The sequence below is a fragment of the Rhopalosiphum padi genome, chromosome 3, assembly GCF_020882245.1.
Source record: "Rhopalosiphum padi isolate XX-2018 chromosome 3, ASM2088224v1, whole genome shotgun sequence".
Classification (NCBI taxonomy): domain Eukaryota; kingdom Metazoa; phylum Arthropoda; class Insecta; order Hemiptera; family Aphididae; genus Rhopalosiphum; species Rhopalosiphum padi.
The window spans coordinates 74,265,910-74,327,352 of record NC_083599.1 but is presented as its reverse complement, the minus strand read 5'-3'; the positions used below and the strand labels follow the sequence as shown (position 1 = coordinate 74,327,352).

The following is a 61,443-nucleotide window of genomic DNA, read 5'->3' as shown; positions in this document are numbered from 1 at the left end:
AAAATAAATAGGAAGGGAATGCCCAAGCTGTATCAGAAATTAAAGCCGGGAGAATGTGTATATGGCATTTCAAAAAAGTCTAAGCTTTTAGCTCTAAAATGGAAAGACAAGAGGGATGTGTTTATGTTGTCAAGCATACACAAGCACAAAATGAAAATAATTAACACTCCACGAAAAACTACATCAAAACCTAACGGCATACTAGATTATAATAATAATATGGGTTTGGTAGATAAGAGTGATATGATGATGAGCTTTAATGGAACTGTAAGGAAATCGGTTAAATGGTATAAAAAGTTTTTTTTCCATTTATTAGATATGACTGTTTTAAACTCCGGAATAATATTTAGCGGTTTAAAAAAAGAAAAATTAAAATTGCCAGATTTTCGAATGAAACTAATTCAACAAATCCTCGAAAATCATGGTACACCGAAAACAGCTAGAGCACAAAATGTATCGTTAAATAATCCACTAAGATTATCTGCTCGCCATTTCCCCACACTTATTGAATCAGCAGGTAATAAAAAACCAAGTCAGAAAAAATGTCATGTTCATAGTAATACCATGTTAGGCACAAGAAGTCGGAAAGATACCAGATATGAGTGTAAGGATTGTGGTAAAGCTCTGTGTCTCGATCCATGTTTCAAAGACTACCACTGTAAAAAAAAGTATTAATGTTTATATTATTTTTTTTTTTTTATTACGTTTTTATTATAATGTCATAATTATATTATGTCAAAATCGTTATTTATTTTAATTTAAAGTATATTTAATATGTTTTTAAAATTAACAAGGTAAGGTACCTCTTTTTACAATATTTTGTTTTATTTTATTTTAAAGAAATTTTGTTGTGATATTACACTAATAAAAATATTTTATAATCTAATATTGTTATGATTTGAAGCTATATATTATATATATTATATATATATATTTAAATTTTGTTAGTTTTATTTAAATAAAATTAACATATTTATTATTAAAGATCATCATTTATTTTAATTTGAGCTATATTTTGTAAAAACAATTAAAAACTATAAAGGATTGAAATTAAAAAAGACGTATTTATACGTCTTTGCTAAAACTCGCGAGTGAAAAATAGGACGTACATATACGTCTTCGCTCATAATTTTTTTTCCTAATTTCTCATTCCTAAGCTGCTCCCTGGATTGCATTTACGTATACCAAGGCTGCTCCTCAAAGGGTTTTAAATAATAAGATAAGTATGTTTAGTGTACTACTCTATTTTTATAATAATATTACTATGACAATTCAGATTTAAAGGGCAACAATAAATCATTAATGTATCTTATGATATACTAATAAATAGTACCTATTATATTTCATGTTTGGTATATGTTTCATACTGTGTTCAAGGTTTTCTAAATATGACTAAAGATAAAATTTAATTTAATTTAATCATAAATATTATTACAAAACAGTTTTGATACCTATATTGTGTTAATTGATATTTAATGTTTTAGAACTGACTACTTCTAAATTCAATCTTACTTCCTCTAATAATAGACTCCTACCTAATGCTGGAAGAATGAAGATGAAGACAAATATAAAAGACGATATTTTTAAACTTCCATTTGAGCATGGTAAGTAAATTAATTATTAATTAGATTTAAGTAGATTATCTGTGATAAATATTTTTCAGGATGGAAACTTTGCACTATTTTGAAAACTGAAATAATAATTATTATAATTAATAACAGGTAATGATTATGATGGAAAGGTAATATTTCACTATATTGACATATATTACATAAATATATATATATATATGTAGGTATAATGGTATGAAACACCATTACAGTGTTTGTATTTTATTATTATAATATGTATATATATATCTATGCCCTATGGTAGACGCATTCATCTTCTTACACAGGTATTTTAGTCTCTATTATCACTAGATAATTTTGCACACAACAAGCTATATAATTTGATTTAATTAATAAAATCGAAAATAATAAGTAGTTATGTTCTTCATAGGTATCATAATATAATATTTTATAATACATATACCTTCTTACTGTTAAATTTATAAAAAATAAAATTAAGAAATGCATAATCCATAAGTGAATTTTGAATTCACAATGATATATCGAAAAGATCTGATTCTAGTATCAGGGTCTATGGCAGTCAATGAAGAAAAGTATATTCCGATAAAATTAGCAGGGACACCACTAGTTTCAACAACTAAGAATAAAATTGAAATTTTGAAAAATCATGAAGTTGCTCCACTAATAAAACAACATTAATAGGTTCAAGATATAAGTAGATTATATCTTTAAAAAAATGCACATTCTTTTATAATAAATTTCATTGGTAAAGTAAAATCTATAATATAGGTACATAAAAATTTTAAGTCACCACGATAAATGATAATGAAAGATAATAAAATAATTAACAGGGTTAAAATATATAATTTTGAATATACTTAATATACTTACATAATGTTATTTAATGTTAAAGTCTTCAATAGATTCATTTTAGTAAATTAACTTCATTGTTTTTAAAATTGAATTTGTTTTTACTTTTAGAAAGAATAAATATTATCTGGCAATGTGGATATTACTATTATTTCACCAAAATCTTACATGTGACTACAGTGATAGTTTGAAAGAAGACTATCAGAGAATTTAATCTTGTGGTGTGTTAACAATATTCATTTATTATGTTTAATTTCTGTGTCAATGTATATTGTACTTCAAAGATGATTACCAATGTTTTTACATGGTACATAAGGTAATATTATTATATTATTCAGTTTTTATTAAATGTCATTTAAATTCTTATACTTGGTTTCAGGCACATTACAAACATTAGTTTTCTGATACTCAACGAGCCTAAAATGTGAAATACAAGATAAAACATATTTTTTGGACAAAATTATTTATCAAATTTGCACATAAGTTGTAAGTAAAATATTTTTTTATGCTTATTTTTCAATTTGTATCAAACATAATTTTAGCTCATATATTTGATTTCAGAAAAAATTATTACCTAGTTCTTATTTATATTTTGATGCTCATAATTAAATGCCCAATTGTGATCAACGTGTATATTTAAAAACTAGAAAAAAGTTTTATGACTTTTTAGTATTTTATTAAGTAGGCATCGTGATTGCAACATGATATTAAAGTGTAAGTACCTAATCTTATAAAAAATACATTAGCTTAAAGTCTTCAATTGATACATTTTAGTAAATTAACTTCATTGTTTTTAAAATTGAATTTGTTTTTACTTTTAGAAAGAATAAATATTATCTGGCAATATTACTATTATTTCACCAAAATCTTACATGTGACTACAGTGATAGTTTGAAAGAAGACTATCTGAGAATTTAATCTTGTGTGGTGTTAATAATATTCATTTATTATGTTTAATCTCTATATCAATGTTTGTACTTCAAAAATGATTACCAATGGGCAATGTTTCTGTGTATAATACATAAGGTAATATATTCTGTAGTTTTATTAAATTAAATTAAAATTTTTATATTTGGTTTCAGGAACATGACAAATTGAAGTATTGTACATAAAATAATTTTCAGATATTATTTGCTCATAGTTGTAAGTAACATATTCAAATAAGTGTCAAGTAAAACTATTTAATCCACTATTGTACATATGTATATGTGTTTTAATTTAAAGAAAATAATTTTGGCATTTACAAGTATATTTTCATTTTCAACTAATTCTAGATTTCATTTGAAGTTGTAAATCTTTTTGTAAAAGCAGTTATCATATTTTAAGCTGTGCATTAATTTAAGAATCAACATTAGCAGGATTTTGTGATTTTTTTGGATTTAAATTGTTTAGTTGATTCATTAAAACATTTTGTTATATTATCAATTATTAACAGATCACAAACAACTTTATCTATAATTATTGAAATTGAAATAGTGTGTCACATTAAATTGTAATTAAACTGCACCGTAAGCAATAAGGTTTATATTATAGTATTAATGTGGTCACTTTTTGATGTTTAGTAGTTATAGATTAGGTTAGTGACATTAAAGACAAGAGTTACATATACATTTCCACTAAATAAAAGATAATAACATTTAGAATTATAATTATCCATTTACTTATATTTTATTAAGTGTTCAAAATTTTGACCATTTACTTTTAAACACATTTCCATTCGTTTCAACACTTCGTGGTGGGTTACTTTAAGTAACATATTCTTGGGAATTGATTCACAGGCATGTACTATTCTATTTTTAAGTTCTTCAACAGTTACTGGTGGGGTTATATAAACAACTTGTTTTAAGAAACCCCAAAGAAAAAAATCTAGGGGAGTCAAATCTGGACTACGAGCTGGCCATCTAATTTCTGGACTATACGTGCCTATTCATCAAAAAAAAATTAATTAATTTCTGAAATAGTTAATTTATCCACGAAAACATGATTACCGATCCAGTTGACTCCAAATATTTCTGTTAAAGATTCTCGAACTATATTACTATTATGTGCTGGTGCTCCATCTTGATGATAGTATATTCTTAAACGTTGTTCTAATGATACATTTTCCAAGAATTTTGGAATTTCATTGTTTAAAAAGTCTCTATACTTATTTCCAGTTAGTGTACCATCAAAAAAGTATGGACCTATTAAAGTGTCTCCCAAAATTCCGCACCAAACATTAACTCCCCACTTAACTTGAAAGTTTACATCTTTAGTCCAATGAGGGTTCGAATCGGACCAATAATGACTATTATGTCTATTGATCACTCCATCATTTGTAAACCGTGATTCATCTGACCATAAAATATTTGTTAAGAAATTAGGTTCTTCGTCAATTTTTGTCAAGAATTGAGCTACCATGTATATTCTTCTTTCATAATCAGTTGGACGTAAATTATGAATTAATTGAATTTTGTAATTGTGAAATTTGTTTAATTTTGCTATTTTTTGACAAGAGCTGTATGTTATTCCAATTTCGGCTTACAACAAATAAATACACTGTCAGTTTAATTTAAGTTATTTAAATTTCAAAGTATATGTAAACAATTTTTATTGATTGCTATGAATAACTAATGGCCTTAGCCATGTAATTATCATTAATAGGGCTCGGAAGTTGATGACCTTAAAAACATTAAAAAATGATCTAAAAAAATTCAAAAATGACAAAAAATGACCTAAAAAATTTACAAATATTTGTTATAAATTAATAAAAATAAATTTTTTTAAAAATTGTACTGTAATTTGTAAAAATTAGTTGATCAGATTCACATGCTAATGAAACACATTTGTGGTCAGGAGAGCATCGTCTAAAAAGTTACAAAAAAAAATGCAAAATGCATCAACTTCCGAGCCCTAATCATTAATAATAATCATAAAAAAAAATAATTTAAAAAGTGTTAACAAATGTTTTAATGTTTTGAAAATTTGATTACCAACCTGATATGATACGTAATGATGTATGTGGATTCTTATATAAATGTGCAAGAACCAAAATAGTATTATCCTCATTGATTACTCGCTTACATATTATACTTTTTATGTTTTTTTTACTGAAAGAACCATGTAAAAGTAAATGTTTTTGTATCCTAGCAAAAGTAAAACGGCTTGGTATTGTACGGTCACTATAAAGTTCAGTATATAACCTGACTGCTGCTGTGGCATTATTATTACACAGTGTGTAACATTTAAGCATATCCATTTTTTCGACATTAGAATATGACATGATTAAAATTATAATAATGAAAATAAAAATACTTATAATATGCTTGTGATATTACTAATATTAGTACTTGTAGGAAAGAGTATCACATCATACAATTGCTAGGTTGCAATATAGTGTAATCAAAGTATATAATATTATTGGTAATTGATATTTCCCCTAAAATTCTTAAAATAAAATGAAAATATATTTGTGTTTTGTTTAGCATGTTTTTTATTGTGTATTATAGATAAACTCAATTGATTAAACTCGTTATATTTTATTTGAGATTTTTCATACTTAATGTAAACAATCTGTATTGTGTATTATAGATAAACTCAATTGATTAAACTCGTTATTTTTTATTTGAAATTTTTCTTACTTTATATAAACAGGCTGTATTGTGTATTATAAATAAACTCAATTTATTAAACTCATTATTGTTATTTATTCATGCAATAAAGATAGAGAATATAAAAACAGAGTACAGACACAAAGATTTCCTTTTGAATTCTACTGTTAATTATAAGGGTGTATTTTGGTGGTATGTGAAACCGGTTTAGTAGTTAATAAAGATAAGTGAAATACTAGATTAATCAGACTCTAAAACAGAGACAAGGATTTCAGTTTAAATTGAACGGTACACAAGTTTTGTTTAAATTTTCATCATGTCAGTGACGTCAAATGAAAGTAGCAAATTATTGGACAATAACTACCTGTTAAAAAGATATGCATATTACAAATCTTCCTGTAAAGAACTAATGAAACAAATTGAAGAATTAAATCAAGTAATTATTTTATTAAAAATAAATGTAAAATTAAAAATAAATATTAAATAGCACAAAATATAATTTTTTAGGAACTTTACATAACAAAAAATAAGTTAGAATTAAAAACATTAGAACTACATGATGCCACGGCTACTATCGACGAAAAAAATAAAGATTTGAACAATGCGGCAATTGAAATGGTAGTAAATATGATTACAAATTTGAATCACTATAACCAATGCTAATAAAATTAACTTCATCTAGGACCATTTAAAAAAGGATCTTGATGAAAACAAAAAAATAAACACTAAAATGAACGACGAGAAAGTTATTTTCACCGATGAAATCATTAAGTTAAAAACACAATTGGTAAGTAGTAAGTAATAACCAGGGCTAGGATTTATATGCAACAGCATGTTTTTCATGTTTTTTTTTGTGACTTCTGATCCTCATGATGAGATAAACGGTGGTGTTTTTATTTTGCATGTTTTTGTATATTTTGGATAAAATGTATATTATTGCATATATTGAATAAAATTAATATTATTGCATATTTCAATTATAAGAATACAAAAAATGCACGTGATTTATATTTTTCAAACATAAAATTCAAAGTATTTCCTCTATTAAATGTCAATTATACATTTTATTTTATTTTGCTATCTTTTAATTTTTTATTGCATACAAGTCCTAGCCTTGGTAATAACAAAATAAAAAATCTTATAATATGTAAATGTATAATTTACATGAAATACTAATTAAAAATATTTATTCAAAAGAATGATCTAACATTGCAAAATGACGCCAAATTGTTGGCATTAGCAAACATTAAGGACATTAAGAAAGAAGATAAAAAGCCTGGTATCCAAATTGAGATTGAAAAAAAAGTATGTTCAAATTTTATTTAAATTTAGAAATTGAAATAATTTTAAAAATTAATATATGTATTTACTTGTATAAACTCAAAATAATAAAATTACAAGGCTGGGCATTAACGAGTTAATAAGTTAAAAGTTAAGTTAATTTTAACTTATTAACTTAACTAGTTACATTGAAAATTTAAAATAAATTATAATTTTTTTAATCTAGTGTGATTCTTGGTGGTGTCCAAAACATTCAAATCTTGCTTTAATTTATAAAAAGTTTAAGATCTTAACTTTGGACGATAAACTTGAAATCGACCTGGCCTTGAAACGGCAAAGATATTGGAGTCGCCAAGGAGGGAAAAATGTGTTGGTATTACAACATGGCACCCAGAACCACAATATTTTAGTGCATAATTATCAATCAATGTAAGCAACATTAAATAATAAGATAAGTATGTTTAGTGTACTACTCTATTTTTATAATAATATTACTATGACAATTCAGATTTAAAGGGCAACAATAAATCATTAATGTATCTTATGATATACTAATAAATAGTACCTATTATATTTCATGTTTGGTATATGTTTCATACTGTGTTCAAGGTTTTCTAAATATGACTAAAGATAAAATTTAATTTAATTTAATCATAAATATTATTACAAAACAGTTTTGATACCTATATTGTGTTAATTGATATTTAATGTTTTAGAACTGACTACTTCTAAATTCAATCTTACTTCCTCTAATAATAGACTCCTACCTAATGCTGGAAGAATGAAGATGAAGACAAATATAAAAGACGATATTTTTAAACTTCCATTTGAGCATGGTAAGTAAATTAATTATTAATTAGATTTAAGTAGATTATCTGTGATAAATATTTTTCAGGATGGAAACTTTGCACTATTTTGAAAACTGAAATAATAATTATTATAATTAATAACAGGTAATGATTATGATGGAAAGGTAATATTTCACTATATTGACATATATTACATAAATATATATATATATATGTAGGTATAATGGTATGAAACACCATTACAGTGTTTGTATTTTATTATTATAATATGTATATATATATCTATGCCCTATGGTAGACGCATTCATCTTCTTACACAGGTATTTTAGTCTCTATTATCACTAGATAATTTTGCACACAACAAGCTATATAATTTGATTTAATTAATAAAATCGAAAATAATAAGTAGTTATGTTCTTCATAGGTATCATAATATAATATTTTATAATACATATACCTTCTTACTGTTAAATTTATAAAAAATAAAATTAAGAAATGCATAATCCATAAGTGAATTTTGAATTCACAATGATATATCGAAAAGATCTGATTCTAGTATCAGGGTCTATGGCAGTCAATGAAGAAAAGTATATTCCGATAAAATTAGCAGGGACACCACTAGTTTCAACAACTAAGAATAAAATTGAAATTTTGAAAAGTCATGAAGTTGCTCCACTAATAAAACAACTAAAAAAAATTTTTTAAAATAAAACAAACATTTTAAATCCAATATTGGAGCAAGTTCAATCAAGTTTAGCAATTAAAGAGGGGTCTAACTTAACTTATCACTCACATTTATTAATAATTTTAATTATAAATATTATTTTTTAGGTTTTAAATTTGTTTGAAATTCGAGGCGATGAAACTTCCTTAAATCTATTATATTATGGAATATAATGGAATCAAGTTTTTCATATTTGATGACAAATTTTAAAATGTCCAGCTCTGTAGTTAAAATTCCGCTACCAATAAAATATAAAAATGTTAATTCTTACATGTATATTTAAATATATTCTAATGTTTTACATTTTCAGTTACTTAAAAAGTACTTAAACTAAAGTATTGTTAATTTATTATTATTTTTGAACATATCATATATTACTTTGTATACATATTATTTTAAATAATTTTTACTTATTGTATATTATACATTTATTTTTACATAATAGTTTATATTTATCCAAATTAATTAGTTAAATCACTGGCTTCTGTTGTTATAAATTTATCTTATAATTTTAATATTGATAGGAAGGTATACTTTTATAGATGTAATATGTATATATAATATTTTATACAATATATATTTATATATATATTTAACATGATATAATAACATGAAGTTGTTAGTCAAAATATGGCCAATTCATAGATATTACCTATTGATAATACAAAAATAATTAAATCACATATTTGATGTACATATAGATTAATTCCATTAGACTTATATCAGAATCTATACAATGTATATGTATATAAAGAATAATATGTGATTTATGTTTTGCACTAATATCATATTATGCAATATATGTATAGTATATTTAATATACTATACATATATTGCATAATATACTAATACTAAAATACTAATATACTATATTATGTAAAAAAATAAATATTATAATTCGGTTTTATATTCAAATTAATAATATATTATTTATACTTATGACCTATCACATAAAACAATTAAGTGTAGGTAGGTATAGTATACCAAGATTATGTCATATAAATGTTATAAATCATAAGGATTGTCTCAACATTTTTAAGTAGGCCTATGGTTGTTACATATTTTTATGTTAGGAGGAATTCATATTTTGTTCAAACAAATTTATGAAGAATTGATAGCTAATCGTATGATGAACGAGAGACTTTGTAATAAGATTGATAGTTTAAAAGATGATGTTAAAATGTTTATCAGTCAAATGGTACCAATATTAGGTTTTTCAAATGATACTGAAGATGTGTCATTTATATCACAGTTTCCATTGTTATCTAAAGAAAGTATTATTGAATGTGAAAAAGTGTTACAGATAGGTTGTAATATTAAAGAGAAATTGGTACATTAATGAAATAATCTATTTATATAATTTATTCTTAAAATTGTAATTTATTGAGATAGTTCTGAACAAATTATGTTGACAGAAAAATATGTTTTGTTCAATTGGCGGTAATGATGGTAAGACACATCTTCAACGTATTTTATCCAAAATATTTAGTAACAAATTTTCTATCGACTGTTCTTGGACTGGAAGGGCTTTTGAAAAAGATATCACAAAACTCAAAATTAAAGATTTACAGATAATTAATTTAATGAAGGGTATATTATATAATAATAAATTTTATGCGTCAAGCGATTCTTATAAAAGTAATTTTAAAACTATTTTTCTTTGGTATAATTAAAAATTAATATCAATATTCTGATTCTATATTTGAAATAGAAGTACAAAGTTGGTTTAGAACTGCCAAAACTCGATATGACAGAATAATTTTAAAAATTAGTTTAATACATTTAGTGAATACATACCAAATACCTATAATATGATAAATGTGTATATATATAATAATTAAGTAACAAATATTATGAGTAACCTTTTAAATTAGGTGTTTAAAAAAAAAATGTATACTGATTTTAGCGTTGTTAACAGTTCACAAAGGCATTAAAGATATCAGAACTATAATGTACAGACTAATCAAAATCGAAGTTTCACTGTAAGAATTAGATATATTTAAATCTATTTTTACCTAATAATTTTTTAAATTTATAAAGTATATTAACTTTAATTTTTTAGAATTTTTTTGAAGATGTACAGCCCATGCAGTTCAATGTGACAACGTATCTCATGCGTGTGCTAATGAAATGCTGAAAATTGTATATCTAAATATATTTTAATGTTTTACATTTTAAGTTACTTAAAAAGTACATAGAACTAAAGTATTGTTGATTTATTATTATTTTTAAACATATCATACATTACGTTGTATATATATTATTTTATATATTGTTTATTACTTATTTGTCACCTTTAGTAATTTCTTACACAGTAGTATTATTAAATTTATTTTTATAATTTGTGCGCTGTAATTTGTGAGATTTGTATTGAAACTTTTTCAAATTCACAATCACAAAATATTATAAAACAATGACATTACAATAAACATAAAGGTACTAGCTATTTTATAATAAACAAATACATTAAAGGTATAGTATGGTTATACTAACTGACCTAAATTATTAAAACCTTAATATTTATTTTTATTTTGAATATGGATTTATGCAAAGACCATTAGTTTTTAACTATTACATATTCATAATAGGTATATAAGATCAAACAATATATTGTGATTGTTTATCTTGTTGATGAAAATAAAAGAATAAAAAGGTAAAAATGTATATAATTTAATGTATAAATCTGCAAGTAAATTTTGTAGTATACGGTATATCTATTTAACCTAAGGACGTCAGAATAAGTATAATAACATATTTATTCTATGTACCTATAGTTATTAATTACTAATCAATTCCAAAACAAAATAAAATGATTTTAATAGAATAAAATATAATAACAAAGAAAACCAAAAGTTAATTATGCAAACATTATAAATGATTTTTTGGACTCAACTAGTCATAGAGTAATACTGATTAGGTAGATAAATTTAACACTGTCTATTGCTTAAACCACCTAATTTACTATTCAAACTGTTTTTACATTGTAACTTATTGTATATTTTACATTTATTTTTACATAATAGTTTATATTTATCCAAATTAATTAGTAAAATCATTGACTTCGTGATGAAAACTCTCAGATCTAAAATTTCATTTAGTGCATGGTACTGATACTTATATTTAAAATATTTTCTTTATATCACATAAAAAAAATTAATGTTTTGCAGGTATTATAGAGATAATAGTCAACATATCAGTTATATGTTACGCACCACTGTTCATAGTAGAACAAATGAAATCATAGGTTTATGTAATAATGTCAATACTGGTCTACAAAAGGAATTTGGATGGAATAAAATTTGTATAATAACACCTAAACTAATATTTTAAAAGATTCTAACAAAACTATCATTAAATATTAATTTTTAGGTTTCAAATTCGTTTGAAACTCAAGGCGATGAAACTTCCTTAATTCTACACCATTCCATAATGGACTCAAGGTTTTCATAATCGATGACAAATTTTAAAATGTCCTGCTCCGTAGTTAAAATTTTGCTACCAATAAAATATAAAAATGTTAATTCTTACATGTATATTTAAATATATTCTAATGTTTTACATTTTAAGTTACTTAAAAAGTAGATAGAACTAAAGTATTGTTGATTTATTATTATTTTTAAATATATCATACATTGCATTGTATACATATTATTTTAAATAATTGTAACTTATTGTATATTATACATTTATTTTTACATAATAGTTTATATATGTCCAAATAAATTAGTAAAATCATGGACTTCTGTTGTTATAAATTTATCTATACAATATATATGTATATATAAAGAATATGTGATTTATGTTTTGCACTAATATCATATTATAACGTTTGAACGTGCAATATATGTATAGTATGTTAAATAAAAAAATAAATATTACAAAACGGTATTATATTTAAATTAATAATATATTATTTATACTTATGAGTTATGAGTTATGACCTATCACATAAAACAATGAAATGTAGTTATGTATAGTATACCAAGATTATGTCATATCAATTTTATAAATCATAAGGATTGTCTCAACATTTATAAGTAGGCCTATGGTTGTGCTTTGTCAATGATTTGAATTATGCATGTACAAGTATATGACCGTTTTAGTTTGTTTTACTATTTCATACTGTTTAGTGCTACAAGAATAATATTTTATATTACAGAAGAATTGATTTTATTTATAAATAAAAAAAATGTGAAGGTAACTTATTTTGACAAGTCAATTTAAATTGCAATAAATAAAACATAATTTAATAATAAATTGAAAGTAAAACTATATTTAAAATTTTATATTTCTTAATATTTAATCTTGAGATAAATGTGTAATACTATAATACATTATGATAAAATAATGTGCATTATATCCATACTTCAAATTTACTTCTTTGCTTTCTTCATATCTAAGTTTATTAAGAACGTGATTACTTTAACTTTTTTATTTCAAAAATATTTGTTCACTTTTTCTTTGTGGCTTTACTTAACTAAATAATGATCATTATTGTGGTGAAGTAAATTTGTATTATGCCAAATCAAATTCAGATACCATAAAGATTATAATATAACTATATAAGCATAAGCTGAATCACTTTTCTTTAAACATTTTTTTTCATATTTATAACAAAAAAAAAAAAAAATAATAATAATTACTAGGTATTATTTTTTCATTATTTTAATTTAATAAACCCAAGGTCGGACATGATTGTTAAATGTAAAAATAATTTATTCATCCAACTATATTGTAGTGCTTGTTAATATGTTCAACAACTGATTGAACCAATGAACAGAATAATAGAATATAAATAAGTTTGTAGTACATTAAAATATTTGAAGTGTAGATCAATATAATTTTACTCATTTAACTGAATTTGTTAATCATTGTGTTCAATTTTTTTATATACTAGTACCTACCTATAATTACCGATTCTAAGCATCGATCAATAACTGATTATGTAGTATTGTTACATCTCTTCTATCTTAAATTTTTTTTCTGTTTCTTTTGCTGAATATTTTTGGCCTCTTCGTACATACTCAATGTATTGTTTATAACATCTATAATCTGCGTTACTTATTTGTGTAGAACAGATTGTAAACATAAGTATGAAGTCTAGGTTAAGACGAGCTAGGTTTGTAAAAAGTGTAACTAACAAGTAACAAGAAAAGATTTTTATATAAAATTATGACATTTTACTATATTACTTTATGTCTTATGATAAAAATATTCACTAATAAAATATACAAAATCAAATATAATACAAAGAATTTGAGCAGAACGTCCGAACGCGTCTGTAGTCGACCGAGCAACTAAACTAACATAGATAGTAACGTTTACCCCGCGCGTCATTGTCTCGGATACGCGTATGGCAATCTATCAATAGGACATACAACGGAATTACCACAGGTATTATTTAATAATAAAATAAAAGTTCTTATTCTTAAACTCATAATAACAAAATGAATATTCAAGTTTCTAACGTAGGTACTATATTTTATGTTTGCTATACCTCAGTGCCTCAATACGAGGGACCTTAGAATCAAAATAATATGTAATATATACCTACTGGTTACTGCAGTAAATGTTGTTATAATAAACCTAAAAATTAATATTTATAATGTTGAGGTGTAAGGTGTATAATGCTGGTTTGAAAAAATATACGATTTAAACGTATTATGTTGAGTTTCAAAAAATTATTGAAATACTATAATTTACACCATTTTGTCCATATTATAATAGAATATTATCATATAATATGGGTAACTTAAAATAGATAAAGCCGCTTTTACGCAATATTTTTTAAAAACTATTATCTGCATACTAGAAGTTTAAAGCAATCATTTTTAATTTGCATATTTTGCATCTTCAGATCTTTTTTTCTTATAAGTGTATGTTTTTTTGTTGTGAAAAACATTAAATCGGTCGATAAGAAATACGACGAATACGATTATAGTAAGTACCATAATATAGAATACCGCTGGGTGCTGGTATAGATGTCAATATTCGTCTATTCGTATCATACCTTCAACCTTGTTTTTGTCTTGCGTTAATTAATACAATTAATATAAATAGAACAATATTCTAGACTAGGTACAGTTTTTTTTTGTAAAAATTAAGTATAAAATGCCTAAAGAAAAATTCCTTATTTAAAAAATAAATAAATTTGTAATTTTTGATTTTTAATGTAAAAGTAAAAAATGGTTATACAGGGATGATTTTAATCTACCTTTTAATAAAATTGGACCAGTATATAACAAAAAAGTACGGTATTCAGTTGCCTTCCAAAATTCTAGTTCATCTAATGATCTGGGCAATCTACTGAACTCAGATGGAAAATGTGGTTGAAAATTTAATTGTTCAGTTGAAATTTGATGTTCAAAATCAGTATTCAAAAATCGTACAGGTTTTTGGCCACTTTTCCAAAAATATAATAATCTTTTCATTACTAATTGGCAAACATTATGCATATAATCTAACACAAAAACTGCAGTCATATCGATAGGAAATACTTCAAATAGACAAGAACCTTTGTGATAAGAATCATCACTTTTTGAGCGAAAAGATTCATTAGTTCTTAATTGAGAGTCAATATCCAAAAAAGACATTCTTCTGTTAATAAATTCTCCCTCTTCTAGGCACGAGTTGCAACTATGATATGCGTTAAAATATTTTACATTTAAAACAAAAGCTTTAGCTGGTGCGTCACATACAATTTGAGAAATGGAAAAGTGAAAAAGTTTTTGATTTATTTCAATTCCATTTTCAAAAATTGATTTTATCTCAGTAATAAATTTTTATTTTTTATTTTTATTTGAAATCAAAAAGATTACTGGGCCTCACTGAGAAAACTCGTGTGGAGGCCCAGGGTTATCAATTTACAATATTCTAAATTAAATATTATACATCTAAAATATAACATGAGAGATATAAGACAGAATGAAATACAAATATAATAATATTACCTATATGATATTAAATTATAAAATAGAAATTGAATGGTTATAATATTTTAAATTTTACTCGCATTATATTCATATTAGAGCCAATGGGAAATGTGTTTTTTAAAAGCAGGTAAAGGCATATTAGCTATATGGATAGGCATTGAATTATATATTTGAGTTCCCAAGAAATGGTATACTTTACGGCATCCGGTTTTTTTTGGCCAATCTAAAGAAAAGTTATTAGCTGCGTGTCTAGTATTAACTTCATGACTAATAGGAGATAATTGGTTATGCTTTTTTAAATATATAGTAATAATTTTGATGTATAAATTGTTTATATTAAGAACGTTAAAATCTTCATACAGTTTTTTTGTTGGATATCTCCAATCTTTTTTAGTCGCAACTTTAATAATTGAGTTTTGGCATTTTTGAAGCTGCATTAGAACATTATTATATGCCCCTCCCCATCCTATTATACCGTATGTGATTATAGATTCAAATAGTGTTAAATATATATTTCTAATTTCCTTCGATGGTAATATCTCACGTAGTTGTTTAATTATGTATATCATTTTTCTTAATTTGTTAGACATATCATTGATTTGTTTTTTCCATTTCATGTCGGAACACATTTCTATACCTAAATATTTATAGTTTTTAACTACAGTAACTGATTTACAGGAACATGAGTCTGTTATTGTACAATTATTTTCATGGATTTTTATATCTTTTATTGGTGGTAAAGTGTGCTTAATTAAAGAGTGTAGTATGATAGCTGATGGATCAAAAAAAGAATGTACTGAACCAGGTTTTTTACTTCTTCCGTGGAAAATTCCCACAGGTATTACAATTTTATTAATTTCAAGAACATTTATAAAAGAAACTAAAATGGGCCAAAAACTAGATTTTGAGCTATCAGAAATAGATAATCCATCAACATGAATACTCAATTGAATTAAGTTTAAATCTTTTATATTTTTAAAATATGTGTACAAAATGGGTTTAATCATTCGTTCAACACCAATATGAATATACGAGCCATTATCCATTTGAATGATATTATGTGATTTAGATTTAGGAGTTTTCAATAATGATCGTACATCTTTAGGTAAATCCAACCCTTCTGATCGTAAGATAACAAGTAATTCATTTACACAGTTATGTGAAATATGATATTTTGCAATCAGTTGTGATAATTAATCTTGTAAAGAAGAATTATTTTGACCAACATTTTCATTCAATTGAAAACTTTTATATTGATATAAATTATTGACATTATTACTACAAGTATTATTATCATTAGTAAAAATGTCCAACTTTCCTGCTTGAGGATCTAAATTAAAATTATTAATATATAACGTTTCATTTGATGATGCCATTTCTTTAGTACATGCTAATTTCACTGATTCTGCCGTATTAGGAGTTGAAATTGACTGTTGCAAATTAATAGAGGAATCTTCCTTTTTATTTATACTTGAAACCGTTCTTTTAAAATGTCTCCTCGACATTAAATGTAGTGGCTTCAGTTTTTTCCAAGACAATAAATCTCTGTTCAGTATATTAAGCCATCGACTTCTTTTTTCTGCACATTTTGGAACACTTATAACAAAGAATAAAAGTATTGATATAGTACTAAATAAGTGTACCTTAACTTGGCAAAAAATTGTACTTACGAATGGTATGATAAACTGGGGTTTCGTTTAGCAATCGTTTTGCATATCACACACGTCAAAACCATAATGATTGGTAACGAATACAATTTACAAATTAATACTTTAAAGTAAAGTGTCCTTCTAATACTTAAGTCACAGATTCACAAACAATAATGAAAAATTATAAAACTGTAATGACTAACGGGCAACGGCAGTCGGAAAATGGATAATGTAAATAATTGATAACATAAATATTGATAATTCGCCTCTATTGGCCGCCATTCCGGGAACATCGCCTCACGTGAGATTAGTATGGGCATGTCCTATCCATTCATTAATTATCTATGGTTATGTCAGCAATCAAATGATACGCATCGTGCTACGTCATCCGCCAAGGATTTGTTATCAGTATTCAGTATATTCCACACTCCCGGAATCCCACCGAAAATAAAATCCTTGGCGGCTGACATCACATTCTATTAGAATATTCTGGCTGCGCGTATTAATACTAGAATCGGTAAAGTTTCTGACATACCTAGTTAGTTAATCATGGTCACAACCATATACTTCTCACTGACGACGGTTTTCTCTTCAATGCTTCATATTTCAACTATATCCGAAGTCTAGTTCAAGGCACCGTCTGTTTGTATTGGCCCAATCAAGCCATACGGCTCAACCAACCTTATTGACATGTCAAATAATGATGTCTCTGGTCGACCGAAAAGGCATTACAGTTCGATGCCCGATATAACGTTTATGGCATCTGAATCCCCTATATCAAGACACCGTACTGTTCAATGGAGGATCAAACCGGGTCAAAATGCCTGCCCGTATTGTACGTGACAAACTATGGTCCGCTAAATAGATGTTATACAGTCCGATGCCTAATATGCTTTATAATATGTCGTCTGACGTCTATATCCTGCAGGTTGCCGGATATTGATCCATAGATTCATTGTAAATAAATAATATTTTATAATATATGCATGCATTGTAGGTAGGTATACATATTCTGACCATACATACTTAAACGGCAGTATTCATTTTGAATAGTTTCATCAACTCCGTGTAGTCTTTATTTTGGGTCGTCAAGTCAACAACGAGTAAAACAGTGAGTGGGTTGCCAAGACGTAAATTTTAATTATTTATAACAAACACAATTTATAGTTAATTACAAAATTTTATTTCAACAAAATTTAGTAACGCGAATTGAGGTCGCAGAACTCAACAAAATTTCATTACATACCGACTGTCACCGTTAATAAGCTACAGCAGCCGACCACAACATGCCGGTTACCGAAAATAGTATATTTATGTTGGAGCTGATCGTGTACCGCGTGACGTTGACGGACCAAATCCAGATGCACAATACGTGTCCGGTGTGCGTGTGTTTCCGGTTCCCAGGGCTGGTTGAATTGGTGGTATGCGAGGGTGGCTTTTGCGCTGATGGTAAGGTTGGCGGTGGCGAGATATTGATGACCAGCGGCAAGTCATGCTTGTTTGCGATCAACAACGCGGACCTTTGCCGGGCGGCTCGTGACTTTTGCGCGAAAATCAGCGTGAATAGGCGTGTAGACGGCGAACAACAAATGCGATACGTCGCACAGACGCATCTCGAGTTTGACCGGACGTTTACTGATGTTATACTGAACCCCAATCAGGTTGAGAGGTTACGGAAACTGAAACGGGTAACATAAAAAATACATTTCTCAAAACTAGTGAAATGATCCTATTATACATGTTTTTATACTTGTGTTATTATTGTACATAAATGAAAAACGTGGTGTGTTGTGCCTTGTGCGACCAGGTCTTGCCGTTGTACGAAAAGGGTCGTCCGAATCCTGTGGGCAGCATAGAACTCTTCGTCCGGTTGACTTCGCAAGGGGATTTAGTGGTGACTCATTTCAATCGTGCTCCGAACAGCAACAATTATCAGTACAAAGCTGTTCCCATACAACTATCGACGGTAAATTGTTCCGAAAGAAAACCGTTGCCCCCGAAAAAAATATGCAAACACAAGACTTCGTGTAGAAAGAATCGATCAAAGTCTAAGGAAGGTAATCAAATAATGATGGGTCATTTATATATAAGTTAAAAACGAATACTTTTATTTTCAAAATATTTTATCATATGAGATGTGTTATTATTATTAATTTTTTTTTTATTTGAATGTATTCATTACCTACAAGTTATTGAGACGTAATACCCTCTAAATATTCTCCAGCTTGATTAGTACACTTTTTCCAATTGAATAACACTGAGTACGGCCTAACCACTAATCAGTAATCACTATAAGCAATTCACATCATTTGATGAGTTCCAGTAAAAAATTTACTCTAGATATTCTTATGACCGAAAAAATATATAATTTTAATAGCATAACAATAATATAATTAGAGAGAGAAAAATAAAAAAAATATGCCAACGACGTGCGAAGTCGTCGGTGTAGATACAACAAAGTGACGCTTTTTTTGAGGATGTGAAAACAAACAATATAATCTGTACAACACGTATACGATTATCACTTGTCGTATTGACATTTTTTCAAAACAATTATTTATACGCTTACGTTCATAAGTCATAACTGTCATTAAGTTACATTTTTATCGTCGGGTTAATGAAATTAACAGTCATTAACGCTGTGCTTGAAATGTACTATTATTTTAATTTTTTAACTTATATTTTATTAGGTAGGTATATCTTGTTTTTTTATTCTGAAACGATTTGAAGATCTCAATACATACTGACTAATAGAAATAGTTACTCTAGCTAGGTAAAAAATATTTAAATCATTTCATTATTTAACATACATTATTTTATCTATAGATATATAATCAAATTTAATTTAAATTTAACTATTAAGCCCATACTTACATTTTGTTTTAAATATTTTTCATTGAACTTAAAATTGATAACATAAAATTCTATTTTAATATGCCGCCACTTATTCGTCATTCTTCAAATGCGTATGGTAGGGGGCTCTACGCCGCGCGAATCGTAGGTAACTGTTTTTTTTTTTTTTTAAAAAACAATCAAAACTGTTACTAAAATGTTGTACTTGCGGACAAATCACTGTCACCGTCCCCCTCCTTGTATATCAACTACTGTATCTAAATAGATAATATATTACATTTTCGTATGTAGATCTGCAATGCGCCAAAGAAATGAGACAGGCTAACTGCGTTTTGACGATGATGGAAAAGCTAAAAGATTTGTACAAAGAGATGGAGAAAACCAAGTCGTTGCGCAACGATCAGTTGGGATCAAAAAATACTAATCGCGGAAAACCGTGCATGTTCGACCTGAATTGTCCAGTCGCTCGTTGTCCGTTTAGAAAAAGCGAACCGGAAAACGCATTCGTCGACCACCTGATCAAGGGCACCCGTCCTGGGGACGAGCATCTTCGGAAAAAATTGTCGGAAGACCGTGGACTTGTAGACGACGCGGATTTGTTCGTCATAAACGTGGGTCGAGTGGATCCGTGTCGGGTGATAGCACCAACAAAGTACAAGGACGGCTATTCGCAGTATTGCGAAACGGACTTTTCGAGAAGATAAATGTACCTAAATGTACAATATTGTAATAGTACAATAAATTGATTTAAGTAATTTTTAACACCTGAATGCTAAATAAACATGTTTACAGTTATATTTTATATTTTTAATTTTTATATTAATACTCATACTATATTTTATTAGAGATCCATTCTATAGGTACTACTGTACTAGTGTACTACTTAAAAATTAATATTTGAGTTACTAAAATTGTATAAATATTAAATGGCATTAAGCCAATAAGTTGATTGCAGTATACAGGTATACTTATTACTTCATTATTTGCATATCAAAATGAATATACCTACTTAATTAATTAAATTAACTCTTTAACACTCCATAATATGAACATTGGTCAACATTTAATAAATAAACAAACAAATTAGATAGTTACTATATTATATTAGTTGCTAATAATGGTAAATTATTTAATTATATCGATACTGTCACTGCAATACCACGTAAATAACATTTTTTTTGAAAATGACATATTGGTATCACTGTATAGATTATAATTTTCTCTATCACTTTTATTATGTACCACGAGTCCATTATATTGTTTTTTCCCGCTCAAATTAAAGGTTTTGTGATACCACGTATTACATTTTGATTTTGATAACACGTATCTACCATAATGAACAATATTATAATATTATTCAACATAAACGCTGGTGGAGCTAGACTGCTAGTCTAAGACGGTTCAGACCTTATAATATTGAACGTCTTACTATACAGGTAATTATAAATATTAAGTTATAGTTAATTTATTTCAATAAAACATTGTATGAAAGTAGTTAGTTTCAATTATATTATTATCTACTCAAATAAAATTACAGTTTTATGATGATAGTTATAATAATTAGGTACACTGTATGATTATTATTATTTATGTTTTTTTAGCATTATACATCATGTCATCAAAAAGAAGAATTAAACACCTATTGGATCTTGCTAATGAAGCTAATAATAAAGATGACGCTATGAACAACATTACATATTATAAAAAAAAAAGTAAGACAAATATTACCAATTTCTCTAATAGGAAACCAAAATATGAAACTAATTTAATAGCCAATTCATCTATTTCAAAAACAAAATATTATGAAGTTTTAACAAAAGATTCCTTAAAGGATATTGAATTCATTTATGAGAATGTTGTAACTTCTATAAATGAACCAGATAATATTTATAATGAAAATAATTTAAATGTTCCTAATAATACTTCACCAACCACTGAAAATCAAGTTGATGACAGTATTTATGACAAGACTGACTGTATAACTAATTTTGAAACTGATAATGATGAATTTAATAATTATGAAGATTGCTTAAAGGATAATATTGAATTAACTTATGAGGATATAAAAGTTGTAACTTCCATTGATGTACCAGGTAATATTTCTAATGAAAATAATTTAAATGTTCCTAATAATACTTCACCAACCATTGAAAATCAAGTTGATGACAGTATTTATGACAAGACTGACTGTATAACTAATTTTGAAACTGATAATGATGAATTTATTAATTATGATCATGACTATTCAAAAGAAATTGAAATTGAAACTTCAGATTCAATCACTGACAAAAGAGTGCGTAAAAGAGGTATAATATCACAAAAAAAAAATTGGAATAGGGAAGTTATGCAACAAAATAGATTGCTAGGAAAGGCATACATAGGGTTTCAGAGGCAAGGCAAGAAAGTATCTCAAGATGTAAATAAGGATGAAAGGAAAATGAAACCAACATGTGCTTCAACATTTTGCAATAAATCAAAAAACAGATACTGCGACAATTTTTCTAAATCTGAGAGGAGTGAGCTGTTTAACCATTTTTGGAATAATTGTACATCCTGGGCAGAAAAGAAAACTTTTTGTGTAAATATGATTACCAAGACAGAAACAAAACGTATAATGACCGAAAATGAAAAAAGTCGAAGAGATTATTCCTACACTTATCACTTAAAAAAAGAAGACATATCATTACCAGTCTGTAAAAAAATGTTTTTGAATACGCTCTGTTTGAATGAATGGATGGTGAGGAATTGGATAAACTCTTCAATTAATGGATTACCTCAATCAACAAAGAATATAAAGAAAAATAATTTACAAAACAATCTAAATTTGGAATTTGATAATGAAGAGGAAATTGAAGAACCTATACCACGAGTATCAGTGTCTGTACGACATAATCATCTCATATCTTGGTTTGGGTCTTTACCGAAAATGCCCAGTCATTATTGTCGAAAGAGGTCTGAAAGACTATACCTTGAGGGTCCGTTTAATAGCAAACAAGAAGTTTATGATGTATATTTATTGAAATGTAAAGAAGAGAATATGAAACCATTAAGTAGAAGTTTTTTCTCCAGATTTATGACACAAAAAAAATTTTCCATATACCAACCTAGAAAAGATTTATGCGATACCTGCTCAAGTTATAAAGTCAAACAAGTAAATGAAGAAAACTATGAGCTACATATTGCTCAAAAAAATCAAGCCCGAGAAGAGCTTAAAGTTGATACGCTTGATGCAGTTGCTTTCAAAAAAATAGTATTGACAATGGATTTACAAGCTGTGAAACTATGCCCTGCACTGAATGCTAGTGCATTGTATTACAGCATGAAACTTAAAGTACACAATTTTACAGTTTATAATTTAGAACCTAACCACCCTTGTTCTAATTATTGGTGGGATGAAAGTCAAGGGGAACTCGAAGCATCGGTATTTACATCAATTATATTGAATCATATTAAACAACAATGCATAGATGAGACTCAAAATAAAAAAAAAGACATTATTATATACTCGGACGGTTGTGGGTATCAAAACCGCAACACGGTATTGTCCAATGCGTTACTTAAATTTTCTATAGAAAATAATGTTATTATAGAACAAAAGTTCCTTGTCAAAGGACATACACAAATGCCATGCGACAGTGTACATAGTTCAATCGAACGTACAATAAAAAACAAAGAAATCTATTTGCCATCTGACTACATGAAACTAACAAAACTAGCAAGGAAAAATCCATCACCTTATGAATCCCACTCTGTTAACTATTCAGATTTCTATGACTACAAAAAATTGAATTATTATAAGTCTATCCGACCTGGGCGATCAAAGGGTGACCCTGAAGTTCGAAATATAAGAGCTCTTAAATATGATCCCACAACCAAAAAAATATATTACAAAATAAATTTTGAACATGAATATACAGAATTACCCCAGTACCATCGAACAAAAAAAACTATAGATCTGTCCATCAACACACCTTGTTTGTATAATAGCAGAATTCCTATTACTCTGTCCAAGTGGATTGATCTCCAAAAATTAAAAACTGTTCTACCAACTGATGTCCATGATTATTATGACAATATACCTCACTTAAAGACTTATAAAGAAAGAAAATGTGATAAAATTTAGTTATTATGTTTTTTTTTTTGTTATAATTATTATTATTATGTTTTAACAAGATTTTTTATTATTTTATTTTAGTGAATTGTTATATTTTGTATATTATTATTTATACTATAATGCAGTTTTATTGGTGTTCAGTATTAATTAAGATAATATTAAATAAGGAATTATAACAATTTATAATGTGGTAAAAATCAGATATTATGTTTTTTTTTTTTATAATTATTATGTTTTAACAAGATATTTTTATTTTAGTTAACTGTTGTATATTTTATATTATTATTATTTATACTACACACCTAGTTCAAGTTTTTGATTTTAATTAATATATTTTATTGTTTATGTTTTTTATTGATTTTTAAAATAAAACAGGTTCATTTATTTCAAAATTTAAAATGTATTTATAGCTGGTTATTATTTGATACTATAATACAAGCCGGTATCCAGGGGGATTTTAGGGGTTCACCCCCCTTCCAAAAAAAAAATTGATCCTGAGTACGTGCTTGCTTTAATACAGTTTTGATATATTTTAAAGACGTATTAATTAATATTATAATAATATTATTAAATAAGGTATTATATAAAATTAAATAAATATAAATTACACGTATCTACAACATTTGTATTTAAACAACACGTATCTAAATCCTTCAATACCTCGTATCTTCATTATATTGCTGAAAAACCACGTAAGTACTATTAATTAAATTAAATGATATTACAAAATATAATTTTCATTGTTTTTAAACTATACTAAGCTCCTAATATCAATATAAGAAAAAAAAAATTGTAAAATTATTTCTTGCACACAAATTAATTAGTTTTATGTCTCTCCTGAACAATTTGTGAAATGTTATTTACGTGGTATTGCAGTGACAGTAGCGATATGAATTGACTGCGTTAAATAGTTCATCTGTCTCATTGTCTGAAGGATACACAATACTATCATCTTCTTCTTCTTCTACTGCATCAGGGAAGTCATAAGAGTCCTCACCGGTAGTATTTAATAAGTCTATTTTATTTTTATTTTGTTTGAAACCTTGTTCTATTTTCAAGTTGTGCTTAATGTATACAAGTTTAGACGCTCGGTCATTGGTTAATCTATTTCTTCTAGCAGTATGAACAATACCATATGTCGAGAAACTACATTCTGTTGATGCTGATGTCGGTGAACATTCTAGTATAGCTACTGCAATAGAAGAAATTTTAGCTGAAGTACATATTCCTTTCCACCATGTTACAGGATGAAGTCTGGTCTCATCACTGTGTGCTTTTAAACTGTCCCAAACAAAGGTTTTTGACCATAATCCACTATTAGTACGATATTCTGCTAGCTCAGACATGATATCTGGAATACTAATTTGTAAATGCTCCGCCAAATTACTTATAAACTCTATAGCATCAATACTTTCATTGTTTTTCAGAAATTTTCCTTTATATATTGAGTCTAGAAGATGACCTGCTAAGTGAATTTTTCTCAACGCCATATGCTTCCTGTTATTTAGTTTTTGTAATAAAGAATATTCCTCTTTTTTTAAAAGTGTTGAAGATTGAATTTGTTTTGCAAAAACTTCCTGAATTTCATTAAACGCTACAACAACTGTAGATATATTACATGTTTCAGATTCTAAGATAGATATCCAATTTGCTACTGGTTTTAAAAGATTGTACATAGTTTCAACTTGAACCCAAAATGTTGTGTTATCTAATATACTTGTTACTGATTCTTTACTTAATAAATTTATTGATTTATTTGAAATTGCTACTTGCTTTAAATATTGTTTATTAATTATTAAGCTCTTTAAGCTTGCAGCTTCAGATCCTCAACGTGTAACTACTGGTAGTTTCAATGTTATATTATGACTATTTTGAACAACTTCAGTACTAATACCGGCAGATTGAATTTCTTTAAGCAACCCATTAAGTATATGAGAGTACTTGAACTGTTTAATAATACTTTTAGTTGAATTTTGAATTTCTCTAAATGTAGGCAGATTTACAATATCTTTACAAAGTAAATTTAAAACATGACCAGCACATCCAAAAAAATATATCCTAATATCACAAGATATTTGTGATGATGGATTATTTTTTATAAATATATCCCAAGCTTTTACCATATTTTTAGCGTTATCAGAAACAACTGAAATTACTTTTTTTGGTCCAATTTCACAAACAATTCTTTCTATAATTGATGCCATATAAGCACCTGAATGCCTATTAGTTCCAGTTTCAATTATTTCATACACAACTGGCTCAGGTGTAGTTAATACAATATTTACAATAGGTTCAGATCTGAAATGATACAAAAGATGCTTAAATTAATATATTATTGTTAATACAATAATACATAATATTATTAGAGTTGCAAATGTAAAATATTCAAAGTACCTATTGGTGATTTAAAATTTAAACACATAAATATTTGTAGAATTTGACAGTGTGGCAATAAAATTTATTTCTAGTCAAATTGATAAGCCAAAAACAAAAATTGATTTTCTTGTAAAAAATACTAATTTAAAGAAAATGCATTAGACAACCAGAATTCTAATAGTAGCTTAAAGCACCATTTTTAAAAAAAAAACTTAGCTTAACTTCAATTAATAATTTAAAACCTTCTGATTGAGCATATTCAGTATAAACATGTAAATAATTGATAAATGAAAACTTAATGAGAACTAAATCAATTAATAAAATATGTTTTAATTTTTTTATTATCATTTATCAAGTTTTAAAGAGTTGTAAGATTTATTTCAATTAGACTAGATAAATATTCATATAAAAAGATAGTTTGTTGATCTTAGCTTTTGGTCTGATAATATATATAATTTTTCAAAAAACACTTATGTTGGTACCTTAATAGGTACTTAATTTAATTTTAAACTAGGGCAATGATAAAAATATTGACAAAGTAAACCAAACATATTTTATACAATTACTTTTTATTTTATTTAAAGTAAAAACTGTTTTTTAAGCTTGTTTTTTATTTTGATATCTATTCTCAAGTTTTCTATGTATTTAATATTTTATACTATGAAGGTACCTATTGGTAATATATCATATTCAAAAAAATAGAAATCATAATAATAAAATCAATCAAAACTAGATAGTGTAAATGTACTTACCTTATGTTAGTCCATCCATCTAACTGCACAGATATATAATTGGAAGAATTTATTTTTTCTTTGACAACGTTTTCAATTCTTTTGTATTCAGCATTTAATAAATTGTTAGTTAATTGATACCGCGATGGTAATCGCAGACATGGTCTAATTTTTTTGAATGCCCTTTGAAAATATATATTTTCGGTAAAACTAAGAGGAGTTCCTGTTGCATAGCAAGCTTTTGCCAAAAGTTCCCAAATTTCTGTCTAATTAACATAAATACATTAATCAAAATTACATATAGTACCTATAATATAGGTTGTTACTTAAACCTTACCTCTTCTTTCTGATTTATAAACCTGTCAACAAAGTTTTCAATTTTAGTGTTTTTCAATACATTTTCAGATTTTAAACTGATACATGAACTAGTTTCAGATGTTGGTACTGAACATGTTGAAGTCTGAGAACAGGATGGAATATCCTGAATATCCATCTAAAAAAAATGTATTAAAATGTATTTATTAAATTAATGTCAGATAACAAAATGTAGATATTAAACTTACTTCTTGGTGATTAGTTTTTTCGTTACTTAGTCCATCATTGTCAGTATAATATTCATCATAAATAATTGTATTGTCATTTGATGTTGCTCCTTTATGATTGTTGAATAATTTTTGTATAATAGGCATATCAGTTGTTTTGAATTCAATCGAAGTTTTTGTGCATGTAAGTAAATGCTTTGCCATTCGCCAAGAGTTATATGCAAAGGTTTGACAACAATAAATACATTCATGGCAATCTAATTTGCCTTTTTTATGTAAATGCTTTTTAAAATATTTATCTACAACTTGTTTTTGTTTCGATGGCCTACCCATTTTTAAGCTTAAATCTTCAGAACAAACTATCAAAACAAGAACTTAGGTAATTACTAATTAGTAATTAGCAACCGCAAGAGCCAAGGTCATTAATGAATGAATGATGATTATTATTTAATATTTTTTAATCTAGAATAAAATTATAATAATGTGATTAATATAATAATATCAGAATATCTGAATATACAATAACGTCAATAACAATATACAGTTTAATAAAGTCGATAAGGATAAAATTACGCAGCTATGGATATTTTTAGAATTAGTACGCGACGGCCAACGGGTAAACATGTAAATGATAATAATAATAGCAATAATAAATGATAATAGTGTTTATCTTTAATCGTGGTAATAACTAAAAATAACACATTATTATTTTTTTCATACCGTCTATATAAAATTATTTTATACCATGTGTATAATACCTCGTATAATACAGTATTATACAAACTCACATCTCTATGTACCAGTCAAATGGTACTTACATTAGGTTGTTTAGTTGATACTGAAAATGTATCATAGTTTAACCCAAACAATTCTAGGTTTTTTTTATAATCATAAAAAGTATTTTTCCATCGTACTTATGGCAGTGGTAGATGCAAATTTAAATTTCATTTTTATCGATGTCGGAGCGCACGGGCGAGAAGCTGATTCCAACGTTTTTCGACAAAGTGTATTTGGGAAAAAGTTGTATACAAACCAACTACAAATTCCTGATGCGGTATCGTTGCCTTTGACGGAAAATAATTCACAACCATTTGTATTTGTTGCCGATAAGGCATTTGGTCTACATACCAACTTATTACGACCATATCCAGGACGTGGGCTGAATAATACTCGTAGAATATTTAATTATAGGCTATCGAGAGCAAGACTCACTGTCGAGTGTGCTTTTGGTATATTAGCTAATAAGTGGAATGTATTACATACAACTATTCTAGTTGAACCCGATTTTTGTGATCACATCATAAAAGCATATTGTGTTTTGCATAACTTTGTTAGAAAGAGAGACGGGTGTAACTATTACGAAAATATTGCAGATACGGCTTATATAAATTACCTAGAAGATTTTCAAGGACATGGTAGACGTCATATAAATCAAAATGGAATGGAAATTAGAGATAATTTTGCAAATTATTTTATTAATCAAGGGGCTGTTTCATTTCTATATAGAACAACACTTTAGTTACCAATATGGCAATATATATAACATTATGTTGAAATTAAAATGTTAATCTTATTATTATTCTAGATTCAAAAATTTTTGAAATAAAATCGCTTTTTTCGTATATTTATTGTATATATTATTATTATATTATTATCATAATTTTTAGTATAAATACATTATAACCATGAAGTATATTACCAAGTAAAATTCTTTTCTAAATATTCTATTTTAAATTAGCTATATTGTATCGTTATAAATATGTAGGTAATCGAGATATTATTATTATTATTATATGATAAAATAATTGTGACAAAGTGTAAAATTTACGAAAACTAAGATAAGATAAGATAAGAATTTATTGGCCATAGAAAAGTTATTCAAAACATTTTATCAAACAAAAAAAATATAAAAATGGCTCAATTCACCACTGAGGTAGGACCTCGTCTTGGTGAAATTGGAGTTTCTAATCATCTATACATACCAGGTTTAAACATTTACATAAGTACATTAATCATTACAAAAACAAAAAACAAAACAAAAACAGATATATATATATATATATATACGTACAAATATTATTTACTAAATATAATATGAATTAGGTAGTGTTGTATATGATAATACGAGTATAGTGAAATAAAATGATGAAAAGGAAGTTATCAGTTTTCGTAAATTTGATTATTTATCCAAATTTTAATTAGTTGTTTATACTTGCTATATGTATTGCAATTTAATATGGTTTGTGGAATATTATTGAGTAGTTCAAGTCCTACTTTAACAAAGTGTCTACTTGATTTCAGAGTTTTAAATGTATGAATAGCAATTCTATTAGTCTTACGTATATTGTAAATTTGTGGTTTAATTTCTATTAATTTGAGTTTAAAAACATAGTATAGTGCATTTCGATGAAATAATTGTTGAACATTATTAACTCTAAATTCTTTGTAAAGGTTCTCAGATGGGTATCTTCTTGGTTTGTTTAGGATTATTTTAATTATACTCTTTTGTGCTATTAAAAGTTTATTATTTGCAACTGTACCTAAGCCACCCCAAGCTGTAATACCATATTGTAATAGGGATTGGGTCATAGCAAAATATACTATACGTAATGTTTCTTTATCGAGTATTTTTCTGACGTTGATATAGAAATAGTTAAGTTTTCGCATTTTGATAATTAAATTATTTACATGAATGTCCCATTTTAAGTGCTGGTCAATAATGATACCAAGATATTTGATACTTTCTGTTTTATCGATCATTTCATACACTTCGTTATTTGTACTATAGTTTGTTTTATGTATTTTTAACTTACTTATTTTAGGTTGCGTTCTTTTGTCTTGGGAAAATGCTATGTATTTGGTTTTATTAAAATTTAACCTTAGGTTGTGTTTTAAAAACCACTCATTTATTATACACATATCTCTCATATCTCACATATACTCTCTGTATTAAGGACTGCTATTTCCCAGTTATTTTCAGATATTATTAAGGCTGTATCATCCGCATAGGAAAATAATTTGCCGTTTAGTTTTAACTTTCCTAACGCAGCTACATAAATAATATATAAAATAGGGGATATTACTGTGCCTTGAGGAACACCATTTTTTATTTCAAGTTCATTACTGAGTGTATTATTTATTCTAACTTGTTGTTTTCTGTTAAACAAATAAGATTCCAAGAGGTTAAAGGGCTTATGTACTATGCCGATTGATTTGAGAATATTTAATAACTGGTTATGGGATATACATTCAAAAGCCTTACTAAGATCCATAAAGACACCGAGAGTTTGTTTTTTTATATTAATATTTGTGTATATATCCTTAGATAGGTGTGCTAATGCATCCTCGGTCCCGATATTTTCTCTGAAACCATATTGTGATGGCGGTAGAATTGAGTTTTCTTCGAGGTATCTTAAAAGACGATTTTTTATAGCCCTTTCAAATATTTTTGGGAAAATATTTAGTAGTGAAATTGGTCTAAAATTATTAATGTCCGATTTAATTCCTCCTTTGTGTATAGGATTTATTATAGCTATTTTGAAGGAATCTGGTATGATGCTATTATCAAGAATATTATTGAAAATATGAGCTAGTATGTCTGCAATTGATTCTTTGATTTTTTTAATTATATTTATTGATATTCCGTCTTTTCCTGGAGCCGAATCGCCTCTCATGTCGGAAATAATACTTATAATTTCTAATTTAGTTATTTTCCTGAAGTATAGTGATTGTTTATTATGACTAGGATAAGGTGTAGTTGTAGTAAAACTAGATGTTTGATTTGTGTTTGTGGAGCTATTAATTCCCATGTTAATGAAATAAGTGTTAAATGTATTTGCTATGAGAGAGGGGTTGGTACTTGAATCGTGAAGTGTGTTATTTATGTTGATGTTATAGTTATGTGTATGTTGTGATTGAGTTGTTATTTCTTTGATAGTAGACCATAGTTTTTTAGGATTTCTACTGTTTTTTTTTACAATTTCACTATAGAAGTCTATTTTTTGTTTTTTAATTATTTCTGATAATTTATTTCTGTATTGTTTATATTTATTGATTAGAGTTGTGTTAAATGGTTGAAGTCGGGTTATTTTATGTAGTTTGTCTCTTTTTTTAATCGAAACAATTAAACCTGGTGTAATCCATTGTTTTTGGTGATTATAGTTATTGTATCTTATGGTTGTACAATTTTTTATGTTATTTTGTATTATACTTGTAAGAAATGTTATTTTGTCTTCCGAAGATTTCAGTATTTTTATTTTATTCCAATCTATTTTATTAAATGACAATGATAATTTATTATAGTCGACATATTTATAAGAACTGTTATTTTTGTTTTGCTGTTTAGTAGGATTATTCAGTTGTAGGAAAAGAGGATAATGATCTGTAATTAAAGAATCTATAACTGCAGCGTGTGGAACAAGTTGATTATTGTAGTCTTTAACAAAAATATGGTCAATACATATATTTGATTGTGGTCGGGTGGGTCGGTTTATAAGTTGAATAAAGTTATGTGAATTTAGTAAATCTAGGTAGAGAGCCGTCGAGTTTGTCGTATCCAATATATTAATATTTAAATCACCAATTAAGATAAATGGGATATTTTTATGTAAATTTATTATGTTTGTGATTATTTTTTCTAAATCTTCAATAAATTTTATTATATTGCCGTTTGGGGATCTGTAAATGGATAAAATTCCGAAATTCAAATTAGTAATCTTTATTATAGTTAATATACAGTTTGCATCTAGAATATTATATTCTGTACTTATTTGGTCAATGTTATTTTTAATAAAAACTAATATGCCATCGCTTTTACGAACATTATTATCTGTGTTTAGTGTTTGATAACCTTTGAATGGTAGATAATTGACAATATTAATGTTGTGGCCTAACCATGATTCTGATGTGATTATTACGTGATTATTGTTATCCAGTGCATTATTAAGGCATTCAAGTTCAGGTAGGTGATGTGCAATGCTTCTAATATTTAGGTGTAAGATATTTAAGGCTAGTTGATTATTTCGTACTGTAGAGTTTATTTCTGCAATTGTTTTAAGGGGCGTAATTTCACTATCGGTTATTTCATTCATTGTTGTTATTATACTCATTTTAGATTTTAGTATGTATATATGGTGATATAATTATTGGTTATTTGTAAAACGAGTTAAATTAAAACAATATTAGAACAATTTTTTTTTTTTTTTTTTTTTTTTAAACAATTAAAATGGAATTAGTTTTTCTAAGTCGTTGATTGATCTTATGCGTGAGATTCTTGAATTTTCGTCTTTCCTTATTAAGATGTCGGCGTTATTTATCCATACAAATTTGAAATTCTTTTCTCTGGCAACTTGTCTTGATTTAGCAAATAGAATCCGTCTTTCCTTCGTGAGGTGTTCATTAATATAAATTTTATTTTCAACTGACCAGTTCTTCACTAACATGTTTGAGTTCAGTCTATTTAGTTTTGAATTTCGGATTAATTGACTTCTATTTTCTTTAGACTCAAGTTTCGCAATAATTATACTAGTTTTAGATTTTTCCATTGTTATTCTTTTGGCTTCAGTGACGTTTACATTAGTTTTGATTATTTCTCCAATTTTCTTTACTATATCTAAACAGTTTTCGTTTTCTGTTTTGGGTATTCCGGTAATTTCTATACTTACACCTAAGTTCTGTTGTTCTATCTGTTCGATTTTGTGTTTAAGTTCATTCATATCTTTGGTAAGTCTAGCATTTTCTATTTTGATTTGTTCATTATCGTTTTTGATTGATTTAATTTCTTTAAATATATTTTCTAATTTGGTTTCAAAAGTATCAAATTTTTGGCTCATAAAACTCACCGATTTTATAAGATCTTCGATTTTGTCTTCTAGTTTGGTTGTTGGTTCGATAGTGGGTTTGCTATTTGGCTTGGTTGTGCAAGTGGTACACGTAATACGCGCTTTCGTATTTTTGGACATTTTTCTAAAGTTTATTTCAGAAATTCCATTACAGAAGTAATGAATTTGGTTATTGCAAATACTGCATTGAAATATGTCCTCTAAATGAGTTAAATGTTCGTGACATTTAAAGCATTTTGTGTTTGTAGACATAGTGTATTAAAATATATCAAGGAAAAACGGCATGAGAAAAACAAACGTATCAAATCGGTATAACGCACAATTTATTTTAATATAATAAGTTTAGGTATAGAGCGATAACATACGACCGCTCAGTATGGTTAACTGATTAGAACTAGGTACGTATTTATTTTAATTATAATATATTTTATATAGTTATAAAAAATATATTACCTACATACCTTATGGCTATATTATAATTTTGTAGGTATAATTTACATAATTACATAGGCCTTATTTTTTTCTCTTTTTTCTGTTGATGAAAAATTATTCCAATTTGTAGAATAAACTACTTCAACTACCTTCATCCAACATGATTTTTTTAAGCCCTTATCACTATATTATTTAGAACTCATGTCCCATAAACAAGGATAGTTCTGGACTTCCGAAATTAATTTTTCCGTTGAATACATTGTTGAATATAATGCACACATAAATCAGTAGTTTTGCGATATTGTATTAGATCATTTTATAGTAAAACAACGCATATCCTAACGATTTTTATATTTCTATTTGGGCACCGGTAGGTTTCTGCCATGCCCGGGGGGCGGGGGGATGGCGGTCTCTCTCTCCAGACACCGTGACTTGCCCCGAGAGAGGTGCACCCCGCCCGTGACCGAGGTTCGAACTGGCGACGGTGCTCATTGCAACCGACGCCTTAGAACGTCCAGCCACTTCGTCCCCCATCCTAACGATAACATATAATCTTTTTTATTCAAAGTGAATATTCCTTTCTTTTTTCAGAATGTGACTTGTGCAAGCAAAAAGGCCACAAGGTCCTCGAATGCCCTAAATTTCGTAAGTTCCAAACTTTGTTCAACACTGCAACAATACATATAAATTAATAATTTTTTATATGAAATGTACAAATTAATTTATGTTATAATATTCTAGTATCAATAATGGCCAGGGCGGACGAGTTAGGCGGAGGCAATACCAACGTGAAAACCACCACGCCTGCCCCTACACCTCCCACAGCCCCCAGCACTACTTCAAGTTCAAATACCTCATTAATAATTATGGACAACAATGACACAGAGTCTGAATAGTCTGATTAAAATTATCATAAGTAACAATTAACCATTTTGTATTGTTTTTATTTATTTAAGAACATTTTTGTTCTTCTAAATGATGTTTTAAATAATCATCACTTTCACTCCGATAGTTAAGTATAGCTCAAAAATTACCTAGATTGGTTGATTGGTTGTTGCTGCCTATTTAAAAATTGAATAGATGTATTTTAATATTTATTAAAAATATATATATACAATTTTATAAACATCATAAAATACTAACTTCCAGAATCCCTGTGGTCTCGCAAAGGTATTTCTTGACGACCACACAAGATCACACAATTAATAATTGGGATAAGCTTTTTTCTATTTGATTTGATTTGTTCAACTCTAATTAAAATTATATAAAATAAAGTAATATTGCATAGAAGGTACATAATTATTAACTACTTAGTAGTGGTATTAGGTACATGTGTGATATACTGTACAAAAAAAAACATGCTTAGTAAATCAGTACCAACCTTTCTAAATCTAACTGATTAATGATTGATAATTTTTGTTTAGAATAAACACTAAGAAAATGGCTAGAGTCCACGACACAATATCCATGTTATAGCTTTTTAGAATGTTCACGAAAAATTTAAAATACAGTCATAGCAATTTAATAAGATATACTGTAAATATTAAAAAAGTACTATATTATAAAAACCTGCTTAGCATTTTTCCATTCATCTAAGGCCCTAACAGCAAGTTGACCTAACGGCTGATTATTTACACCACCAGACTTTGAAAAAACAGTAAAAAATTTACAAAAAGCACCCATTTTCAACTTAGAATATGTTAGCCATTCAAATTCAGTCAGCCATTTATATTGAAATCTTAGACCACGGGTTTTGTTTTTATCAGTTATCGGAAAACTTTGGCGGTGGTACTCGTACATTTATAAGAACCTGTGAAATATGAATAAATAAAAAAATATCTTCAACAGTAAAATTTTTAAATTATCTAAGTATTATGAAAAATTTAAATTAATGTATAGTAGGTATCATAGTATAGGTTACTTACAAGATATTTATCTTCATCAGCCAAATCAATGTGCATTGCTACTTAAGCATTGAATCTTAAAATGTAAGAAGAATAAAGCATGTGTTTTAGTATATTAAGCTATAATATGATATTATGTAGCATATTTCAAGCATATCATAATATGTGCTGATAAATAGCATATTATTGCATATTTGCATACAACTAAATAACCAAATAGAAGCAATGTCCAAATCAAAATATACAAATAAACTTAAGAATTAAAAATGTTAATTTTTAATCATTAACTTTTCCTAACTTTCTACTTACAGGTTGTTCCACAGAAATCATTGATGAATACTCGCCGCGGAATAAGAACGTACCCGGGCGGCGGACCAAAACAGGTTCGTCGTGCGCAGGTCGTCGCTAATTGGCTAACAAGAACGAAATGAAATTGATATACAGCGTTGTGTCAAATATGCACCTTGTACACCGTGTTGTAGTGTTTCGTTCGTTTGTCCGTACATACGTGTTCACTGTTCACTGCTGTAAATTTTTTTATTTGCTTTAAACATTTTTGTGACTTAATTTTGCAATATTTTAATAAATATGAATACTTCACATAAAGAATCTCCACAGATTGTCACACCAAAGAAAAAGAATCCCAAGGGGAAAGTAAGTGAAAATTGTTTTTTTAAATTTATTTAGTTTAGTTTTTATGATTGTAGGAAAAAAAGTCCCCGGAATAAAAGTCTCCAAAATTAATAATTGATTTAAATTATGTCTTTTATCAAATAGGTATTTATAATTTATATAGATAGGTTCATTGCCCATAGGTTACTTACATGTTACATATTTTGTTGAAGATAATTAACAAACAACTAAATTAAATATGTACAAAATAATATAATAATTTAATATCTTAAACATCTATAATAATATTAATTAAAAAATATAAAAATGCTTTTATTCAGATATATGCCTCTCATAAAATAATAAAAAATCTAATAAAATTATCTTTTTCTTATATTTTGACCGATTTACTTTAAAAAATTAAGAATATCTTCAGATTTGTCCTCGTCAAAACGCTGACATAAAATATTCAATCGTACTTCAATTTTTTTACCAGCTTTTGTTTTTCTCTGGTTAATTTCTCCTATTTCAGCCTACGCCAAATATCGCTTTATTTATACTGCAACGGGAGACTTTTTTTCCGTGGGACTTTTTCACCGAGGACTTTTTTTTTCGTTTACCAATTTTTATTATAGAATTATAATTCTGAAAAACAATAGTTAAATAATGGTAATTATTTTTTAGCCTGTTAGCAGTGGCCAAAAATTAATGATTATCAACCACTATAAATCGATCTTAGAAAATGGCAGTGGGATGAAGTTCCGTGAGATGATCACAAATATTTCTAAGACTACTGGAATTGGCTACCACACAGTGCGTAAAACTATAGCAGAGTACAAAACTATGAAATGTGTGAAATCGCCGAAGCGAAAAAGGCAAAGCTGGTGTGGTTGATAAAATAGACGAGTTTGACAAAAATGCAATTCGAAGAAAGGTGCATTCATTTTGGTTGAACAGAGAAATTCCAACACTGCAAAAGATTTTAATTGCAATAAATGAAGACGAAACCATGCCAAACCTTAAAGAGACTTCTTTAAGAATCATACTTAAGAGTTTAAAATTTAAGTTTACAAAACGCAAGAGAAACAGTATACTAACAGAAAGACGTGACCTTGTTAATTGGCGCAGAAATTATTTATCATCAATTCGTCGGTTTCGGGAAGAAGGAAGACCCATCTATTATTTAGACGAAACATGGATAAATACAGGGGATTGCGCTAACAAAGTATGGGTCGACCAGACAGTCACCTCCCATAGAATGGCATTCCTGGAGGGTTTATCTACGGGAGCACCAAATCCTACCGGCAAAGGTAAACGTCTAATTGTACTTCACATTGGGTCTGTTGATGGTTTCGTACGTGGTGGACTATTATGTTTCGAGTCAAAGAAAAATACATCCGATTACCATGATGAAATGAATGGGCAGACGTTTAAAGAATGGTTCAAAGAAATATTGCCATTGCTCAAGGATAATGCGGTTGTCGTGATGGATAATGCACCGTATCATTCGGTAAAATCGGAAAGAGTTCCAACAATGAGTTGGAAAAAGGCAGATATTGTCAATGGTTACATTCTAAAGGTGAAGAAGCCGATTCATCAATGTTATTAAAAGTGATCTAATGAATATCGTGAATCGTATTAAAACCAAGTAATTATGAAACAAATAAAGTATTCTATATAACCAAATAAATTACCTATATTTTTTATATTTTTTTTAGATACAACAGCTTTGTAATAGATGATATTGCAAAAGAGGCCGGGAAAACGATTTTGAGACTGCCGCCCTATCACTGTGAACTTAATCCTATAGAACTGGTCTGGTCAAAGGTAAAGCATCATGTAAAATCAAATAACACTACGTTCAAAACAGTCGATGTACAGCATTTGCTTCATCAAGCCATTGATAGGGTAACACCGGAAGATTGGCAGAATTTTATATCCCACGTGAAGACTGAAGATATGGAGTGTCGATTTCATATGCGATGAGCTTACCGACGAACTACAGTTGAATCCAAACCACGTCCTTCCATAGGTGATACGTCCCACTCATCATCCGATGACGATGACGATGGTTGATGTCCATTAGAATAAATTTTGTATACATTGTAATATATTGTTTAGGTAGTGTTATTTCAATATATTTTTAAATACATAATTTTATTGTTCTTTTTTTATAAACGAATTATTTAGAACATTTTTTTAAACAGTATCATAAATGTATGCATTACACAGCTTAATGCATATTAATAATAATATATAAATAAATTCATATAATAATTGTTATTAAGTTATTATTTTACAAATAGTAAAAATTTTAAATAACGGTCATGTCTTACACTCGTACGCGTCGTCACTTGAGCGCGGTGTATAATAATTAATAGTTAATTAATATCGACGTTCTGTATACAATATTAATGGTGCCTAACTATGACAAGGTTGCGGTGGGCAACTGGTCTGCCGCCGGCGCGACGAGGTACGTTCTTATTCCGCGGCGAGTATAGATTGATCTAATTCTTTGTTTTTCCTAAGAAAATATCCTTGTGTTATTGATTTTTAAATTTATATAAATAATTTTATAAATTTATATAGAAATTAAAAATACATAAATGTATGAACATTTAGATTATTTCAAAAAATAGTTCAACTTTATTACCACAAGTTCTTTGTTAGGTTGGTCTTGATCTGAATCACATTTTGACAAGCAGTTTTGTTGATCAGTTTCTTTAACTTTTTTTTGAAAAAAAGAAATAAAGGCATTCGACTGTCTTTTCATTTTTTATTTAATAATTTAATGCGTAATTTAGTAATATATTAAATAATAGAAAACAATAGACACACATCCACAGACCACAGTTAACACGTTCACTGCCGACCGTATTATGCATTAGTGCGCTCGTAGCCGTAATGCCGGCAGTACACATTCGCCGAGATAGTCTCGGCGAAAATCTCGGTGAGACTTAAGGCGAGGCAGGAAGCGCGAGTGCACGCAGTACACATTCCCCGACAGATAGTCTCGGCGAGGCGAGGAAGCGCGAGGGCACGCAGTAAACACTCGGCACTTGCAACTTTTTATTTCAGTTTTGACTTTTGAGTGAACATGGACGCTGTCGAAGTGGCCGCTGCTACAGCCTATTGTGCATTTGCGTACCATAATTACGTTAACGTATTTTATAAAAAAAAAATCAAGAAGCCTTGGAAAAAAAGAAGATGGTGGATGAAAAGTATTCATCGAAATAGAACAACTTAAGTAAAAAATATATCTATAAACTTAAGTATCTTGTAGCCGGTCCGTTACCCCCAAATATACCCTAGTGACCATTATAGTAATAAAAACATTTTTTTTTTTAATTTTAAATTTATTTTCAAACAATGTAGTTCTTGGGTAACAGACCTCCTTGAAGATTTATTTATATATAATTAATATATTTGGTAAGAATAATTATTAACTTTAGTATAATATATATAGTACTATTTAATTTAATTTAATTTTAAAATTATGTTAAGTATTTTAAATGTATTTGTTGCAGACAAACTATTGAAAATCAGTTTTCTGAGTTAATTTTTGAGCCTTCCGGGGAATTCGAAATTCTAACACGCTTGACTCACGCAGATTTTGAATACTTATTAAGTAAAGTGTCACCGATCATTTCAAAAAAAGATACACATTGGAGATTGGCAATATTTGCTAAATTGCGCCTTGCGATTACCTTAAGATATTTGGCCACAGGTGATAGTTTTAAAAGTCTCCACTTTTTATTCAAAGTGTCCAGCGAAGTTATATCTAAAATTGTTCCTGAAGTCTGTACGGCCCTAAATACAGTTCTAAAGGATCAAATCAAGGTAAAAAAAGTTGTTTGCTTATAAAATTAATTAAAACTTTTAAATATTTTTTTATTTTAAATTTAAATACGTTTACAACTTTTTATACATAGGTATTTATTAATATTTAAAAAACAAAAAAAAAAAAATTAATAATGATATTATATACTTAATAATGTTTAACTTTTTTTTATATAAGTCAGTACTTTCGATGAAATAATTGTAGTTTACTGATTGATTTCATCAGACATTGAAAAAGCTTTAGCTATAATGTTTTCTTCATAAATACGATTAATGCGATGATCGTAATTTTCAGATGTTATAGGTGTATTTTGCTTACCAACAATTATATTTTTACTCAAATATGGTTGATACAAATTTTGTGGATAAGTTGGATATGTCATTTCAGAATATGATGATAAACTAGAAAAAAGCCTGCTTTGATATGTAGGGTTCGAATAATCTGTTGATGGTGTATCAAATCTTTCTGCAGTTGATGAGGCATTTGAATGAGAAGAGAAGGAGTTCATATTACGTAATTTTTTGATGTACATACCTTCGATTTCATACATAAATACCTCTCGTTCATTTTCTGGCAATTTCCTTATTTTTTTCGCTAACATTTTACCAAATAGATCATATTCATCGTCATCTTCTTTGTCACTAGCTCTTTTAGTAATTGCATTCTTTAACATATCAAATGCTTCTTTCATTTGGGCCCCTGCCTCTTGGAGCTCAGGTGGAGCACTACGACGTCGAATTGTAGGGTTTGGCCGTGAAGTCATTAGGTTTGGTTGTTCAGGAATTATTGTATTTGTATTAGTCGTATTCTCTGTTATTATATTTTCTATTATATTCGCTCTATCCTCAGTTCCCACACTTTGATTTTCTTCATCGTCTTCAGAGCCGATTTGCACGCTTTGACTCTGTTCGTTAGTTACATAAGACTAAACAAATCAAAAACAATTATATTATATTCTGAATGTAGCGATAAATTTATTGATTTTATAATGAAGTGTTTATTTTATGTGTCTATCTACACGGTTTAGGGCAATACAAATGCTTTGATTTTTCATTTACAAATGACTGTACAGCCTAGCGGTATTCAATTGTCACCCTGTTTATATTATATTTTACAGATGCCGTCTACAAAAGAAGAATGGCTAAACGTGGAAAAAGGATTCCGTGGAAACTTTCCACATGCCATTGGAGCCATGGATGGAAAGCACATTGTAATACAATGCCCTGTTCATACAGGATCGGATTATTTCAATTATAAAAGATCATTCAGCAATCAGCATTGTACTTTTAGCTGTAGTAGACAGTAATCATCAGTTTATTTTCGCTGACATCGAGAGCCAAGGAAGGATTAGTGATGGAGGCGTACTACGGAATAGTGTATTATGGCAAAGAATTTCGGAAAATACTTTGAATATACCAACACCGTGCCCTTTGCTTGGGTCAGACGAGCCCTTGCCTTATGTTTTTTTATGTGACGGTGCTTTTGCGCTAAGTACGCACATCATGAAGCCTTATCCGGGAAATCATGAATTTGGATCTGATAAACGATTATAATGAAAAATTATCTAGTTCACGTGTGTTAATTGAAAACACTTTTGGGATATTGGCATCAAGATTTCGAGTATTTAGAAAACCTATTGGCTTAGCCCCAGAAAAAGTTTCACTTTTGACTATGACATGCATATTACTACACAACTTTATCAAAAAAAGTAATTCTAACCATATTTATGCACCACCAGGGACATTCGATACGTACGATGACAACGGTACTTTGATTCAAGAGGGATCATGGCGACAGGACGTACAGGCTTCTTGCGCAATTAGGCCTTTAGAAGTAGTACCTCGTCGACCAACAACAAATGCTATTAAGATTCGAGGAGCATTTACTGCATATTTTTACAATAATATGTAATATAAAATACCTAATTCGTATATTATAATATAAATAAATATATGGACTATTGAGTTATAAAATAGTGGTTGTGGCGTTCGTACACTTTTTTACTATCTTTTGTAAAGATGTTTCACGTCAATTATAAATTATATATAATATAATAATAATAATATATAAAATAATAATAATATAATAATATAATAATATATATAACAGGGGTGGCCAAAACCCAAATCAATTTTTCCATCACTGCATATAAGCCAAGGGTATTTATTCTTTTTTTCAACCCATTGATCATAAGACCAATCTGATGGCCAAGGTACTGACATTTTAGTAATGCAGTTAATAGTGTCGCACATCTGAAAAAATAAATACATTGGTTATTGATATGATAAATTTAGAACTAGTTATCACTAGTTATATAACTATATAACAATAAACTATTTTATGCAAAAAATTAATATTAATTAAAAACTTAAAAACTTTTTGAATAATTTAAATATTTCAATTATCTTAAATTTGATTATTTGATATTTTCTACTAAATTTTAATACATTTTATTAAATTCTAATTTAATATTTGATCATTGTAATTTTTAATATTAAACAAATTAGGTAATATAGATAATTAAGATAATTTAGATATTCTAGAATTACAATGGTGGATAAAATATATAAACATAAATTAATGCACAGGTCACATAAAAATAATAAATTAAACTACCTATTGTTACTTTACAAAAGTATTATTAATTTATACTTGATTTAAGTTTTGATCATCTTCTGAAATCAATGGATGGGTTGATTTATTATCCTATATTAATTAAACAATTAAAGTTTTGATTAAAGTGTTTTAAAGTAATTTGGTAAAACTTACCATTTTAGATTTCTTCTTTGCCACTGGTGACGGATCATCTTCATCATCTGAATTTTTATTAGTCTTCACAATATTTGGTTTGGCTAAACTAATTTCAATAGTTCGACTAACTTTAGTCTAAACATAAAAAACTGTATTATTAAATTTGAAAAAAAAAATTTGTAAATATAATATACATGATACCTACATCTGTCATATTTATTCAATCATATTTTTAAGGCCTCGACATTTCTAAATTAGACTATGTCCAGTAGATACTAGCGACTTACCTACGTAAAAAAACATGATGCTACCAATAAATAATAAAAATTGTCTTACCTTGGTTGTTCTTGTGAGAAATTTCTCCATATTAAGTAAACAAGAACACAAGAAAACGAGACACGACTATACAAAAATTCGATGTATAACGTGCAAAATAATATTATATTTTATATAAATGTACGTGTATACTGTTTAATATTATCTTTGCTAATAAAGTAGTAACAATTATAAAATAACATAACTTACTATAATAATAATAATATGAAAACGTACTAGGGACAGAAGGTTTATATAGAATTGTAATGAATACTTGGAACAATAACTGATAACTGGGCAAAACAACAATATTGTGAACGTTACCAAATGGTTTAAAAATAGATTTGTGTACAAAAGACTCTGTACAACACGATTTAAGATAGTACTACTATAGCCGTGGTACAAGTAAACCACGGACTTTTATGATCTTTTCTTAGTCCGTGAAATAAACATATTACGCTTATCTTTTTTTACTTATTAAATATCAAAATTTAATAAATATACATATTATTTGCTGGGTAACGTTAATTCATCTTATTCATGCTCCGTGTACCCGCGAACTACGATTTTCGTTAAAGGTACACGCATAGTGATAAAATTAGGAGGTGAGTACACGCCGTGTACCCCCGTGTACCCTCCACTACACCACTGCATAAAACCAGTCTCGCCTGATACTGTCAACTACGTGTTGACACCGGCGTAGTTAGTACTGCAATACAGCGGTTACACAAAAATGTAAAATGAAAATTCAACTTTTTTTTTGTTACATACAAATTTTTTTTTAATATTATTAATAATAATAATTAATACAAATAAGTATAAATATAAATAAAATAATAAACATAATTTTTATTTATATACTTCTGTGAAATTCTTCGAAACAGTCTAGACAAAGTCCTGGCTCATCTTCACACATTGAACAATAAAACGACGTCATTTTTCGTACTCCTTTTGAACTGCATAGTTTACATCTCTTATACATGATTTTGTTGTTTTTATTTTTAGGTACTTTTTTTGAAAAATGTAATGCATTATTATTTTTTGGTTGTCTTTCGGTTATATTACTTTCCCCAAAATTTAATAAAGTCGAAATAATTTTTAACCGATAGTCATAAAATGACATTTTTTTTACAATTTTATTATACAATAAGTACGAATTAAGTAGTAGGAGTTGTATAATGTGTATTCCTAGTTTCTTATACCACCGCAACGTTTTCCTTTCACACGGATAATAAGAAAGCATTTGATCCTGCCTATCAATGCCCGACATATATTCATTATACTTTAATATGGAAATAGGTTTCGATTTAATTATTCCTCTTTTATCAGTTATATTTACCAAATCGTGTGAATGTTCTGAAGCTATTGCGATCACATCTCGTCTGTCTTTCCATTTTACTACGCCAACTCCCTTTTCTGTTATAATAATTGTCCATATAGATTGAATGGCCTTTGAAATAATAACCTTCCATTAGTTTTTCTACAATGTATTCGGTATGACTTAAATCTTCTGTAGTACCAGTACCTTCTCCTGAATAAATTAGAACTCTATGAACCAATCCCCACGACTCAGTCATCATGTACAATTTAATCCCGTATTTATGTCTCTTATTTTTTATATACTGACGAAAGATAAGTCTTCCTCTAAATAAAACCATAGATTCATCGATTGATAAATTTTTTGATGGCTGGTAAACTTCTTCCATTGTTTTATTGAAATAATTTGTCATTTTATCGATTTTATATAAACGACTTGTAGGACGATCATTTTGTCCTGGATTTTTGCAAAAATGTAAGACTCTGAGCAATAGCATAAATCAGTTGCGACTCGTAGTATTTCGAAAAATATGAAAATTGAAAAGCTCATTGGTTTTCCAGTAGTCTTCTAATCTATTTATGCGAATAGTACCAGTGTGAAATAAAAGAGCAATAAACTTTTTCATCTCAACAACATCTGTATTTTTCCAATTTGAAATACGAGAATTAGTCCTATCGCTGTTCAAAAAGACTTCAACTGCATATGAATTTGCCTCTTCAACTAAAAACTCCCAAAATGTGTTTGTAACAAATAAATCGAAATAATCGATTGGGTCGTTACCTTTAGGAAAAATTTTAAGTCCGGGTGTTTCAGAAAAAGGAATGTCTTTAACTTGAGGACGAAAAGTAGACCAGTTATAATTGTTTTCACAGCTAATTTGTGGTGGAGCTAAATCTGTTTCAGTAAGCGATTCAGATGATTGTTCCTGGCCATCGACAATATTTTGTTCAGCTGTATTATTTTGATCGTAATCGTCATCTCCAGAATCACCCTCGCCTAAATTATCACTCCCAGAATTAAGATCAAATTCTTCGTCTGACATTAGAAAATCTCCATTATTAATCATATTGAGTATTTCTTCATCAGTAAGAATAGAAGCCATTATACTATCACTAATAAATTCAGTATACACAACTATATAATTTTTAGAACTATGACTACGACAATGTACGTACTACGTACGTTGAAGAATGACTGTTAAATATAAAAGATAAAACTGTATAATATTTCAACAATAATAATTTGGTATTTTGGAAACATTTATGTACATACATATTCATATTATATACTAAGATTTAACCCTTTCCAGCCCATTGGGTCCATTTGGATACGTATTGTATTCTTAAATGTTATTCCAATACAAATAGTCCAAAGACTCCAAATGGACCCATTAAATACAAACAATTATATGTTCTATCAAATGGTACCACTGTTTTTAACATATGATTAATATTACTTGTGTTTTTATCATGTTTATTATGATAAGAATAAAATTACTTTTTTCGAAAAATTTGATAACTTCTGAAAATCATATTAAATTAAGTTTTTATTATTTTTTAGATTTATAAATTTTATTTGATTGCTAAACAAGTAAAGATTTCCTACGAATACTTCGTTTTATTTTTATTTTACGTATTGACCTTAAATTTTTAGTTAATTTGAGTGTATCCATTTGGACCCATCGTTGAAAAAAAAAATGGATAATTTAGGCGATGACCAAATTATTGTTTTGTTGGAAGGAGATATTTCTGATCTTGATATTGAAGTCTCAGATGATGAAAATGATATTCAAATAAATAATTTAGATTATCCCTCAGTTGATTGGAACGTTGATTTTAATGCTAGCTTAGGTGACAATTTTGAAAATAATAATGACTTAGAACAGTTAGAACGTAATGAAAATCAATTATATTTTGAACAAATTTTACCACAAGAACAGTCATATTTTTCTAGTGATGATGATTCTGAAGTTCCTTTATCTGTTCGTTATAATAAATATCGAAAATCATTACCTAAATGGATTAAAAAAGACATTGACTTTGTTAACACTGATTTTGACAATTGTTTTACGCGTAACGATGACGATTTAACTCCTTATAATTATTTAAAAAAATTTATTGATCCAAAAATACTAGAAGAAATGGTATATCATACTAATTTATATTCTACCCAAAACACAAGTTCTTCAATTAATACAAAAGTATTAGAAATGGAAACTTTTATTGGTATTCATATATACGAGTATATCTTTGGGGATTTTTTTTCCGAATACCATTTCACCAGCCTAACCAAGTATCCATTTATTTTGAATTTTATTCTATTTATAGGTTATTATTAATTTTTCTAAACCAACTTTTCGTACACATACTGTTTCAGGTACATAATTTAGTGCATTTTTTTTAGGTAACAATTTAAATGTCCACAAATTGAACGAAAATTCTGTGATAGTGATGGACAATGCGTCGTACCATTCAGTGAAAAAAGACCCAATACCAACAAAGTCTTGGACAAAAAATAAAATCGTTCAATGGTTGCAAGACAAGAATGTAGAGGTTGACAAAACATGGCTCAAAATTGAACTGTTAGACAAGGTTCAACAGTTTCGACCTGTTGATAAATACGTCATTGACGAAGAAGCAAAAAAATATAATAAAATTGTCCTACGTTTACCACCGTACCATTGCGAATTAAATCCAATTGAATTAGCATGGTCGGTGGTAAAAAATCACGTGAGGCAGAACAATTCTACGTACAAATTGAATGATGTACAGCAATTGTTGATAGATGGAGTTAAAAAAGTTTCTCCGGAAATATGGGCCAATTTTGTAAAACACACCATCGCAGAAGAAAACAAGATGTGGGATATTGATTGTATTTCAGAAGAAATGTTAGAAGAAAATGCTTCAACCACTCATGTACTCACAATAACAGGGGAGACAACTTCGGATTCCGACTAATATGAAATATTAAGTACTTATTATTTTTTTTTATACATTCTTATTCTTATTTATTGAAAATATACAAATTAAATAAATATTAACTTGTGTTTACTATTATTTTATAACAAAAAAAATACCTGTATCACTCATAATATTTTAGTGATGGTAAACACTATAGTACGCTGTATACACGTTACACCGAATGTTATCGGGGTGATTTGGCTAGCCGCCGGGCAGTAAAAAGTGGGGGAAATTTGGCCTCCGCGCTGTTTGACGGCGGCAGTCGGATGCGCGACTCGTGTACCTTCTCTAGTGAAACGGAGTATAATCATTCTTTATAATACTAGAATAGACAAATATAATACAATATTTTGTAACATTGGTTACATTTTAAATTTTACCCATGGCATCTAAAAATTTTATAAATATTACGTAAAACTTAGGATCTTTAAATTTTTTATCCCAGTCTACCAAAGTCACTTTGTAACACACGTTGTACCACAATATCTTGAAATAATAGTGACAATGTTAAATTAGTATAAAGAATGAATGGGGAGTCGACGGTAGAATGAGGCACGTCTCTTGACGAAGCGATGACACTTATTCGCCGTCGACCAGCGGCGACACTAGCGATTACGACTTTACAGTGCACAACTAACCAAGCGTCCGTAGCGCTACCTAACGATCATCGTTAAATATTACGTCGAAATTGTTTTATAGAAATTTGAAGAAAATCCTAATACATCTTTAAGAATAATATCAAGTAAGTAAACATATTAACATATATATTTGAGCTTGAGGTATTCCCTGAATCAGCAAATCCTCAAACAATTATTGTCTGGTTTCCATATTATAATCATACGTATGCTCCGAATGTAGTTCATTCCTTTTGGGTCCATATAATTTTGACTGATAATCTCCTATTTTCCTTGAGTATGGTTTGATTTAGTTCAATAATACATTTTGTACTATTTTATTAGATGTGTTTATTAGGTATATTCCTCTGTTAATTTTGGAAAACCATGTCTCATTTTTTTATGACTTGAGCATACAAATAACTGTTATTTATTAATTATCATGTATTATTATTATTTATTTAGAAGAAGTAGGATTTTCTTATAGTTCAGTACAAAAAAATTGCAAAAAAAAATAAATATCATCCATATAAACGGAACACTGGTCAGCAACTAAAATGTGATGATTATGAGCGTCGTCTAGTTTGGATTGCAAAGGTGCTTATTTGAATTGTATTTTTAAAAGTTTTTCTTTTTTTAATTTTTACTTATTAAACATAAGGTACTTTTTGAAATTGAAGATAACCCTCAATTCTTGGAAACAATACTTTGGACTGATGAAGCTAAATTTCACAACAACGGCAATGTAAATAGTCAGAATATGCGTTATTGGTCAAATGGTAATCCTCACTGGCACACTGAAAACAATTTTCAAACACGCTATGGCATTAACGTTTGGTGTGATATCTTTTATGACACATTGATCGGTCCTTTTTTTTTTCTGAAAATTTAAAAGGCAATAAATATTTAGAATTTTTAAAAAACGAACTCCCCATTCTTTTGGAGGACATATCCTTTATCAAGACGCAAAACTTTAGTTTGGCAGCAGGAGTGCAGGACGGTGCTCCAGCTCATAATAAAAATACTGTCATAGAGTATTTAAATTGCACTTTTGGTACAAATTGGATTGGCCAGATTATTTTCTTTGGGGTTATCTCCAAAATGTAGTTTACAAAGAAATGCCTGCTAATTTGTTAATTTATTTAAGCGTTTATTAGTTGTTAATCATACAAATACATATGTATTTATTTAATATAATTTATATTTCTATATTAGATTGAGTTATAACTAGGTAGTAAATTACAAAATAAATATTTTTTAAAAAACAATATGGTGTATCTTAATTACTATAGTAAATGATTATATTAAACAGATAACATTTTTTCATTTTAAAACAATGTAAATCAACAATTTCTATGTATTTAGAAAAATAATTCATAAATGTGCAGATATAAATGTATATGGCTGCCATATGTACTTGGATTCAGGGTATAGAGCTAAGACTAAAGTAGTTAAAGGTCTATTCACACATTTCTTCATATTTTTTAATTATACATTTTTACAATTCCATTAAAGGTTTTCTTTTCATTAAAAATAAAAATAATTACAAATCAATCTATGTATACTAAAAGTAATAATAGAATAGGTAAATTATTTTGATTACACAAATTATGTGACATGACAAATAACCTACATCAGACTGATATTACAATGGTTTGTGCATCGAGAAAATCAAAGGTGGGCATTAACTAGTTAAAAAGTTAAAGTTAAGTTAAAAAGTTAATTTTTTTTTTAACTTTTTAACTTATCTAGTTAGTTTGTTTTATAATCAACTTATGAACTTAACTAGTTAAATTTACAGTTGAAATAACTTAGCTTTTCTCAGTTGATTTAAAAAAAAAACTAATAAGTTAAAAACATTTTGAAATTTTTCGTTTTTACGTAAATATTGCTATAATAGTAATATCTACGTATAAACGAAATATTATCTGATATTATCAGTATAAAAATAAAAATAAAACTTAAATTGGAAAGAAAATTCTAAAAATAACTTGAAAACTAAATTATCGTTTAAAGTACCTATATAGTTATAGTTGTGTATAATATATATATACATGATAATATTATGCCGGTCTATACTTGTAGACAATATTATGAATTATAGTACGCTTGCATCGACCAGTCCCTTACGTTGTTTGTAAATCGTAATCGACTTTATCATAATCGTCATTCATTTACCTACCGTGTGCGATATTTATTTAGTCCATTCGTTATATTGACATATTGTTTTAATATTATATGGTAGACATTTTATATTTCAGATTTCTTAATATTATTTATTACATTATTACTTAAAATAATTAAAAATGTCATTAAGTACGGTAACGAGTAGTGAAAATACAAGACAACTTCAATCTTCAAATAGTTTAAAATGGTCGTGCGTTAGTTCTTTTTTTCAACAAATATTTGATACTGCAACCAATACTCGCAGTAATTCTCTAACATTTAAATGTTTGTTATGTGTACCCAGAAGAAAATTAATATCTGTTTCTCATACTTCAAATGCCAATCTCAGAAGTCATATTAAGGTAATTATTATTTTATTTATTTTTTGTATTCTGTATTCTTTAATATTGTACCTAATTTAAATATTTAATAATATTACAATAGTTAATAGTTTATTAATCGTACATAGTTAATAAATAAATATAATAGATTAATTTAATAGATTAATAATTAAGTAATGGTGTTAAATATTTTAAATATTAAATGCTTATCTAGTGCTTAACTGTATGTCTGTATGTTACAGCTTATTTATCCACAAAAATTGAATGATTTTAATGCCACCTTTAAGATTAGAGATGACAATAGTAGTAATTCAATTAAATCAACAGTCAAGCAATTAAAACTCGAGGAAGTTGGAAAAACAGTTAAAAAATTAACTCAAACTGATTTTAATGATGCCAATTTGAAGTTGATTATAAATACAGTCTCACCATTTACGTTAATTGAACATCCGGCTTTCATAGAATATTGCAAACTGACATCACAAAAAGTACCAGTATCGCGAAGATCATTAATGAGGGATGTGGAGAAGCTATTTGAGGGTTTAATTAATGAAATGAAAACAGAATTCAATAACATTGCACATGTTTGTTTAACAGCAGATTGTTGGTCAGTTTTTCATAGGTATGTCTCAATCATTAATTATAATATAAAATAATTATAATAATATATTTATTCAGCAAGTAGTATTTTTATTTTTTATAATAAATGTATCACTATGTATGTAATATGGGTACTGTTTTTTGATACATGTATGCTTAAATGAATTGTTTTTTTTATTAATATTTAATTGTTCTATTGCATTTTTTGTTACTTAAAATAAAGAGCATATATGGGTGTGACTGTGCACTGGCTTGACCCAATAAACCTGGAAAGGTCCAGTAAAGCTCTTGCATGTAGACGTATGTTTGGCAGACATACATTTGAAAACATAGCTGAACTCCTAGATAAAATTCTAAATGAATTCAATTTGCAAAACAAGACTACACTGATCGTCACTGATAATGCTGCTAATTTTGTGAAAGCCTTTAGGTATGTACAATGAATAATAATAAAATACTGAAGATTAATGATAGAGGGTGATTTGCATGCTCACAGCATAATTGAAATATTGCTTGGTGAATCACCCTGTATATAATAATAATACATTGGTTATTGCAATTTGAAACCATTCAAATATTTTTTATTTAGAATTTTTAATGGAAATGATGATAACGATTTGAATGTAAATGAAGAAGAAATTGTTACAAGCATTGAAATTTCTAAAGTATTAGATGTGGACATGAACATGAATAGTTTGGAAAATTTGACTCTACCTCCACATCAACGATGTGCTGCTCATACTCTTAATCTTGTTGCTACAGTAGATAGTGTAGAGGCTCTTAATGATGCAAGTTATAAACGAATTAGTAGACGTGTTTTTGCCAAGTGTCAATCGTTGTTTAATAAACAGAACCAGTCCACACAGTGCGCAGATCAAATAAAAGAGATTCTTGGTCGTTATCTCGTTGTTCCTAACGCCACTAGGTAAAATTATAAATACGTTATTAAATTTGTTTCTAATTTAATATTGTTAATTGTTATACTAATACACTACTGTTGTGTGCGGAGTAATACATATGTTTTGGTTTTTAGGTGGAACTCTTTCTATGATGCAATGAATGTTATAACTGATAATCATGATAATCTTAATGAAATTTGTGTCAAACTACAGTTGCCTATTTTTTCAAATACTCAAGAAGTTGGTTTTTTAATTGAATACTGCAAGGTAATACTCATATTATGTAATACTCAATTATATATTTAAATATTTTAAAGTGTTCAAATATAAAAAGTTGCTTAAATTAAAATCGATACTTCCAGGTTATGAAACCAGTTGCCCGAGCTTTGGATATTTTGCAAGGAGAAAAAAAAATTTGCATTGGTTATTTATTACCTACCATTAGCGCAATAAATAATTCCTATGATGAGATGAAAAATCTTAAGTTTTGTCAACCTCTTGTTCTCAGCTTAAAGAAAGGACTCGCTAAACGGTATAACTAATCTTACAAAGTTACAAATTAATTATTTTTACTTTATTTTTTAGTATCAATTATCATACATGTTATGTTCTACCTTTTAGATTTCAAAGATACATGACTTGCGAAAACTGTCAAATATCAGCTGTCTTAATTCCAAAATTTAAACTGAATTGGGCCAAACCTCATGACAAAATTAATATAAGACAGCGACTGATTGATTATTTGATCTCAGATAATGAGAAGGAAGATAATACTGATAATAGTTTGTCACTACCCATGTCTAAAGATCAGATTACTGTTAGTGATTCGGAAGATGATTTTTTACAGTTTGGGGACACTGTAGAAACAGATTATTTTCCTAACAATAACATACAAATGTTGGTGGATAACTATCTATCAAACACACTGTTAAAAAAACCTAATGATTTACCTTTACAATTGAAAAAAAGCATACATAAGATTCAATTCAGCGATACCCTCATCAGCTCCTGTAGAAAGGCTGTTTAGTGCAGGAGGGCAATTAATGGAAAAAAGGAGAGGAAAAATGGCTGATAAAAATTTTGAAATGACCTTGTTACTGAAATATAATAAATATTTCAATATCATGTGATAAATCATGCTAATAAAATGTATAATTATTAAAGGTTTTATAGTTTTTGTTTTATATTATATTTAAATATAAAGGAATTATGTTGTAAATTACATTTTATGCGAGTTGCAATAATGTTTTTAATAAAATTAATAATTTTAAATTACAAATTGACAATTGTTATGTTTTGATGTTATATAACTTATATATATGAAGGTCATGTACTCAACTTCACGTATTATGACATTCAATTGCTATACGTTATAAAAAAATGTATTTGTTAAATTATTAATTTGAGATGAGCATAGTTTAAGTTAATAAATAATAGAAAAGTAAAAGGGTATACAGTGTACATTATGATAAAAGTTCAATCAAATTGTTTTTATAATTTATAAATTAGAAAATAGGAAGACACATTCACTCTTTATTTGATTAACATAATAATTTTAAAAAAAATAGATCAACTTTTTTTTAACTGAGTTAAGTTAATTTTTTTTCTATATTAACTTTTAACTTATCGAGTTAAATTTATAATTTGTTAACTGTTAACTTTTAATTTATCGATCTTGTGTCCTCTTAACTTAACTTAACTTGAGTTAATTATTTTCATTAACTTGCCCACCTTTGGAGAAAATGAGTCCTGTGTTGTTAATCTGATGCAAGGTTATAGGCCTAGAGCCCGTTGTACATCGTGCCTACCCGATTTTCCATTTATAATTATAAGGTATTCTGGTATATATTTTTCGTATAATGTATGATTTGTATTTTATATTAAAACTATCTTGTATGTGAATAGACCAAATAATGGACATTAATTCAATACTAAATTACCAAAGGCAATAAACACATTAGTTATTAATAATTTTACTAGAACATGAACAAATTTCCGTAGTGCAAATTTTTGCAGGATTTGGGTAAGGTCATACCTAATAAAAAATATTAACACTTAACATGTCCACTACCCTAGATAAATTAATACAAATTAAATGAACATTAAACATACTTTACATTATCTACTCTATACATAGAGTACAACATATTTTTAGGGCTATGGATGTTTTAAAAAATTATTCATTTTTACACTTATTTTTGAAATTATGTTAATTTTTAATAAATATTTTATGATATAAAAATCTTTTAATATATTGCATGAAAATGACACTCAGATGTAAAAAAAATTTTAATTTGCCAATTTAGGTTAATAAAAACTCCATAGCCCTACTTATGTTATGTACCAATAACTTAACCTAATTATTTAAACATACAATTAACTATTAATGTGATCATCAACAATTTTTACAATTTTTTAGAAGTAGTTGGTCTTGATATGCTGCACTGTTTTTTTTTTTATCAGAATGCAACTAAAAAAAAAACACATAAAATTATTTATAGAATTGATTCTATACAAAAAAAATTGTATACATACTTATTAAGTTATCAGACGAGGTGTACAGTAAAACTTCCGTTAACGGTCACCTCTATGTTAGGTTTTTTTGTCCCATCATGTTTTATGTCATGTATTGTCACCTCTATAGGACGGCTACCTCTAAATAGCGGTAATTATTTATGGTCCCTTTGGTGACCGTTAATTAGAAGTTTCACTGTATTATGCTGTGACTAACCAAAACAGCAATTTGTATTTGTTCATCCAATATTGTTATAGATATTTGAATTAAAAGTTAGTACTATTAAATGCAATTGGAATTTGAAATAAAATAAAATAAATTTCCTAAAAAAAGAACAAAAATTATAATAAACATCAAATTATTTATTTTATAAAAAAATTCATACTTACATAATAGATTGTTTAGTTTGTTAAACGATTAAAATATAATATAGATATATGTATATTTTATTCCTTTATTCCAATTTTATTTTATTTATTAATTTATAGTCATCAGATAGGTACCAGTAGAAAGCATTATGAATTTGCATTAATTGCTGGTCTAATTGAGCTAGTCATATATTTCACTGTTATTTTTGATTAATTACACCAATCCTACGAATTGCCACTGAAATAAAATTAAAATATTTGAACCATGGTTATTATTTGCCAATAATATTATGCATAAATCAATTAATAAAAAAAAAAATTCTAATTTATTAATTTTAGATTGAACTTACCAATAAATTATACAAAAAAAGTTGTCGGAAAAGTATGAAAACTAATTGCCATACACATAATACTATTGCTGATTGGATAGAAGTATACTTTTAATTAAATTCAAATTGTTTAACCAAAATACAACATTAAAACACTATCACAAAATACATATGCATTGAAATAATTGGTTTAAACCTTAAATTTATATTTAAAATAATACACATTTACATATTATTTACTTAAAACGTATTCTGTGATTAAACGTTCAAATAATAATAATTTTTTTTTTTTTTGACATTTATTTTTTTTTGTACAATCTGTATAAAATATATTTACAATAAGCACAATAGATGTATATAAAAAAGGTCGAGGTTGGCTTGGTTGAAGGAGCTATTCAGTAATAGCACTTCATGGCATGGATGGTGGTAGTTAGTTGACTAGTCGGCTAGCAGGTCACGGCACCAGCTGCGCTTTAAACGTCAGCCAGGGTTGCCCGGGAGTGTTCGAGAGGAGAGGTCTTGGATGAGGGGGTTGCGATGATTTGAAAGTTTAAGGTGGAAACGTTTATATAGGATTTTAGCGACGTTTTTGACTGTCGGGATAAGGAGGTCCCTGTGGAGAGTATCATTCGATACGTAAAAAGGAGCTTTTGTTATCTGTCGGAGGAATTTGGATTAGAATGTTTGGATTCTGTTTGTGTTGGAGTCTTTGACTGGTCCCCAGAGTTGAATTCCATAGGACCAGATAGGTTTGAGGAGTACTTTATAGATTAAAATTTTGTTATGCAGTGTGACGTGTTAGGATGAAAGTAGGAAGCGAAGCTGTCTTAGACGGTTGTTAAGCACTAGTCGTTTGTTGCGTATGTGGGCAGCCCATGTTAGTCGGCGGTCTAGGTATAGACCTAGGTAGCGCACATTTTGGGCGGTTGGGAGAGGTTGGTTGTTAAGTGTGATATGTGGGCAGTTTATGGGTTTGAGTGTGAAGGTGCAATGTATGGATTTAGATTCGTTTAGTTTGAATCCCAGTCTTTGTACCACGCCGAGAGCATGTCGAGGTGGGTTTGGATTCTGTTGGATGCCTCAAGAGGGTCATGGTGGAGGGCTAGGATGGCTTTATTGTCAGCGAAGTCACCAGTGATGGTAAGGTTGGTAGTGGGTTGGCCTGATGTGTACAGGTTGAACAAGAGAGGTGCATTGACAGCAAGACAGCTCCTTGCGGTACTCCAGCTCTAATTGATGGTATGTCCGATAAGGCTGAGCAATATCGTACGGAAAAATGTCGGTCTGCAAGATAAGACTTGTAGATTAAATAGAAGCTGGGAGGAAATATTGATTTTAGTTTGAAGAGGAGGCCAGCATGCCAAACCTTGTCAAACGCTTGTGCTACGTTTAAGAAGGTACCCTGTGCAGATGAGTTTCTTTTCAAGTGAATAGGAAATTTTGTCGACTATTCGATGAACCTGGTGTATGGTGGAATGGTTACTACGGTAGCCGAATTGATTGTCTGGGAGGTTTGTGTCGATGTTTGAGAGGAGTCGTTTGAGTGTGAGCTTTTCAAATACTTTGGAGAAGAAAGGTAGAAGGCTGATTGGTCTGTATGAACTGGGAGAGTCAGCTGGTTTTCCGGGTTTGAGTATCATAATTATGATCGAGAATTTCCACAGCAAAGGAAAGTATGACGCCTTTTTTAATAATAATTAATTAATAATTAATATTCGATATTTGATAATGAAAAATTAACATTAACGATTAACCAATAAACACATGTTTTCAGAAACAGTTAACCGCCATTTATTATCATTTATTTATTAAAATAATACGTGATAAGACCTATACCAAGAATCAGTAACCAGTGATATACTATGTAACCATGATGGTAAATTGTAATATGCTAAGATTTATTATCGATTATGACCGTTATGGGTATTGTTAAATTAAGATATCATTTCGTTTTACTTCTGGTCTTTACTGTTGGGTTTGATAAATTTCCCGGTAGCAGTAAATTGAACGAATATTTAAACGGTAATAAGTCGCGAACGGATTACTGAAATTAAATTCTATAAACGTTGAAATTATTTTTTCAGTATGTTTATAAATTTTCGTTATCGAAAATAGATATTGCCATTTGAAAATCGAAAGTTGTACATTTTTTATCAAATAAGGGAGGAAGTTAAAATTATCAAAATTATAACACAGTGTAAAATAGTAAAACCTAGAAAGGTTAAGAAAAAAATTATTTTAAAATTCCTAATATTTATCGAGATATTTACTGGTTCACGATAAAAAAATCATCCTGTATATAAAGTAATGAGTTGAGAATGCTAATTTGAATACAATATATTATTTTCTATACTAACATTAAATTAAATCAGAGCCTTTTATTATATTTTTAACTTATTACAATATATATTATACATTTAACATAAAAATTAAATTATTTATTTAAATCTAGCAGTATCAAAATGTACTTTTCAACAATAATCACCATACAATAAATACTAGGATTTTATTGCATATTACTATGGTGGACCTGAAATAAACATACGTACAGTATACGTACATGTCCCAAACCACACCCATTCAAAATTATTGTTACTATAATTTCGAATCAATAAATACAAATTTAACAAATGTCGAATATTTTTCATAAACAAAAAGAAAATTAGATTTTGCTTTATAATTATTGTTGATTTATTAATATTCAATAGTTTTTTAGTAGTTTTTACTAATTGTTCTTAAATAAAGAGTGTTCTTTTTAATGCACCTAACTAGGTTTTTTTAATTCATTTTTAGTTGTTAAAGAATTCTTTTAAAATTTAAAGAAATATTTATAGTAATAGCATTGATTATGTACGAGGTGTGATCAAAAAATACCGGGACTAAAATTATATCTGCGCTAAAAATAATCGAATGGGGAATATACACACATCAAATAAAAATAGAGATAACACTCAATTACGTTATTCAAGCCGCGAGTTAATATTAACTGTTAGTAATGAACGAAAATTCATTGAAATCAGATACTTTTATTGTGTCTACCGTTTTTGTCATGGCGAATAAACTCGAGCAGCGTGTTTGCATTAAATTTTGCGTTAAACTCAGTAAACCAGCGACTGAAACTTTTGAAATGATTAAAAAAGCATTTGAAGATGAAGCGATGAGCAGGTCTAAAACATTTGAATGGCATAAAAGGTTTATTGAGGGTCGTGAAGACATTAATGATGACTCTCGTGCTGGACGACCTTCAACATCAAGAAATGTGGAAATAGTGGCAAAAGTACGAAAAATTATTCGATCAGATCGACGAATGACGATAAGAGAACTTTCTAGTGAGTGTAACATTTCTTTTAGATCATGTCAAACTATTTTGACTGAAGATTTAGGCATGAGACGAGTCTGTGCAAAAATGGTCCCAAAATTGTTGTCTCAAGATCAAAAAAATCATCGAATTGAAGTTTGTCAAAGTTTGAAAGAACGAACACAAAATGACCCAGGGTTCATTAAAAATGTAATAACTGGTGATGAAACTTGGGTCTATGGTTATGAAATAGAAACTAAACGACAGTCATCACAATGGAAATCAGTAACTTCACCAAGACCCAAAAAAGCTCGACAAGTTCGTTCTAACGTGAAGACCATGTTGATCACTTTTTTCGATATTAAAGGCCTTATTTATTACGAATTTGTTCCAACTGATCAAATGGTTAATCAGACTTACTACAAAGAAGTTTTAATTAAATTACGAGAAAAAATCCGTAAGAAACGTCCAGATCAGTTCCAAAATCGATCGTGGTTGTTACACCACGACAACGCGCCTACTCATTCTGCCTTATCAATCCGTGAGTTTCTAGCTGATAAAAAAATTCCAGTTGTACCTCATCCCCCTTACTCGCCAGACCTCACCCCTTGTGATTTTTTTTTATTTCCAAAAATTAAAACTGACCTCAAAGGACAAAGATTTGATGATATTGAAACAATAAAAAAGAATGCGGTGGATCAACTCAAACAACTTAAAGTTGAAGACTTCCAACACTGCTTCAAAAAGTGGCAGGAGAGATGGGACAAGTGTATAACATCGGGCGGTGAATACTTTGAAGGAGACTAATATTTGAAATATTATTTGTACATTTAAATAAATGAAAAAAAAAAATCCCGGTATTTTTTGATCACACCTCGTATATAATAAAATTAAAGTAATAAATATATGATATACAGCTAACGTAAAAACGCAAAGGTTGAAAGACAAAAATTAAATGTATTATCACTGAGCGTTTAAATATGACTTAAAAGAATAAATCATAAGTCAAATATCCTAATAGTAGTTTTTACTAAAATCGAATAAAATCACTGATAACTCTGATACGATTGATGTACGTTTCCCCAACACCCCCCCCCCACTTTTATATTATAAAAATGTATTCATGCAATTATTTAGCATGCAATTAGCATGAATTTGCACGACTATTTTTGTAATTTGCACGATTTTAGATTGTGTGTAAAATCTAAAAATATCCACGGGGGGCTGGAGAAATATTTCACCAGCCCCGCCAAACATAAATAAAAGCAAATCAGAATTAATTCCTGTGCCAATATTTAGCACGTAATTAGCATGAATTTGCACGACTAGACCCGGAATTCGCAAGTCACTCCCCCGCCCTACAAATCGCATTTTCTTTTTTGTGCATTTCCCCAACCCCCCACAAAACATAAATAATAAATACATTTATGGATTTAAATTTTTAAATAGCAGTCTTAGAAATATTAGGCAAATGTTAAAATCAATTGAACTAATTGCGTTCAAAGATATTTCTTTAACCTTGTATCAGTTAAAAAAAACACGCTAATAATTTGGTAAACGAGATTGGTTTAATTGTGCAAATGGTTAGACATTACAAAAAGGTTAGGCGATTTTTTGAGTTTGGAGGTACGGTATTTAAATGAATGTCATCGAGATAATACACAGAATAAATTGAATGAAAATAATTGAATTAAATTTCTTTTATTCTAAATTCTAATATTCTGTGGTCATAGTTAGACGCGGCGTCAATAGTAGGTATAGGGTAATAATAATATTACTTTTATATAATTGTATAATTACTTTTATTTATTCAAATTAATAAAGTCAAATTTTATTTATTAACACGTATGGTTTTTTAAACATTGCATCGTATTAAACTTACATATTATTAAATAAAATAATTTTTGTCAACTTTTGTCTGACAGATGTTCGGTTTTTAAACACTTCTTCATATTATATTGTTTTTCATAGTGCGGCATTCTAATATTTACAATTTTTCACATATTAATTTAAAGAGATTGTATTCGTGGCTAGGTGATCCAAAATCTACATTAGTAGAATGAGAGTTAGGAAAATAAAAATTTTTACTTTTATTTAAAATACTTTTTCTAGCACTTTTAATAATAAATAATTTTGATTTATTATGAAGTTTTTTTTCTTTTAAAATTATTATTTGAAATGACTTTTTTAGTTGTTGTATAATTAATGAAACAGCATTAGATATGTTTATTTATTTCCCCCTAATTACAGTTTTTGTAAAATTTGAATTATCATATTTATGATCAAAATTGTTTTTAA

General features: G+C 28.0%; 7 protein-coding genes across 7 annotated transcripts; 4 read left to right on the top strand and 3 right to left on the bottom strand.

The window, feature by feature from the left end:
- Positions 1-4,027: 4,027 nt before the first annotated feature.
- LOC132925659 (uncharacterized) lies at positions 4,028-4,841 on the bottom strand. The gene is made up of 3 exons (XM_060990033.1): positions 4,430-4,841; positions 4,141-4,364; positions 4,028-4,057 (listed from the first exon to the last, which is right to left on the bottom strand). The coding sequence occupies exons 1-3, from the start codon at positions 4,839-4,841 to the stop codon at positions 4,028-4,030; spliced, it is 666 nt and encodes a 221-aa protein (XP_060846016.1).
- Positions 4,842-18,699: 13,858 nt separating this feature from the next.
- Positions 18,700-20,983, top strand: LOC132925658 (uncharacterized). The gene is made up of 3 exons (XM_060990032.1): positions 18,700-19,114; positions 19,234-19,483; positions 20,571-20,983. The coding sequence occupies exons 1-3, from the start codon at positions 18,713-18,715 to the stop codon at positions 20,981-20,983; spliced, it is 1,065 nt and encodes a 354-aa protein (XP_060846015.1). The 5' UTR covers positions 18,700-18,712.
- A 515-nt stretch (positions 20,984-21,498) lies between these two features.
- Positions 21,499-24,681, top strand: LOC132927324 (myb-like protein F). Its single transcript, XM_060991838.1, has 2 exons — positions 21,499-21,715; positions 21,881-24,681. The coding sequence occupies exon 2, from the start codon at positions 21,892-21,894 to the stop codon at positions 24,400-24,402; it is 2,511 nt and encodes an 836-aa protein (XP_060847821.1). The 5' UTR covers positions 21,499-21,715; positions 21,881-21,891; the 3' UTR covers positions 24,403-24,681.
- Positions 24,682-25,253: 572 nt separating this feature from the next.
- LOC132925657 (uncharacterized) lies at positions 25,254-28,189 on the bottom strand. The gene is made up of 5 exons (XM_060990031.1): positions 28,064-28,189; positions 27,838-27,993; positions 27,522-27,766; positions 26,235-26,691; positions 25,254-26,165 (listed from the first exon to the last, which is right to left on the bottom strand). The coding sequence occupies exons 1-5, from the start codon at positions 28,187-28,189 to the stop codon at positions 25,254-25,256; spliced, it is 1,896 nt and encodes a 631-aa protein (XP_060846014.1).
- A 769-nt stretch (positions 28,190-28,958) lies between these two features.
- On the top strand, positions 28,959-29,561 carry LOC132925656 (uncharacterized). The gene has a single exon (XM_060990030.1). It carries the CDS (start codon positions 28,959-28,961, stop codon positions 29,559-29,561), a length of 603 nt encoding a protein of 200 aa, XP_060846013.1.
- A 3,700-nt stretch (positions 29,562-33,261) lies between these two features.
- On the bottom strand, positions 33,262-34,134 carry LOC132925655 (uncharacterized). The gene has a single exon (XM_060990029.1). The coding sequence runs from the start codon at positions 34,132-34,134 to the stop codon at positions 33,262-33,264; it is 873 nt and encodes a 290-aa protein (XP_060846012.1).
- A 16,801-nt stretch (positions 34,135-50,935) lies between these two features.
- Positions 50,936-53,662, top strand: LOC132925654 (uncharacterized). The gene is made up of 7 exons (XM_060990027.1): positions 50,936-51,157; positions 51,379-51,758; positions 51,960-52,166; positions 52,326-52,661; positions 52,770-52,902; positions 52,998-53,167; positions 53,257-53,662. The coding sequence occupies exons 1-7, from the start codon at positions 50,936-50,938 to the stop codon at positions 53,660-53,662; spliced, it is 1,854 nt and encodes a 617-aa protein (XP_060846010.1).
- The last annotated feature ends 7,781 nt before the right edge of the window (positions 53,663-61,443 follow it).

Coding starts and splice junctions, on each gene's coding strand:
- LOC132927324 (XM_060991838.1), top strand. CDS start 21,892: ATGTCATCAAAAAGAAGAATTAAACACCTATTGGATCTTGCTAATGAA.
- LOC132925657 (XM_060990031.1), bottom strand. CDS start 28,189: ATGCCTATTATACAAAAATTATTCAACAATCATAAAGGAGCAACATCA. Junction 27,767..27,837: donor TTATAAATCAGAAAGAAGAG/GTAAGGTTTAAG, acceptor TATGTTAATTAG/ACAGAAATTTGGGAACTTTT. Junction 26,166..26,234: donor ATATAACATTGAAACTACCA/GTAGTTACACGT, acceptor CAATATTTAAAG/CAAGTAGCAATTTCAAATAA.
- LOC132925656 (XM_060990030.1), top strand. CDS start 28,959: ATGGCAGTGGTAGATGCAAATTTAAATTTCATTTTTATCGATGTCGGA.
- LOC132925654 (XM_060990027.1), top strand. CDS start 50,936: ATGTCATTAAGTACGGTAACGAGTAGTGAAAATACAAGACAACTTCAA. Junction 51,759..51,959: donor TGTTGGTCAGTTTTTCATAG/GTATGTCTCAAT, acceptor CTTAAAATAAAG/AGCATATATGGGTGTGACTG. Junction 52,903..52,997: donor TTTTAATTGAATACTGCAAG/GTAATACTCATA, acceptor CGATACTTCCAG/GTTATGAAACCAGTTGCCCG.
- LOC132925659 (XM_060990033.1), bottom strand. CDS start 4,841: ATGGTAGCTCAATTCTTGACAAAAATTGACGAAGAACCTAATTTCTTA. Junction 4,365..4,429: donor ATTTGGAGTCAACTGGATCG/GTAATCATGTTT, acceptor TTTGATGAATAG/GCACGTATAGTCCAGAAATT. Junction 4,058..4,140: donor GAATGGAAATGTGTTTAAAA/GTAAATGGTCAA, acceptor TCTTTTATTTAG/TGGAAATGTATATGTAACTC.
- LOC132925655 (XM_060990029.1), bottom strand. CDS start 34,134: ATGTCTACAAACACAAAATGCTTTAAATGTCACGAACATTTAACTCAT.
- LOC132925658 (XM_060990032.1), top strand. CDS start 18,713: ATGCCGGTTACCGAAAATAGTATATTTATGTTGGAGCTGATCGTGTAC. Junction 19,115..19,233: donor GGTTACGGAAACTGAAACGG/GTAACATAAAAA, acceptor TTGTGCGACCAG/GTCTTGCCGTTGTACGAAAA. Junction 19,484..20,570: donor TCGATCAAAGTCTAAGGAAG/GTAATCAAATAA, acceptor TTTCGTATGTAG/ATCTGCAATGCGCCAAAGAA.